Source organism: Thermobia domestica, chromosome 1, assembly GCF_964235325.1.
Source record: "Thermobia domestica chromosome 1, izTheDome1.hap1.1, whole genome shotgun sequence".
NCBI lineage: Eukaryota > Metazoa > Arthropoda > Insecta > Zygentoma > Lepismatidae > Thermobia > Thermobia domestica.
Window position 1 is genome coordinate 58,124,949 of NC_137454.1, and position 72,089 is coordinate 58,197,037.

A 72,089-nucleotide genomic window follows, 5' to 3' on the forward strand; every position below is an offset into this window, starting at 1 on the left:
ATACAAGGACAAGAAAAAAATAATTACAGTTCATGTCTGATGGTGATGAATAAACGAAACTCGTCGGACAACACCCGTAAACTTCTTCACAGTATCTGTAATTCATTTTCGAGATCTGAGACCGGCGGTTCATGAATTCAGTTATGTTTCGGATACCTTTACAATCGTTTGAAAATATTCTTTACAATTGCCCAATATCGTTCAATTGGTCGAAGTTGTAGGCAGTAGGGTGAGTTCATATATTGATCAACAAAATCATTCCTGTATTTAATGTATCAGTTTACCGCAGATTTAGCATAGTGGGTACCTGTCGAATCTGCCCAACACAATTGGGAGAAACTATGTTTCTTATACAAAGGGAGCAATCTTTTCTACAGACACTACCTTTCAGATAGAAAATACCCGATTGTAGTCCACAGAGCACGTTTGGTCCTTGGTTTGTTGTGAGGATAACCCTCCACCCACTGTTGCTACAAGGAAGTTTATGATTCGACCTTCGCTGAATGACCGCAATAACTACGTGACGTGGAGTCCCTTCTTCAAAACAAATCTGCACGTGTTTCTGGGCTGTCAATTTATGTCTAGTTTTGAAAGCACTTTACAAAATAGATGGAAGAACCAAGAATCGAGCTCCGATTTAAAAAAAAAATGCATATATAGACAAATTTAATACAATAATATACAGGAAAAAATTTAAGCTTATAATATACTTGTACGTAAAGTAGAAAGAAACGATAAATTAAGTTCTTGATTTAACAAGAGAGAAAGTAAAGAACAATTCGTTAAAAAAAATCAGCCTAAACGTTGTTTCATAACCTGAATACCCGCCCAGAATGTTATGAAACTTGCGTCGGGTTGTGATTGTCACAATAGGCTAGTCAGATACTGATTTAAGTAGTCACTTTAGTCGCAGTCGCTTTCTATTCCCTCCCTACGTACGTATATTGTTACCGTACGTGTCTTCAGTGCGGCAAACCAGAGTTCGATTTCCATCGGGAGATTTGAATCCTACATCAAGCTATAGGTCTATGTCTTACATGGCCTCGGTGCTAAAAAGGACGCTACCTACCCTATATGATGGGGTTTAGGTTACAGATACCATATGACAGGCACGCTACATTCAAAATCGATCATAGACGCCAATGGTCACTACAGCAAGATCTGCAAGAGAAATGTGTTATACGAGCCATATCCACGCTCGGTCACATCATGCAGAAAGTTGATCAGAAACGCCACGAACATGAAGCACATGGAACCAGGTGAACAATGGCTCATCGGGGCAATTCTTAATTTCTCCGTAATGTGGCTGCTATGACCGAACGTGAATGTGGATCGATGGATTACTCTTGCGGATATGGCGACCGTTGGTGCCTATGGCAGATTTAGTTATATGGGGGTCTGCCATGCAACCTGTCTCCGTATATTCCTACTACCGATGATAATCAACACTACTAACAACGGCCAGCCGCTGCACACGTCATCCTCAATGTTACTTCCTCATGCATCTGACATTTTGCAGACTACAGGTATTTTCATCATTTATTCATTTATATATACATTGAGGTCGTTAATTAGCACTCACACAAGGAGTTTAACTCGGCTCGTACTGTTGTCTTAAAAAAACATATCAAATCTTGTGTGTCAACTTGAATGGTCGGAACTTCAAGATCACAGTCTTAAAACAAAAACTTATCAAATCTTTAATGGATGACGTGTGAACTGCAAGTTCACAATTCCAAAAATTCCATAACCAAAAAGACTCCCCCTTTAAAAAAAAAAAAAAAAAAAAAAAAAAAAAAAAAAAAAAAGAGGCGGCGTGGAGATGGAATGGAATCCTGATTTGAATGAAGAGGCTTTTGTTTCAAGCCTTTTCTTTCTTTTCTTTTTTCTTTTTCTTTTTCTTTTTTTTTTTTTTTTTTTTTGTAAAAATGTCCCCTTTCTCTTAAGAAATGACACAAAATGTAACGGAGAAATAAGAACCACAAGATTTTGTGTCGTTGAGGAAAATGGCTTTTCTCTTAACTACTCTACAGAATTCGCATTGAAGACTTTTAACTTGCTTTTTTAAAATTAAGCTTTACATCTAGAAATGGGTTTGGAAGCCATTGTTTCACTCTGGATTGCATTAGTAATTTTTTTCTGAACTCACGCCAGTATGAGTAGCTCCTGAGAAGTTTTGAAATTACACTTAGATCAGAATACTATAGATGAAAATTAATCATTGTTTTAAGAAACTCATCGATGGATCGTTAATATTAAGCAAGTTAGACAGTATCAACACCACTGATTTTTCTTTTTGTCCTTTTTCCGATTTCAAACGGCAGACGCAGAGAAAGTTTAGTACTGAATTCCTGCTTTGCACATTTTAGTAAGTTTACTCAAGAAGTTGGACGTACAACGTATATAACAAAATTGGAACCTTTAGTATGTTTAGTGTATCATAAAATGTTTTTCTAACTTGAAAAGTAACAGAAACATACATATCAATGTTACTGACAGTGACTACGTTTTGTGTCAATGCTATTTCTGCTTATTTAGAAAGATCGTAAAGTTAAGAAGGAAGGTTTTTCTATAGCACACAGTGTTCCCATTTCCATCTTTTGTACTTGGCTGTCCATCTTTCAGTAAATCAGAGGGAAGCTCACAATGTAACCAATTAATCAGCATCAGTTTGTCACACCACTTTATACGAGCGTAAGTCAACACGTAAGTCACAAAATGATATAGAAAGAAAAGTAAAGAAATGCCTGATAAAAGTGAGTTTATTTCTCCACGTTAATCATCAAGTACATGTAGGCACTTGTCCCAGTGTTTCATGAGTTCCTCGAAGCCAGCACCAAAGAATGTTCGTAGTTGTTGTAGTAGTCGGCTGGTCTTCTTTATGGACTTTTCAGTGATCCGAAAAGATGAAAGTCCGACAGTGCCAACTCGGACTGTATGACGGATGTTGCTGTCGTTCCCAACCTAAGGACCGTAGTGAGGCAACGTGTGGACGAGCTTGTGAACTAACAGTATTATTCAACTCTCAAAGCACCCGAATGTTTCCTGAAAATGGCTAACTGTAACTTCGTCAGGGTTCGGCAATATGTAGCTTCATTGACAGTGACCGAGGTGCGGAAATTTCACGAATAGGATGCCTTGGCTGTCCCAAAAGATGGTAACCATCACCTTCCGTGATAACTGGGTGACTTTAAACTTCTTCTTTTTGGGTGATGAGAGATGTTTCCATTCCATACTGCGCTTGTTTCCGGTTGAAACTGATGATTTCGTCAGGAGTGACGATGTAGTTCACTACCTTTTCTTACGTACCTTACGAGATGTAACGACAGGGTTATTCTAGTTTCTTTGTGTCGATTAGTGAGCTTATGGAGAATACATCGTGCACACACTTTGTGAAAATTAAATTTGTCAAGCAAAATGATGTATGCTGTTCCTTATGAGCAGCAATTCTACTATAAAGTCATCTTGTCAATTGCCCAGATTATGTCTTCAACTTTCCTCACAGTAACGTCACTGTGAAATTCTGTCGGGACGACTGAGACGACCACTATCACTGACACCGGCTCAACCACGCTTGAAATGTTGCACTCAGTTGTAAACGGCTTTCCTGGAAAAACATCTTACCGTAAACAGGTCCTTGTGCACATTCGCGACTTATATATTGAGTTACCCTCGTATAAGGGAGGACGCTTAAGGTAACATCACTTGCATCTGTTTAAAATCATCCAATGTTATCGTTAGGTAATTCACATTTGTCAATGTTCGTTTTATGAGTCACGTGTACTCTGAACACCATCTTCCTCTATGCTTCATTATAGTCTTCCATGCTCAGCCAAGCCAAACGATGCCTTCGTTCTAATGATATCAAGATTAATGCCACCACAACCATAAATTATCACTTCTAAAATCAGAATCAAATAACAATGTCGTATTTCATTAGTTTATAGTTAGCGGGAAGTCCGTGTACACTGATGTTAAAGACAACCTTACCTAGTGGTTCGGTGAAACACTATATTTATTCGCACCTATTTCATGCCTATTATATTCGGGATCGATATATCTTCCATATTAAACATCATATACGTGGTATTCTCAGACTTTCCTATTTCCTCCTATTTTCTTCATTCCACTATTTCGATTATATATATATATATATATAAAAAAAATGACCAGAGTAATATATTTGTTTCTTAAAGCTGAAATAATGTGTAACAGTTTTAACAACTTAACAGAGATTAAAAGTTTATGGAACGCAACGCTAAGCTGTTGAGACTACTACATTTTATGTCAGTTTTTAAAAAAATATATCAGAATCAGTCAGAAAGGTTTTTAATAATCGAATAAGTTCCAGAGACGTAATGGATAGTTATCCACTATTTTATTTATCATTAACAGCATCTTCCTTAGCCGCGGTGCATAATGGTGGAACTAAAAAGCAATCATCCATATTCTATTTCAAAAGTTAAAAAAATATATCGAAACCTGCAAAAGAAAAGATGATTTTATATCTAGGTACATAGTGACCCTAATACCTACCACAGTAACTAAGTAGACACAGTGAAGGTCACAAGAATAATGTATCTAAGGTTTTAAAAAAAATCATTATTCATGTAGCACAGTTGTTACTAAAATTTACGCTAGTTTCTTGTATATTCATTTATTTCATTATTATATATACATTAATATTGTCAATTGTAGTATACATTTGAAATTAATTAATTAGCACCATTGTTAGTTTATATACGGACAGCGTTAAGGAAAAATGGATCAACCCCAAAAATTGAATAATCAAGTTCCTATCACCACTGGATGAAGAAATGTCGATTTTATTTGAAAGGACTGAAAATAAATAACAATAATATATAATGCATAGATAGTTATTGAAAGGCATAAGCATGTTCCAAGTTATACGTCTACAAATGTTCATCACTGTTGAAATTTGATTGTAAACTTCGGAATGTGGGTTGGTCCACTCCTGTTTGAAGCTGTCCATTTACAAAATGTGCGCGCTAGGAGAGATTCTAATTTTCTCCCTATTTTTATCACAATTATCATCAGTGTTTGCGAAACTTACATCTGATGTGTTTCCATTATGTCTACTATGAAAATGAAAATAATTGATATATCCTTTCTTTATCACCCGACTCTAGTATAAGGCTTTAGTGTGGACTGTGTTGAATATGTAAGTGTCATGTTGTTTTCAATACAATCTTAAGCCTGGGGTGCCTACAAATGAGCAGCGTTCCTGACGTAAAATGCGACACTGAGACTTGGGTAAAAGCAAATTAGTTGAAACATTTTAAACCCTTTAGCAACTACATTCTTCTTTTTACAAAATTATATACTACACGAGGAAAACTATATCAAAAGGGATTATAAGTCAGAATCACAGGATTCAGTTCAGAAGTGACTGTTTTTCAGTAGAAGAATTTGGGAAAAAATAAATGAAAGTCTAGTTTTAAGTCCCATGGTTATTTCCTTTAAGGAAGGACGGGTAATGAAAGTGAACCATTCATCTTCACAACGCCAAGATGGGGTCGGTTTTGTACAGTAAGCGCTATATAATCCGGCATTCTATGGTTCGGCACACTGTGAAATTCGGCATCGATCGAACCGCTCGAGTTTTCGGGTAGAATCAGGCATATCTTGATCCTGATCGCCAGATCGTGTCATTGCGCTGCCCATGTCTATAGTTCGCTCAGTGTTTATCATTGACTATTTTGTTTCCATTCCAGTACAATTTCTTTTCAGGCGGTTTACACATCAGCTTCTACAATATAACAACTGTGTATATACAATGTATTGTAGTGTAAAATATTCTCGAAGCCCAGCACGAGATCATTAAATGCAACCAGAGATAGTTATCTGTCTCGAAAAACGTGAAACAGAAACTTCATAATGCATTATTTCAATATTGATCCTTCAAATGATGAAATCTTTCGTCTAGTAAGATATTTATAACGTCTGCATAAATTCAAAATATGCATAAACAAATAAAGTATGTTTTAATTGTTTGTATTTTTATCTAGAGTGATTTATACTTGGCATTCCCGTTAAAACTACACTGACGTTCGATAATCTGACAAAATCGCTAATCCGGCACGGGCGTGGCCCCGAACGTGCCAAGACACCTACTGAATATTTCTCGTAAGAAATGAGTTTTCTTTTCCAGAGTACCTAACATCGACTACTCACCAGACCTATAGTTTGCGTCTTGTACTATCTAAAATATTGCAAGATGTACAGTTGTGACATCTATTCTGAAAAAACTCATTTATTTAACAGAAATATACATGGATCAACAATAATCCGATCTTGGCGTTCCGAGTAATGAGAATGTGGAAGGAAAGGAGAGAATCTCGAGAAAACCCACGGACACGATGTTGTCCATTATAAGCTCACATGACCAAGGATCGAACTAGGGACCCTTCGTACCAGAAGTGAAAATTTCATCATTAAGCCACCAGGACTATATAGACGATGGGTACCCTAAATATACTATCATTTTATGTAATGTAATTAGTTCCTGTGAATAACATGCAGAAGTGTGTTAACTGGCAATTCTGTTTACGGCACACATGTTGAACATTAAACACTTTCTCCTAGCGCGCACAGTCTACGATAATACAAGGTAAAGTCTAAGACGATACAAGGCAGATCGAGTTTCTCTTACAAGTAATGCTTTGATACTGAAGTCGTAAATAACTAAGCTTTCATGGAAGTAACCATTAATGATTTTAAAAATTAAAGCATTGTTGATACTAGGACGAAGAGATCGTAACGTTTTCGAAACGTAAACATATTACGTTACTTTCACGAAAATACCCACACCTTCAGAAATTTTAAACACGATTCAACTACTTCTACCCACTTCTAATATATTTATTGTTGAAGAAATATTGGCTTACCCAAATTTGTTTCTTCCTATACTTACAGAACCATTATTAGCACTTCATTATTTTGTTACATATGAACCTTCCAAAATAAATAGCAAATTCTAAGGTCTTCATTGCACATCGCCACCGTTGTCATCTTCAGTATCTGAAGTTTCACTAGTCGAGACAATCGTAAGAACAGAAAACCTATTATTTACATCTCGAACAGTTACTTTTTGTCTTCTCGTAGTTTGTTTCGTTGGCTTTTCATCATCTGTGCTCTTCTCGCTCACGATTTTCTTCTTTCTTCGTCTTTTAGGTTTATGTACGATAGACAAATCAGGTAATAATGATAGAACTTGGGTTTCAAGTAGCTTGTATACACCATACACCGATGGTCCTGGTTTCATCATGTTCTCAACGTAAATACTGGCATCAGATCTTTGTTTCAAATTCTTCAACATATTATACGCAAATGTTCCACTAAATAAGTGTGACACTTTACATTGAGGTACTGGGAAATTAAGCAATGCATTTACATACATTGCAGCCTGCAGACAAGATTGTAACTGAGCAAAACAATGTACGTATTCTACTGAATATGTTTTAGTACTACGTCTTAACGTTTCATCGAGATGATGAAACGGAAGAAACAAGTTCACCAGCATCAAGCAATCCTCCTTGGTTACATTTTCAACAGCAGTTTTAACACTTCCATTTGCATGCTCTCCAGCGGTGGTGTGTACAGGATTTCCAGTTCTTCTCCGTTCCTGTATTGAGTTCACTTCGTCACCTTTTTCCTTCATAAAACTATGCTTTGTTCGATACATGCCTACATAATGATCTATTATACTCAACGCTATTATGCACAAAAGAACAGTGATAACATGGCAATTGGTAATCTGTGGTTGTGCATGTCTACACCAAAAGAGGACACAACTCATGTATAATCTCCACTCATCAGGCAAGGAGTCTAAAAAACCTCTATCGGTTATACTTATTTCTAGGACTTCAAATAACAGTTTCTGCTTATCACTCAATGAGATACTATCTAATTTTTCCAACGTTGGAAATTGTCCAAACACTGGTAATTCAAAGGTTGGTTTGAGATAAAATGTTTTGACATGACAACCACACCGCGTTAAGTAGGTACACTTCAGACGTTTTCTTTTAGGGTCATCATTGCGCAGTAGTAAACCATAAATCACTCTTAGAATTTGTAAACTAATTTCATGAGCACTTGGGAGAGAAAACTCCTCTACCTGTGGGACCAACATACATGTTTGTCGTGTCAGAATGTCAATGAATAGGGGCGGAAAATTTCCTTTACGGTATGACTTCATAAACCATTCTGGGAGTGGCTTTCCGTTAATAGCAAGAAGGTCTGTTTCAGACACATCACTCAAATCAAAACCCATAATTTGTTTAGCTCCCTCTGTAAATTCTTCACTGTCTTCGTCTTCACCGTCCAACCCTTCTGGGCTACCCTCCGAATTCGCAGCCGATTCAGTATCACTTGTTGAATCATCTTCGGAAAGTTCGCATTCATCATCACTATCAATACCAATACAACTAATCGGATCAGCATTTGAAGATGCGCCCTCCACAACACTATCAACTACTACTTCTGCATTTGTAGGTGATGCCTGTTCTACGCTGTTGTACTTTGAATGATCCAAGTACGGGAACAAATCACTTGTTCTTTGTGAGTAGACTCGCATGTTTCTTCGAATTTGACTGTTAACAAAATGTCTTTTCTTCTTTTTCAAAAAGCTCAGAATCTAAAAAATAAATAAATAAAATAATTAACAATGAGAAACGGAATCAAATTAAATTTCGGATTCACCGAATATTTTGTAGTGAACCAGAAAATACTATCTCTCTCTCTCTCTCTCAATATATATATATATATATATATATATATATATATATATATATATATATATATATATATATAAAAGACTCCTTCGTTTTCAAAAGTATTACACGTAAAAATATGAGAGATATATGAAAATACAGCAAACTCACCAAGTTTTCTGGACCCTCTACAAATGTTCTATATGTGCCCCTTTATTTACATAACGCACGACCACACGGTAGTCGACTTCGTTCACCTATTTTGTGGCCTCGTCCTATTACTGATCTGCATTGCGCGTCGGTGTGTTTTCTGAGCTCGATTAATGATTGTGGTAATGGGGGTACGTAAACAAGGTCCTTAATATACCCCCAAAGGAAGAAGTTACAGGTCGTTAAATCAGGTGATTTAGGAGGGACCTAGGTCATCCTCATCAACACGTCCAATCCAGCGAAGTGAAAGTTAATTAAAGATTTAAAAAAAAAGATTAAAGTGATTCTACTTCACTCTGATTTTAAAAATGAAAGTTCCTCATTTAAGGTAACAACCTTATCTTCAATATATTATTCCACTAAACAGGAAAAGTAAGTGTCCATGAGAAATGTATATTATCAAAAAAATAAAGTTATGCACAGGCTTACATTTATTAACTGAGGCGAATTAAACACTTGGATTTGTCTCAAGTGCGAAGGGGAAAAGAAACAGCATATAACTTGAACTCTTGACAAAGAAAAGCTTTCAATATGAAGTTAAACGAATTTATATTGATGACATAAATGCAATAATAATAATACAATGAAACCTTCCTTAACGGACACTCTAATACGAACGAACTTCTTTTGGCCTGACAATTATCACGGGAGAGAACTTCATTTTACGGAAACGGACTGAAATTATTCTAAGCTTATACAAATTTAGCAAAGAAAATACTTTCTGCATTTTGACAATAAATCTTCAATTACCTCTTGAATTGATCCAGCAGTTACAAGTAAATTCTGATCGGAAATTAGTGTCCGTAAGATCACAGATAGGTAACTACTGTAGAATTTTCCTCAAAAAATTCCCAAGTTGTCATGAGTAGTTGGTTCTGTCTACACCTTCACTATTTAGTAATAACGTTGCATGTTTTTATTGGGTTAATTTTATTTTTAATAGTCAGTAAGCAAATTAACGGACTTTTATAAACATACGACTAGTACTTGAGCCATTTTGCAATACATGCCCATATAAGGATACCCCCAGCGTCACTTGTTCTTTACAAAAGAAAATTTCTCCCTCATTCCCTCAGTACTTCAAACATCGAGTATAGAACTTTGATATTGGCCTATTGTACATTTACAACAAATGTATTTACTGTATATTGCATACAATTACCCCCACATGAGCTGTGAGTAATCTACATTCGTGTAATCTCTCATTACGGACAAATAATTATGTCCTATTGGAATTCGTTATTCAGAGATTTCACTGTAACGAAAAAAACAAATCAAAAACGCATCATTAAATAAATAATAAAAAAAGTAGCTGCTGTAACAAATTTTTCCTGAACACACTGCATTAGTAATATGGCCTTTGTTTAATAACCATCTTCTTCCTCACTCTACAACATGCACATAAACATGCTACCTAGTAATATTGTTATGAAGATTCTGAACAACAATGACTGTCTTTAACGACACATTTGCTTGGTTTTATACGAAAATAAGTACTGTCAGTGTCTGTCAATATTCAAAGGAAAAGCAATTCTTACCAAACTTTATTTACAAGCTTAATATAGCCATACTTTTTTTTATTATTATTATTATTATTATTATTAAGTGTTAAGTTCAGGCTTAACTTTCCAATGTAACTTCGTGATCTAGCTTGATCGGAAGACGTCTTAACTACATTGACTGACTAACCAAGTAATTAACTAAAAAAAAAATTCTAATTTGGCCGCCCTATCTTTCCTTATGCCCAATTTTAACCAGCATATCACACTCTATGATCATTTTAATAACTTTAGACGATACTTTAAATCAGTGATTGTCAAACCGTCGATCGCGAGCTACTACTAGCTCGCAGGGACATTTTCGGTAGATCGCGTTAACGCTCCGGTTGGCTAACTTTGATTCCTGTAAAATTAATTCCTTGATTAATATAAGATTAAAAAAAGTTAGTAGTTCATTTGGTTGGTAGCTCACAGCAGGATTTAAAAACGAAACGGTACCTCAGAAGCTTTATAAGTTTGGTAACAAATTTTTGTAATACCTTGTATAACTTAAGAGCACTATAATATAAAGAAAGAAAAAAAAATTAAACGAAAATTAACGAGGTGATCTAGCCCTAATACTATGCTTCACCACCGAGCACATTAAAATAAAGCAAACGAATTAGATGAAAATTAAAATGGTAAGCCGGATTCCCTACAACACTTGGTTACTTTATTTTATTACTTTCTAGCATACGAAAATAAAGCAAATAAGCTAAATGAATATGAAAATGGTTAACTGGGCGAGGACTGCTGAAAAAGTTTCTGCAAATTATTACTAAAAGTGGCGCTAATGCTCCGCTATTATAAAATTCGGAAGAGTAGACATTTCTGTTTAAATTATTTTTGAATGTTTGTTTAAAGTTATTCGTTTATTTTTGACAGCAATTTGAAGAAATAGTTTTAAGTGAGAAATGGAAGTTTCTCATGAACTTTTGGGTAATTATTTTTTAATGATTTCAATGTGGCTCAACACCGAACTAATGCATCAAGCGACTTCATTTGGCTTTTAGGAATAAAACACCATCCAATTGTTTCTCCAAATTCTAGCGTGGCTGCACATTTCTCAGTGATGAATTTCGTAAAGGTCGTCCATCCACGTCTGTTGTTGCCAGTAGTGTGAAATGATTGAGAGAGATCGGTATATGTCATACCGTGACATTCAAGCAACCTTAAAGTGACATAAAAGCAATACATACGATTTTGCATGGTCAACTGAACGTACGAAAACTTTCAAGCTACTGAATCCCCCACAACTTGACCGAAGCTCAAAAGGGGGCGAAATTTAGATTTATTCATACTGTAGCGTGCAAATTTCCGATCCCAATTTTTGCAACGCTCCACTAATACATCCTTGCATAATTACAATTGCTGGAACAAGTTGTATATATATATTTTTATTTTTTATAAAATTCTTAAAACAAGGAAAGACGAAAACAGCATATGGGAGCGAAGATGTCCCAGTCAATCTTTATTTTTCTTTCTGTTAGTTTCTTTTTGTCTGTGTCTGACTCCACATCCCTTCTGCAGATAAACACTCTCCGTAACCTTTGCCCGGAGATACCAAACGAATATGAGTTCTCTTCCCCAGAGACAGTTCAGAGAACCCAAGTAGATTTATTAAAGTGTATTAAAAACAAAGTAGATAACACCGTTCTACGCTTAATGAGTATTCCTGCCTTACATTTTACAAAGGTTAACTTCATATCATTGTTATATTTTCTAACGTTGACATTAACTGTGAATGTCCAGAGATTCTACCATACAAGCCGTGTAATAAATTCCATTACTGTCTATGTTTTCCAAATTCTTAGCCATTTAAATTGTCATAGTGAGGAAGTTACTACTTCCAGCGTACACTTGCAAGTTTGATCTTTTAAACTTTTAAAATGTTATCTAAACTCTTAATGTGTCTACAAACTTATAGGAAATTGTAACTGTCATTGTAAATTCCAGTTTTGTATTACCAGCTGCGCTGTTGTAAGCATGGGTTCACTAGGGTTCACTGGTTCATAACCTTTAGAGTCATCAGCGTATTATAATAAATTTGATATTATGTCAAAAGGAAGTCTTTGGTTACGCCTTTGTACCACCTCTACGCAAATGCAGAAACCCAAATTCGTTTGATAGATAATATAAAGCCAATCAGGAAAGAAACTATCTCCGCCTACGGACCCCTCTATTTTCACCCGTCACTATCCTGTGCCGTGTGAAAGAGATAACACTTGGAACAAAACGGGCTTACTTCCCTCTATAAAGGGGAATTATTCGAAATATTCGGGTTATTCTTAATCGCTGACCTTTTGATCGTCGAGGAGACGGAGAAGTCCCCCAGGGAGCAGACACCCGTCTGCTACCCTTTGGATTATTCTCTATTTAGCGCCTTGGACGTTCGCAACGAATACTTGTGCTCTCCGATCTCCAAGCGCTAGGACGAAAATTGTAAGAGTCTCTTCAACCGTACTTCGTCCGGGAGACTAAACTCTTACCTCACATCGAGACCGCCCTTGAACTTGCTTTCTTCGATGTCTCGTGCATCTTCTGTCATTGAAGTTCTTTTCGTCCAGTATAGTTGCCGTACCGACTAACTACACCCTAAACGTCGGGATTTACATCCTAGTGGTAACTGTGTTGAGATACTATCTTTCTCAACTAAAAGAACGACTGAGTGTGTGTTATTCTCTCTCCGCATAACAGTGTTCAGTTATTTCACCGAGATTTTCACTCCACGTTCTGTGTGCTGTACATCACTAAGACTGACTCGTGTTAAACACCTTCGATTATCCATTAACTCATCTGTTTGGAACCAACGGCTTCCTTGATCGTATCACAGTATTACTAAATTGCCTCTTAGTTCAATTACGATCCCATGCCGGAAGCGCTTGTTTTGTACCAAATTAAAAGACTGAGACGAGTCATGAATAAACCTTCTCTCAATTAGAACTTTGTTTCACGTCATTCCAACAATACTAACCCTCAACCGAATCTCGCCAGTTTTTCTCTCTCTTTTGGTTTATATCTAATCTAAATTGGAAGCCTTCATCGGCGCAGAAACATTGCTGTCTAGTGGATGACCAGACTCCCGGTGAGACGTTCTTCACTCGAAACCCGCTCTAACGTGGACCTGACTCTTCCCTTCGTCACACACTACGACTTTTGACTCTATCCAGAGAAGACCAGCGTGTGCGATGTCAGAATACCAAGAAGACATCTAACCCAGTACGAAGCCTTGAAGATCTCTGTTCGTACGCCCACTTGGGAATTTCGTCTCTCTCTCGCTCCACTTCGTGTTTCAGCCGCTCGAGACACAAGTGCGTAAGTTATTGTTTTAGTGTGATCTACTAGTGTTGTTCAATCCTGCTACCAGGTGTGTGTATGAAACGGCTGCAGTGGCGTCGACACAACCCAAGGGAACTCCGTCATCTGGTTCTTTGAGCGACTTGTGGTAGGACATAGTTACTCAGGTGGGTTGTCATTTAATTAATTACCTTCTAAGCTATTATCACTCGCATTCGTATAACATCTCAAGTCTTAACTGTAAAGGGGATCACCTCCCAAGTGATGCCGAAATTATAATGTAACCTTGTTTTATTTTACAGACGTAATTCATGTTAACGGTTCTGAAAGTTTCCCTTTTCTAGTTATTGAAATTGTTTAATCTCTTAGAATATTAAGTATCTCTTTTGAATCCGAGCGATATCATTGTGATTTTTATTGTAAATTGTATAGTTAAAGTTGACTGGCCGATAGCAGTGGTATTCCAACTGCCGACGCTCTTAATTTGACTAACTATATTTGAAACCCAATTAACTTTCTAATTTACTAGTGTATTAATCGCTCTTGACTCGCATACCAACAACGCTCGTCTTTTGTACCTCTAACTGCTTCTTATTCTAATTGTATTGTCGGAACTTCAACTCCGTCCCTGACGAGTGTTAGTTTTGAGATAGCCCTACATTGTAGATGACATTGGCACCTCCTATAATTTAGATTTACTGTCACCTCAATTGAATTATAACAACTATTCTTTATTCAGAGCCCTACAGCTCGTGGATGTTGTTGGACTAAGTTAAGTCCTCATATAAACAGTCTTTTTCAAGACTAATTGCTGTGTTTTTGTTGCTTAATGTGCAATTAATGTGCAATCAATTGTGGGCTCGTAGTGTAATACGACCCTAACCAAACAACAATTGGTGACCTTTACCTGGCGGTACTTCTATTCTTTTGTTATTGGCTATCCTCCTTTTGGCGACCTAACGCCCTGTTGGTATGCCCTTCAAACAGTTAAGCATTCTCAGTCATTCTCATAAATAATTAAATTCTGATATACGGTGAGCTTGATCTATTCTTGTAACTTGGGAGTGTGACTAACTATTCCGTATCTTTTGAATGCCAGTGATAGGAGCAGTATATTATTCTCTCATAAAAACGAAATTCCTACCAGTCGGACACGAAGGGCTTGTTCCCCGAAGCCTCTCCTTCGTGCCGCGACGCGACAATACGAACTCGAAACTAAACAGTAATCCATTCGGGTGTTTCAAAGTGAGCCGAAACTAACAAAAGTTGTTCGTTCGAGAAGTGCTGCGAAGCAAATGATTGTTTATTTCTTTGGTTATAACAGATATGTGGTAACCATAGCTTTAGAAGATCGAAGGATTGTAAATGCTGAGCGATAAACAACAATTTGTTTGCCAGATCTCATCAATGAATTGCGTAAAGCAAACCTAAATTTTCCCATCATTCTTCAACATGGCAACGTCAGAGCCCACTCTGCACACCAAACCGTTGAATTTTGTCCAGTAAAAATGTCCAACTAATGACTCATTGTCCGTACTCGCTTGATTGATCACTTTATGACTTCTTTTTGTAGTCACAAATGGAAAATACAATGCATGGTAAGCGATCTGTGTCGCCTGAAGCATTCCGAAAAGCGAGTTCTGAATTAACAGCCCAAGAGTGGAAGAAAGAAAGAAAGAAAGAAAGAAAAAAAACTGGTTTGAGCGTATGCAAAAGTATATCGATCTTAAAGGTGACTACTTTGAAGAAAGAAAGAAAAAAAAAAGCAAACAAACAAAGCTTAAACACAAACTGTATTTAAACTATAATATATTACGGTTTCGGATATCTACCATATCCTTCTTAAGAAAAGGAGGGGTCGGAGCTTATAGGAGTGGGGAAAACTTATTGAAATCAACACAGAAGAATAGAAAAGGCACAAAGAAGATTAATGAAGAGGACGAAGGAGTCATTTACAGGGTATGTGTGGGGACTGCGATAGGAGAGATGGGAAAGAGAATAAAAGAAAGGATAAAACAACAAAATGACGTGAAGAGCAAGAAAGATACCAATGCGATATACGCATATGTAAAGGAGACTAATCACGAAATTAATTGAGATAAGACAGAAGTGTTGGAGATAGAGAAGAGAATGACAATAAGGAAGTGGAAAGAAGCAGATTGGATACAGAAGGCAAGAAGAGATAAGCTGATGAACTGGAAAGGGGTTTTACCTATTAATGAATTTTAGCACAGAATTTTGGATAGCATGGACAGGAAAATGAAATGGGAAAAGGCCCGTATAAGAACCAAAAATGGCGGCAAGTGATTGCTTGAAAAATAGACACAGTGGGACCCATGAGATTGGCTGAAGGCTTCAGCCAACAGAGTTAAGATAAATAATATATATCTTCATTTATGTTCTGCAGTGTCTATATAGTGTCTGATGAAGGATATGGTAGATATCTGAAACTGTAATACATTATGGTTTAAAATACAGTGTGAGTTGAAGCTTTGGTCAGTGTTTCTTTTGTTACAATATCTAATCCACAGTCATGGATAGTTTTATTATCCAAAATTTCTCATGTTTTCACTTATCGTACTGATTGCAGAAACTTTTCCGGCAGTCCCCATACGCTACTGATTATTGTATTACCTTCCAACCCAATAAAGTAAAGCAAATAAATTACACGTAAATTAGAAAAGAAGTTCAGCCTTATATTACGCTCATCTTAACAATTTTATTACTTTCTAGCAATATACTGCTACAGAAACATTACCTTTGGTATCGCTGTTTCCACTTCTTCGTTTCGCAGCCACTGCAACAATCCAGCAATTCTCCGTTGTTGCTCATTTAATTTGTTATTCCTTGGAACTTTTATTTGTGAATAAAAATTCTTGAAGAAACTTCGGCTAATGTAATCATTGCCTAGTAAAACTGCCATTAAAGGTATCATGGATTTCTGAAGACCTCCAAACTTATTCAGGAATTTACTTACATTATAAATTTGGCAATTAATACACTTTATATGCTTCTCATTCTCCGCACGAATTTCTGCAACTTCAAGTTCAATTGTGGATAACGGTATATACAACACATCGTAAACGAAAAAATCTGAGTCATAGCTGAGCACAGGACACTGCAGACTTCTTGCTAATGCTGCTACTTCATCGTCTGCTTCAAAATTGCACTGAGCGAAACTTACGTTAAGCTCTAACAATACTTCTTTAAATACTTCTTTTAAAAGCAGTGGCAGTACTGTTAAAGTGGACTGAGTAACAGGATTAAGTCTTTTCGCTGTTTTGATTCTGCCTTTAAATCTTTCCCACACGGTGCCTAATTTTCTACTTTCATAACCACCGTCAAGAACTACCAAAGGCGTCACATTACATGCTTTCAACGCATTAAAAAACTTACGAAGGCATTCTGCGTATTTGTCGTAGTCACCTCCAAATGTGCAATTACACTTCGACCACCAAGAATACAACTGGCAAGCTAAGCTATTTCCATCAATTACAACGTAACAATCATGAAGCTGGTAAGGATCCAAGTATTTATCAGAATGTCTAGCTATATACGTCGTCAAACCACGAACACCCATCTGAAAGAGAAAGAAAACACATCAATTTAAGAATATTTTCTATTTTCAAATAAAATATGATGAAGAATTAGTGACTGAATTTAAGACAAGGTCTTGGGAAGAATTTTATCAGTACAACGTCAATTTTTCTAATGATGGAACTACATAGTCTTAAAAATAGTATTTTTATCACTAGTCATGACCAAACTGTTTATTTATTTATTATTAACGATGTTCCAGATGTACGTCTGAAATCATTTTACGAGAGGAAGTCGGGGCAAAGCAACAGACCACTTAAGACATCGGTTTGATAGCACTATCGCAGCGTTAGAAGAACGATCAGATGAGTAGCCCATTCTGTGCCCGACAAGCACGGAAAGAAGACGTGTTGTAAACTCGTGGTTACCAGAAGAAGTGTTGTATGAATAGGCCTTTGGGACGCTGGGTGCTGAAACCCATAATCGACAAACGGAAATGTACAGGGGCGGATCGGCATCATTAGGGGGGCGCGGGCACTTCCCCCCAAAAGGGTCATTAGCATCTCAATGTCACAAATCAAGTTGCACAGTTTTCTTTCTACAGTACATCAATAGTATTAACAATTAAAACCTTATATTCTTTCATCAGCATATTCTGAATTGCTCAAAGTATTACATGAAATCCAAGGAGTACGTATACTATATTACAAAATTAATAGATGTTTCGTGTACTACTATTTGATGCTACTGTATCTATCACCTTTTCATTCGAAACATTCCTTATCAAATATTTTCAATAGACATCAACATAAATGTTTCCAAATGTTCCTGAGACATGGTACCTCTTAACCTATTTTTTAATGTATTTCAGTTTTGAAAAACATCCTTCACATGTTACCTGAGTTACAGGCAAAGTTAATACAAATTTGTATGCTAGTAGCAAATCTAGCATTACTTTACAAATTACAACTCTGCAAAATTAGAAAAGCACATTGAACCATTTTTGCAACACGTTTTGCACTCGCCTTCCTTGTGGAGAAACTTATTTTCTTCTAATTCTGAATCACTTGTGCTATCAACAGAATCAGTCGCTTCTTCTCGATCGTACTCATCATCAAGACTGACTTTTAAGAATTCCCACTTGCTTTAAAAGTCCAAGGGAAGACTGTTTATTGAAAGCCGTGTCTGGAAGTTCTTTTGTTTGGCTGAAGTTTCTAGGATCCAAAAATTCCATAAAGTATCTTGCTTCTTGAATCTTGAAGAAATACTCGAAATTACTATATTCAATACTGTGTTCAATGCTTCAATGCAGTACTTGGTCATTGGATCAGAAGTAGCTTCATCTTCACATTCATAGGGAAACATCCTTTTCCACCTCCGAAGGCGAGTTGTCGACAGGTCAGTAGAAACAAAGAAATCACGTTCTAATTCTACAATTCGTTATTGGACCATTCTGTAAATCTTAACGCTGCATTCTTAACAGATTCAAAATTAGCTCTCTGCTCTTTCAATTAGGACAGAGTAGACCATTCGATACGACTACAATACACCAGCACCCTTTATTTGGAAATAGTTTGACAGAGGGGTCGCTACTTGAAATATTCTCAAGAACACTTGTGCTGTCAGAATTCTTTTGAACTTAAGATCTTTTATATGTCCTTTCGCTTTACACATACCTTCTGGTTTGATATTTTCTTTAGAAACAATTTTCTTTATTGTTATGGTCAACTCTATGTACAAAGCACTTTCTAGGTTCGAAAAATGACCGAAGTTTTTCCAGTGTTTTCCACCAGCTTGTTTCCGCAATAACTAGTCTTCCAAATGTCCATTCGCAGATTATACGCACGCATAAATACCGCACAGAACATGCAATGATACAGAATCAATGCAACTTTTTTGTCTGATCGCATATGACAAGATTGGATATATGAGCGCAACACGACACGTGTAACTGATCATGGGTGCTTTGAAAAATCCGAATATTATCCTTGTATGTTACTTGTGCCGTCAGTTGAATTTCCAATACACTTCTCAATATCAAAGTTCAACTTCTGCAGAATTTCCAGAAGTAAAGTCAAATTTGCTTAACAAGAGAATAATACCCCAAAAAGTTTTCATGGTCTACAGCTGTCTCTTCCAGTCTATAGGCTGCTTAATTTCTTTTCCTCTGTAAGTGAGCCCTGTTTTACCAATGAGTTTAAGCACTTTGACGACTCGATGCATTACCTGTCTGTTCTTCTCAACCTCATACTGCCATTGTTTTATCTGTTCGTGAGGAAAAAGTTTCTTAACACTATGTTCTAGTTTGTTAGATACGTAAGCATCCACGCTGGTCTGATGTATTTTGGAAGACTCGTGTTCTCTTATTCGCTTTTAAGTGTGTTTAGTGTTACATTCGTCACGCACAGAATCTTAAAGAATCGTGTTTGTTCGATCTGCAGAATAAGCTGAGCACACGGTAAAAAAAAAAAAAAAAAAAAAAAAAAAAAAAAAAAAAGACGTCTTTTGAGCAGGACAATATGACAGCCAAACCTCGTTGGTGCTATTTGCTCGTTTATAAACAAACTCAGGATTAAAGGGTATGCTTTATTTTGGTTGATGGGATGGAACTCAAAAATTTTATATCATCCTCTTGTATACGTATGAAAGAGTTCGTTGCTCTGATCCCTGCTGCATCAAGCTCTTCAATGTTTTCACTGAATTCGAACCCGGCATCACTAGAACTGAAGATTTTCAGTTCATTTTCTTCTTTGATAGCAACAATCGTATTTAATGCTGGAAGCCCACTAATCTCAAGACTCACGGAAATGGAACTTTCTTGTTTATTTTCCAGGAGGGAGCACTAATTTCAGCATTCATGAAACTAGTTATTATTATTATTATTATTATTATTATTATTATTATTATTATTATTCCCATTCTGGCAATAGCATTCGTAGCAGATGAGGTAGGACCGCAAACTTTAATATTGTGTGCAGTCTGTTAGTAGCCAGTAGTTAATAATTCTGCAGGTTTGGAGGCACTAAACAGGCATGTGATCATTCTGCAGGCATCAGTATCTGCTTCTAATAGCTTTACCTTCTTTCCACGACGCCGCATCGATTTTCAGGATTTAAAGCTTGGTCCACTCAGTCCGAATTTTTTTTTATACGTTGCATCTTGGGGGCGATTCGTTGAGGGGGCGCACAGGGCGCCGCCCGGTAACCCGGTGGCCCTATCCGCCCCTGGAAATGTACGATTCACATGTCACGAGGAAATAAATCATGCGAAAATGGTGCCAGCACTTCAGTGAGGGGCGTGACCATCTGAGAGACACAACGAGACTTGGACGGACATTAACAGCTACCGAAGAAGAGAGCATTAGATATGTGGATGAAATGATTCAAGCGAACAGGCATGTTACAATCAATGGTCGCCAGACACTTGGAATCAAACATATGACAATGATAGATCACACTCGGCGACAGCAACGCAAAACCATCTTGCTACTCTCCGTTGAGAGCGCTTTGCCCATTCGCTCTATAGTCCAGATCTCACGCCCAGCGACTTTCCTCTCTTTCTGGCATCGAATAAGGCTCTCAGCGGAAGGCACTTTGGAACCAACGACGAAATGGAAAGTCATGAAAGAGTTTTTCCGTATGTAGAATACATTTTTTCTCCCAAGTTTTCAAACCTTGCAAAGATAAATGCACCAACGTCCTTCGTTCTTATGCGGAGGAATAAAGTGACTCTTGTCCTTTATTTTCGCAGTATACTAGTTGTCTTGCATAAACATCTCTGTCCATAATAGTAAGGGAAATCTTATTTTCCGACTTACTTCGCGTACTCAAAACAGTTAACAATAAAACATGAAAGACAGTCGGTTAAATCCTATTTCTAAATACCTGGATCTATAAATGTACAATGACTTGTTTCTAATATCTATATTACAGGTATTGGAATTCATAAATTCATCTTTAATAGAGTTACAGCTGCATTTATCCAACCACACAGGCACCGTGTCGAAATAGTACGAGACTATCTTGGAAACACATTTGGAGGTTGGATGTTGCTAAATACATACTTATGTCCAAATTGGTGAAATTAGTATTCATTAAAAATACACAAAATGATTGAAATCTGGACGTTTCGGCATACAGTTATTGCATTCTTCAGCACATATCTTTTCAGAAAACTAACGCCGATTGTGGAACTACATTCCATTCATCCCATTTTTACCTAATAGCACTCCTTTTCTTACTTTTGATAGTCCTTCATAAAATTTCCCTTGTATCTAAACATTCTTCTTGAACACTAATTGCCATCTTATGTAGCTGATTAATAAATTAACGAAATATTACTTTTCAATCTCACTTATTTCACTCAACTAATAATGTAGTTGGTTCAAGATAATTTTAATAATATACTAATTGGATTCTCTTCAATATTGAATACGCATCCCATTACATCAAGTACGTTTCGGTGAGTTTCATGATTACCGTATTTATATCGACAAATTTTTAAACAGAAGCTAATAATATATAATACAAAAAATAATATGAAAGATACACTGTATAATAGAAATTTAAATTTTTTATATACAGTAAATAGTGATGACAATGAAATTTATAAATTTCATCAAAATGATCATTTGTGAAATGTTGGCCGCCACAGGAATACTACAAGGTTACTAATTTTAGTATTTTAAAAAATGCATTTTTTTACGTCGCATTAGTAATGTTAAATTATTTACGTAGCACAAAACATGTAAATACAGTAAACTCTCGATTATCCACAGAACTAGGTGGTGCTGCAGCCGCGGATAATCTGGAAAATGATCGAACACGGACACAAATCAATAAAAATTCTTTTGAGCAAATTTTATTTACAGTACTATTATAATGTAATAATCAGTATAGTCACTAAAATGTGCTCTTGGGTACGTAGTTTAAAACTCGGGACATAAGATAAAGACTTTTAGTTAATAAACAGTATTTACAAGTTTGTTGGTTTATTTTACAAATACACCCTCCATTCCAAAAGAAACCGAACTTTTGAAAACAAATAGTACTACTAGTGCCATCTGTTGTAATATTTTACCGGTAGATGGCGTAGTCCCTCATTGACAACTGTCAGTGTGTTGTGTACATCGGTCGGAAAATGAGTTTCAAACAACGAGCTGCAATTGAGTTTTGTGTTAAACTGGGTAAAACTTTTAGTGAAACGCACCAAATGCTACAAAATGCATATGGTGATGAGTGTCTATCCCGTACACAAGTTTACGAGTGGTTCAGGCGATTCAAATCGGGTAGAGAGACGCTGGATGATGATGAAAGATCAGGCCGTCCCAGAACCGGATTATCGGAAGAAAACATCGAAAAAGTGCGTGAATTCATCAAACATAACAAAAAATCGTCGGTGAAAGTTATTGAAATGGAATTAGGCATTCCTCAAATAACCGCATACCACATTTTGACCGAAGTTTTGGGCCTTAAGAAGGTTAATTCGCGGTTTGTACAATCCGCGGCAAAAAACCTGCAACATGAGGATGTAAGTTTATTGTAAAACTACGCCTAACAGCACAGGGAATGAACATAACGTCTAAGTGGAACGAATCACACCAGGATAAACTTCGGCCTCCTTCCGTGCACACTTATTTTGGAGCAAAAGACTTCGTCATTACACAATAAACTTATATGCTCATGTTGCAGGTTTTTTGCCGCGGATTGTACCACACAAATTCACCGAAGACCAAAAAGTTGATCGAATTGCGCATTGCAAAGACATCGTTAAAAGTGCTCGGCAGGATCGAAACTTCTTGAAATCGATTGTAACTGGTGACGAGACGTGGTGTTTTGAATATGAGCCCGAAACAAAGCGGCAAAGTGCTGAATGGAGAGCGCCGGATGAAGGAACACCCAAAAAAAAGTCGCTTGGTGAAGTCAAAAGTTAAGGTGATGCTGATTTGTTTTTACGATTCAAAAGGAATTATCCACAAAGAATTTGTTCAGCCCGGCCAGACAGTCACTGGAGAGTTTTACTTGGGCGTCATGAAGCGTTTGCTGGCAAGAATTCGTCGTATTCGGCCCGAATATCGCGAAATCGGCAGTTGGACTCTTTTGGACGATAATGCACCATCACATCGTTCCCGACTTGTAAATGAATTTTTGGTCAAAAATCACATTATTCGGTTGCATCATCCGCCCTATTCACCAGATCTCGCTCCGTGCGATTTCTATCTGTTCCCGAAACTGCATTTGGCGATGAAAGGAAAGTGGCACGCATCGATTGATGCCATTGAGAAGGCGACGACCGCCGTCCTAAAGACCATTCCAATAAAGGACATGGAGAAGTCGTTTGACAACTTGTTGGAGCGTGCAAATATGTGTATCGATGCAGAAGGGGAATACATTGATTAATAAAAATGATTTGTTCCAAAATGTACATTGCTTTTTTGTTTTTTTAGAACGTTCGGTTTCTTTTGGAATGGAGGGTGTAAATCAGTAACTGTTCTTGTTTCCTCGTGTTAAAACACTTCTCCTTTATTTGTGATTGAAGATTTTTAATATTAAAAAAGAAATCCCATATAACCCGCCAGCGAATAGTCGAAAGGTTACTGTAATCTGTGAACATATAAATAACGTTATAAAGTGGATAAGTACAGGGAGACTAGGGGTCAACTAAACCAGCTGCTACAATATGCACTATAATCGAGATACTGCTCACAAGAAGCCAGAAAAGAATCCAATTACGGTTTAAAAGATACGATGTCATCAATATAGTCGCTGCCAGAATTGTAGGGTAATCTTTAAATGAACGTAACTTCTCACACAACAGAGGTAGAAATGTCATTTTTGTACCAAATTCAAGGGAATATATTGCACAATATAGTAAACCATGTGTTTTATTTATACCGGTCAAAAGTGAGATCTATTGACAGAAAATGGGGAAAAGGCCTTTCTCTTTAATCTTTGTAAGTATTAATATCTCAGTAATTACAAGAAACTATTACACATGTTGCTAATGCGATTGTAGGCAGGGTTTGCTCAAGGGGATAGCTTGAAACCCACATAGGTGTTTTGAGTTTTTTATTAATATACTAGCTTAATGCTTGTTCTTCACACGTGGAGCATAGGTTTAAGAAAAACATTTGAATTCCCTTCCCCTTTGAATGAAAGTGTAACGATAAAAATAGTCCAATTTTGGCATAAATTTTGAAATATCTCCCCCCTTCCAGAATATGCCCTCTTCAAAGTGATACGATATAAAAACAGCATGAGGTGAATACTATGTTCCAAAAGTCATTTCAAACGGAAAGACATTCTTCTGACTCCAACAACTATGGATCTGACACTAATCTTAATCATTTTGTTTTTCACCTTTCTAACCTCCATGCCGCAAGGTCTGAACTTGGACTTAACCAACATGGGTGTCATTATTCTTCTCAACGACCCCGGAAGCTATGGACTCGACAATAATGTCGATCGTCTTCTATTAGTTTTACATGTCACCCCTTCCCACCCTAATCGAAGCGGTTTGTGTGTCTCTTACCCTCTTAGGCACTGTCACTTCCTTTCCATTCCAGAAGAATTTTTGGAGCTCAAGTTTAATATTATAAGCATATTCAAATACAAGGAAGAAAAAAAGTGACAAGTATGTAAACGAAATCTCGATTTTCTTCAGAGAAAAAAAAAAGAACGGAAATATTCGGTTTGAATTCAAATAAAAAACCCTTTATTTCTATAAAGCATATGATTGCGTAAATGAAACGAAAACAATTACATTCTCATCAGTATTAGCTACATCAGCTGATGTTTGGGGGGAAGGGGGAAGGCTTGTCTTGAAAAACATATCTTCAAACTTGAGTTCGGTGAAACGAAGGCTGTAAATATGAGTTCTCGAAGCTCCACAAGCTGCAAATCCTTTTCGACTTATGCAACAGTGGCTTTCTCAGCCATCACATCAGCATTCAGCTCAGCCTTAAATACTTTGTATTCTGTTGTTTGCAAATGAATACTCAAAAGGAAGATGAGTCATATGTTACTGCTGCTATTTGAGAGAAATTCAGTCTGTCCTCGAGTCTCATAAACAGGATCCTTAACTTCTATTTCAGCGTAGAAACCCTCCACCACTGACGCAGATATACTTGGGCTTCCACTAACTCTATGGCCTACGGAACCCGGAGGTTTAATGCTGCGTTCACAAAGGTTCTCCATTGACTTCTATCCTTAGCCAACTGGATCTAGTTTCTACTTTATATTCCAATTTCTGTGAGACCCATCTTAATATTGTCCTCCCACCTGCGCCTAGGTCTTCCTAATGGTCGTTTTCCGATTGGTCTTCCAGTTAATACTTTGAAAGCGTTCCTAATTTCTTCCATCCTGACTACATGATCTGTCCACCTGAGCCTCCTAGACTTAATCCGCCTTATGCAGAGTCGCTTTGACGTATGATTAGCGTCATACTAATGGCCTGAATACTGCAGGAAACATATGTTAGTCGAACTCTTTAGTATGACACTAATCAAGGGTCAGAGCGACTCTGCATAAGGCTCAATAGCTCTAACAATGTTTGGTAAACCGTATAAATTATGTAGTTCCTCGTTATGAAGTTTCCGCCATTCCCCATTCCCGTTCCTCTTGGGTCCGAATATTCGTCTGAGCATCTTGTTCTCAAATGCTTTCAGTCTACGTTCTTCCCTCAGAGTAAGCGACCATGTTTCGAAACCATACAGAACAACAGGTATGATTATCGTTTTATATATTTTAAGCTTCAAATTCCTAGACAGAACTCGCGACAAGAGATTCTGAACTGAATAATAACACGAATTCCTTGCTTCTAGTCGACATTTAATTTCTTTGTGAATATGTTTTTCGTCTGTTAATATTGATCCTAGATATTAGAACGCATCTCCTTTATCAAAAGTATTATTTGAATTTTAACACATTCATCATTTGCCGTATTATTATCCCGACGAACTTCCATGTATTTACTTTTTTCTGCATTTACTTCTAACCCTATGTCCCTGCAAGCGTTTAATTAAGAGCTCTGCATTTCTTTCTATTGTTCTTCTATCATCCCCTATCAAATTTACATCATCAGCATATGCCATAACCTGGTGAATACCATTCCGCTCTAGGCCCTAGTTGCTACCTTCGATTTTCCTTACAGCGTATTCCAGGACAAAGTTGAATAATAATGGCGACAACGCATCTCCTTGTTTGAGACCATTCTCCACGTGAAAGTTTGTGGACAAAATTTTCCCACTCGGACTTTACTTTGGGATTCATTTAAACATATCTTCAATCTAATTAGCTTTTTCGGTATTCCAAATTCTGCAAGAATGTTGTACAATGTTTCTCTTCTAACCGAATCGTGCGCCTTTCTAAACTCAATAAATAGTTGATGCACCGGGGTATTGTACTCCCACTTCTTTTCGAGTATTTGTGGAATGGTAAATATTTGGTCGATAGTTGATCGATTTCGTCTAAATCTGCACTGATAATCTCCAGTAATTTCATCTGCGTATGGGGTCAGTTTGCTAATAAAATGTTTGAAAGAATTTTATAGGATGTTGATAGAGGAAATGCCTCGATAACTATTACAGTCAGTTTTGTCGCCTTTCTTGTGAAATGATTGATTCTTTCCACTCTTGTAGCAATTCTTCCTTGTTCCAGATTAGGAGAATGAGTTTGTGTATCTTGTTCCACAATTTTTCACCTCCAGCTAAAATTAACTTAACCGGAATTTCGTCTAAACTCGGAGATTTTTTTTTTTTTTTTTTAATTTCTTTATAGCGATTTCTACTTCTATTCTGTTAGGTTCTAGATTACACAGTTCTGTATTTCCCTTTCTTCACGCACATTAGTTTTCGGCTGCGTGTTAAGCAAATCGTCAAAGAAATCTTTCCATCTATTTACAATGCTATCTACATCAGTGAAAACTGTTCCGTCAGCTTTCTTTAATATATAAGCACAAGGTTGATAGCCTTTCTTAAATTTGTTGATTCCCTTACACATTTCCCGGATTTTTTTTTTTTTTTTTTTTTTTTTTTTTTACTGTTATCTTCAAGTTCCTCAATTTTTCAAAAAATCGCGTTTCTTTGTTCTAAAAGAAAGTTTTCCGCCTAATGTCAATGAAAGTTTGTGTAGTTATATCGTTTAGATTTTGTAACCAATGCAGTTTAAATTGTTTTCTTTTTTCTTGTAGATTAGTGCATTCCTGGTAGAACCATGGTTTGTTCCTATGTATTTCCGCGTGTCCTATTTTTCTTTTCCTGAAATTTTAATGCTATCTTTAATTTCAATCTAAGTATCCTCAACACTGTGCACTCCGAATCTTCTAAAACCGAGAATCTATTCGAAACTTCAATCTGGTATTTCTCTCTTACCTGGCTCTCTTCTAATTTCTTCAAATTGAATCTCTCCGTTTTCAGACATTGAAAATTTCCTTTATTCAACGATTATCTCTCTCTTGTTATCACTGCTATCAGGTAGTGATCAGTGTCACAATCAGCCCCTCTAAACGACCGGACATCAATTATGCTAGATTGCCTTCTTCTATCTACTAAAACGTGATCAATTTGATTATGCGTTTTTCCGTCTGGTGAGGTCCAAGTGTATTTATGAAGGTCGCGATGTGGGAATTTTGTACTATTCATGATACGGTTCTTGGATGTTGCAAAGTTCACAAGTCTAACACCGCTGTCATTACTTTCCTTATACAGACTTTCATTCCCTATAATCGGTTTGAATATATCCTCTCGCCCTACCTTCTCACTAAAATCTCCTAATAGAATTTTCATAGAGTATTGCTGGAGTTGGTCAAATATCCGTTTCACTTCTTCCTAAAAACTGTCTTTTATATCGTCATTCTTATCTTCTGTTGGGGTGTGTACATTTAAAACAATAATATCATACCACCGACCTTTAAGAGTAAAAAAAAGGGCTTCCATTATGCCGATCAAATACGCAAGAACCTGTCCATAATGTTCAACGACGCATGATGTATACTGCTTGTACACATTCGCGATAATTTACACTTCAATGGTTTGAACTGTATTGCACAATGAAAGATTCGAATGCTTCCTTTTGTGATTTACTAGTCACTGGTCACTAGTTATTTCCATTTATACAATAAATACCGCATACTATGTAATATCGTAAGTTTACTAATGTTCGTTATATTACTTGACTTAAAAAACACTACTTTTGAATAAATGTTGTGCTGTTCGTGCCTTATGCATGTCCCTCCTTCAACAATCACCATCTTGAATAACAAGTCAGGGTGTCTACTGAGTTTCATTTTCAAAATTCCAGTATATTCAGTATAATTATCAGCAAAATTTCAATACCTAATATAATGATTTTTTAAAGTTCTTTAGGAATAATCACACTCTTAAATGATTTCAGGTTTGTAATTGTTTTACCATCAAAAGAATTTTTAATAAATGTAGTTAGCCTTGATTTTCTAAAATACCTTAATTTAAAAGAGCCTCCCAACTCCCCTCACAGCCCTTGACTCCACCCATTGCTTTAAATGTGTAATTACAAAATGTATACAACTCTTGCTTTGGAAAATTTTACAATCTCAATGTATACAAAATTGTTTCTAAGACTATTAAAACAATTGAAAAAAAAAAGTTGACAAATTACCACTTTCATGATTTTTCCAGTATGTGGATCAAAATTCCAGTATATCTCCAGTTATTCCAGTATCAAAATTAAATTCCAGTATGATTCAAGTATTTCCAGTATCACTAGACACCCTGCAAGTGAATCTGTATTCCGATTATAGTGTTTCCAGTTCTTAAAAATATTACTAAATAAATTATGAGTTCACATGGCGTCCGCCAAAAAAGGGTAATGCCCTTTTATTAAAAAAGTAAATAAACTTTCTATAGCATAGCAAATAAAAAAAGCTCAAAATATGAAGTAAAATAACACTTTAACATGGATTATACTATGATTGATCACTGTTCGGCAAAACACAAAGTTCTGTAATTGAATGTTTATATAAACCATTGGACGTCTTAGCAGAAGGTACTCTGCATGGACTTTTTCTTTGATGAAATCTAACTTTCACCATAGAAGTGGGAAATTGTCTTCATTCAAAAGCATCAGTTGACGTGGGCTTACGTTGGTACAATTTGTCTTCCATTCATTTCTTCCCTGTAGTTGTGATAATTATTTCAATGTACCATCATCTGCAAAAGTGTTGAAAATTTAATCTTCTCTTTTTGTTAGTCGCGTTTTGGGAGTCCTGTCAATGGCTGACTAATAAGAAAATGGCTTGGAATTAATGCTGCTGGATCATTAGGACCATTGGGCGACGCTCCTTGTGAATTTAAACAAGTTTCTTTCTGTGTGATTAATGTCGGTAATTCTCCAACTGTGAGACATGACACTCCCATTAGGCATTATCCTTAAGTGGTACTTAAAGGATTTAACTGCAGCTTCCCAAAGACCACCAAAGTTAGGCGAATATAGAGGGATTAGGTGCCATTGGATTACTTTATTATTTATGAAAACCCTGATGTTCTTGTAATTCAACAACCTAGAGACTCCTTGAAATTCCTTGAGGGAGCAAATGAGGCTACAGGTGATGAACGATGTCAAAACAGAAAACATCGTAAGTGAATTTTCTCATCCATAAAAAATTCCTCCCTGGGGCAACACGTGAAATGCCACTACGTACGTACAAATACTGAAACCTCTGCTGCAACGGGTCAAGCTTATATGCCAAGCAAGGCGACTGGAGCCTACTCCAGGACAATGCCCGGCCACACACTGCCTTTCTGGTGCAGCAGTTCCTAGCCAAAAGGGAGAGCTGTGTCACTCAATCACCCATCCTACTTCCCAGACTTCTCTCTCTCGGACTTTTCCCTGCTCTCCAAATTGAAATCAGCCCCTAAGGGCAAAGGTTTTCGGACGTCCAACGTAATGTTACTATCCAGCTGAAGGCATTCTTAAAGACAAGCACGATGCCAGGAGTTTCCAGGACGTACAACCGTTTCCCGATGTGCATTACAATAAATGGGGATTATTTCGAAGGACAGTAACTGCTGTTTGAGGTAAGACTACAATCCATTGGAAATATACACATATTCACCAAACTTTCTGAACAGAGGTTGTATATACACAATGAGTGTACAGACTGGTGCGTGTTTTTCTTTTACACCTGTCTTCCTTTACACGCACACCCACCGTCACTAAGGAGAATGCTCCAACAGACGCCTCCCGCGGTGCGTTCCTACCTTCGCCCTGAACTACAATAGACGAAAAGCTAGTTTGGATTGATAACCTAACACAGATTGGTGTGTTCTTGCGAACTTACTGCACGTAAGTTTGCATGCATATTAAAGTTGTACGCACTTGGGGGGTACATTCTAGTAAAACGCGGAAAATTGTTATTTAGAACTGTCGAACGTTGCCGAGAAAACGTTACATTTATAGCCATACCATTACGTCCTTTTAACTTAAAGTCGAATTAACTTGCACCGATGAATTCACTATCACTTATAAAATACTACTGTTAAAGGTAGAGAGAGTTAGTTTTACCAGAAAGCCAAGGCGTCGGTCGATTGATGTGTAATGTTCACAGATCTTACGTATAGCATCCCTAATAATGTTCAAAAAACGTAATCGAAAATGTATGCTCTTAACAACGTACTAGTCAATATGGAAGCCATGATAAAATGAATTCGTATGTTAAGTCATGATACGCAACAACAAAACTATCCAACAGGTAAAGCATATAGTAACATGACGAGCGCAGTGTACTTTCACTATCCTCGCTTACACGCACATCCATCATCGTTGACAGGCCTGATGCCTACAAAAGCACATACGCGCGGGACCAACAGCTTCGCTCTACCCATACTCGGGTTAAACAATTCCTGCTTTCTAGTGGTCACTTATTGCATTCTTCATTATGGCATATGTCCGCACGCTATATTTATATACTCATAACGGTTAAGCAAACTTAAAGTGAAGCTGCACCAAAGAAACCCAAGAGTGCACTTCCTCCCACAATATATAATTCATAAGATACTAAAAGAAAGATTAAAATGAATGAGTGCACATTAAAGACAACCATGTAACATACTGTTTTTCCCCTGAGGAGTATTTCTGAACAATGTTAAGAAAAAGTATATTTTACGAGTAAAAGTGTTCTATTTGATTATGCGTACTCTCCGTCGCTGACGCACCTGCAGATACAGATACACCCCCACACAGTGTGGCGCTACTTACGTAACACAGTTAGATACCATTCTCTTTTTCAGTGGTTATCTAGCACAACTTGATTTACGCTTTTTGCACAGTCGTTTTCATGGCATTAGTCCGAATGTATATTTATACCAATAAGAAGAAGTTATTGTAAAGAGTATCTGTACCCATGAATGCAACTCCTACTCTAAGAAACAACTTCTAAGGCTGTGCATGAATATTGTGATGAAATAATTGCACATGAAAAGTTTTAGAATGTTGACCCGTACATACAGCTAAAGGTACGTTAGTAACTAGGTTGCTTTCTTTCTTTATTACGACTACACGGGGATGCAGGTTAGCGTCCTAGAACCCTGGCATTGCATATAACAGGATTGAACGTAGTCACTTCCAGGGCATATTATCTATCTGTACAAATTATTTGCATGCAGTTTTACTATACGGATCCACAGAATATAAAACGTACAGAAAAATTTGGGCGTCTTTAATTTGCCCATTTTGTCGAGAACAGAACCCAACCCACCACTGCGGGGCTTCTAACCCGTTACTACTACTATTATAAATACTGTGGATCCGTATAGTAAAACTGCACGATTATTTGGGCATGCGAGAGTGTAGAATAGAATACTTTATTAGTCATTAGACAACATAGTTGTAATAGACTTCGTCCAGAATAGTATGTAAATTGTAAAAATTATTGAAATGTAACAAAAAAGAAACTATGACTCTATTACTAACTGACAGTTAATAACTAATTGAAACTATTAGTAACAGTTAAACTGTAACTGTTAGGCAACACAATTAGCAATTTATACTTACTTCATATTTACATTGATGGCACTACCACATAACAATAAGCGGGCCGCGGTGGCTCAGTGGTAGAGCGTTCACCTCTGGTGCTTGAGGTCCTGGGTTCGATCCGTCCCCGCCAAGTGAACTTTGTGGTGGACAAACACCGTGTGCGTGGGTTTTCTCGGGGTTCTCCCGTTTCCTCCAACTTTCTTCATTTCACCATTTCATTCATTACTCATCATCACGTCTCCTTTAGCCTAACCGGCATAACCGTGGGACGTAAAACAAAGATTTCATTTTCACTTTACATAACAATAAACAAAAAGCCCATTATTACCATTATTAGGGTTAACCCTTCTTATAACAAACAATGTATGTATGTACACTTTCATCTCTTTTCCTTTGACTTCTTTCTTTTTTTTTTTATCGTTGATGTCGAAAGAAATGTTTTTAATTTGACAGACTATTCTTGATCTGCACCGTAGTTTTCATGCCTCTTACCCCATTGTATTTTTTTTAAAGTGGGGGACCATGGCCTCCTGCGTTCCCCCGCACTTATACCCCTGTCTGTATCCATTAAGGAAACCCCTCCCTTAAGAAATACTTTCTACGACAGTAAGACTGCATTTTATTTTAAAATTCAATATTTCATGAATGTAAGTATGCTCCCTAAAATGGGATCGCACAGAAGTTTCAATCACTCACTATATTAATACATGCTTCTCGTAATTAAGAGTCTCGTGAACTACGTAAAATGCCTGTATACAATTAGTCGTTGAAGCACGTACATTACTTCTCTAAAATGGGTTAGAAAAATCTGCAACTACGTTCTAATTTTCGTTATTTACCAAAGGAACAGCTATTTATTACCTTAAACAAGTGTGGTGCGATAACACTTCCCGTCTGATGTAGAATTTATGTGTAGTTTCACTATTTCTAATTATATAACCTACTTAATATTCTGCATTTTAGTCGAACTTTATCACCTTACTGCCCTACATTAGCGACATCCTATAATTCGACACACGAAGCTATTGATTTGGTCACTTCAAACAAACTTTGCAACTAGCCGTACGTACCTATTTGTCACCACGGACAATTCGGTGCAGAAAATAAATCTTTTCTTAATATATCAATCTAAATTATATTTTTATTAAAGAAGGTTTCCTTCCAGTTTAAAACGTACTAATCAATCTTGCTTTTACCTTATGCATTTTAATTCTTATTTTCTCTAAATCTAATTATGGTTATCGCTTCCGCCCATTCCTTACTTTATCATCAGAGAAGAAGTAGAGTAAATGTAAACACTGTTACAATTATGTAATATTTGGTTTGTTTACAAATATTACATTAAGGTCTGCAGGTGAGTATTCTTTGTTGAAGAGAAACGACAAAAATAAAGTTTGTGGGGTAGTAGTTTTATTTGCACTGCACATACTGCTTTATTTTGACTTTTTAGAATTACTTGTAGAAGTTATGGAACAGTCTAGAATTTAAATAAGATAAATTAAGGGCATAGATTCAGAATAGATCTCATAAAAATGCTAATTTTACAGTTAAAATGAGTGACTGCATATGGAAGCTAATAACATTAGACATTAATATCCACCAGGGGAGTATTTGTGCAAAGTGAAGTAAAGTTGTATGTTTACAAGTGCACGCTTACTAGTCTCAAACTATGACAAGCTATAGTACGGTTGAAAGGAGAGTGCATATCAATGATGGTTGTATTATTATCTTCAGCACAACTTCGTTAACCTGCGACAACATAAAAAACACGTTAGATTAGGTTATATTGATTACCACAGGCCTCCCAGCAGGACATTGAAAAAATATAGGACAGTTTGGTTCAGCATTACCCTCTAAAGCACAGAAACAAATTAAATGTATTGTAAAAAAGGCCACCCTTCACCCCAATTAGCAATTATTTGTTATTGAAAATAGTAATAACACTTTAAAAACGCGGCTCCAATATTGTTAGAATTCAGAACATATTCGTACTACCTCAAAAGAAAAAGAAATAGATAACTCTTATTTATATGATTACCATGGCATTTAACACTTCTCACATTCGTTATTCATATATAATTTTGAATATGTAAATTCAATAAATGCACGCAAAAATATAAATTATTTCTTTACTATCCTTCTAGTTCTTTTATTTTACAGTTGAACTTTATTTTGACATTTTCATTACTTCATATCTTTCTAAAGATAAAAGAAAACTTATTTTTCCGATAACTTATAACTTATTTCTCTGTAATAAAATATTTGAGTCTAATTAAACATCATTTGATCAACGCATTTCCCTTTAGAATAAATCATGTAACAGCATTTCATTCAACAACTGTTATACAACATAAATTTCAGGACATTTCCAGTTGATAAATAATTTTCAGGACATTTCCAAGATTTTCGCAATTTTTGTACTTTCCATGGCTTTTCCAGGGCGTTTCCACGAAATACTTTCATTTCCAGGTTTTCCAGAACGCGTGAGAACCCTGCATATTATGTACAGCAATGTTGGAAGGCGTTGGGATATGTTGGTGAATACCAACACACCTCAATGTCTAGCCAATACCGCTGCATACATAGCTGAAAGAAAATGCTAACACAGCTTACGGTGTAAGAAACTGGAGCACGGCAAGGTTGCTCAGTTAAGCTTCATTGGGAAAGAATAAGCACAAAGAAAGAAAGAAAAAAGAGTGAACATGGCAGGATAGGAAAAAGCAAATTTTTTTTAAAAATAGTGACTAGTCCTTCCAAAAAAAAAAAAAATGCAAAGACACATTTAGCATATTGCTAATATGTAGCAATTTAAATCATCACTGGAACTGCCTTGGCTTGTATTTTTAATAATTCAATCCCTGAAAAATATAGGAAACAAAGGACAAGTTTAAAATACAGGACAAATATACACAAATTCTGAAACTATAGGAAAATAGGACAACTAGGAGCACTGTTACCATGATAATAAGTAACCAGGTAGAGGCTCAACGGAAGGTAACCATTAAATTCCGCCGGTGGATTATTTCTTTACATTCTAGAAAAGCTGTATTTTACGTTCCTAGGATGAAGCTATTATGAGTGCTATAGAAACTCGTAATAGTGATAAAAATACTATAAGGAACTTCGAAAAAATTCTTGAAAATTATACAAAGTCTTTCACTATTGTCTCCAAAAATAAATAAATAAAGTAAAAGCTTTGGCTGGGCGACATAAAGATATCTCACTTGGCATAGATAAATTCAAGGGGGCCAGCAGAAGTAATTGTTGAAAAACTACAATTCTTTTCGATTTCCTCATAAATACGGCTTCCGAATATATGCCATAAGAACTAGTGCAAAAACAAACCAACCTATGTTAGGTAGCTACTAAAATGCACAAATGCTATCTAACCGCGTTAGCACAGGGCGAAGCTGGTAGACCTGTGCTAGCGCAAGGGTGCGTCCGAAGGGAGCAGGCGCATCAGCGATAGTGGGTATACGCGCAAGAGAGAATAGTGAAAACAAATGGTTTTGGCAAAGATACGCATTTCAGTAACGCTCCACTTATAAACATAAAATACAGCTTCTGTACACTGTTCAGAATTACACTGCTGGTGAAAAATAACATCTAATAGAGTCATCTTTCATATGCACCCACTTTTTTTTATACATCGTAAAGCACTTCTAATGATTTTACACTAGAAACCCTACTCTTGTCTTCTAAACCTAAAATACAGTTGTATTACTTTGTATAAAATTCTGTCGCCTGCAGAAATGTGTTCCTTATAAATATCTCTTTCTATACAAAGTATTCAATATTACCTGTAAATCTTCCAAAATGTGATGCGACAAAACTACACCAGCACCTTGCAGTTTTTTCACTATTTGCGCAGAAATGTACCTGTGGTAGTACCAATCTTAAATTTTATTTTCAAGTTAAATCTGCTTCTCATGTTTAGTTATGATATATGAAAATACGGAAATAAGTTAACTTGTGGACAATTGTATCTGAAGAATTAGGTCACTATGTAAATTCTGTTACACATTCATGTCTGTGAATTTGTCTTGTGCGCTTATGACAGCTTTACTTATATAATTGAACTCATTACGAAAAGCTAGCTCAGACATACTTCTTTGTTTCTAAATTTCGAAATTTATTCTGGAATGCGGACTCGGAATACTTTTATCACTGCACGTGGCTTTACGTCACGTCCACGAGCTTTTAGATTATCAACCTCACCAAAGATCCTGATATAAAATATTAGATAATTTCAAGAAAGGGAAGTATCGACAGATCTGGGAATTCATGCAGTTTAGGTAGTTCATGGAGTTGGTTCACATCTTTGTCTATCGTCATCATGAACATGACGACTCCTTTCAAGTTTAACGCCGCCGAATCAGTGGGTGTTAGGCATAAACACTATATGACTAGTAAAGGACTACTAGTCATTAATACTCTGTCTCTGAGGTCCGGTGCTTGGGGTCCCTGGTTCGATCCCAGCTCGCGCCGTGTGAACTTTGTGGTGGACAAACACTGTGCTCGAGGGGTTTTTCGGGGTTCCCCCGTTTCCTCCCACTTTCTTCATTTCTTTATGTATACAAGTGCAAAATCATTTCTCATTATCACCGTCTCCTTTAGCCTAACCTGCATAACGTGGGACGTTAAACTTATTTTTTTTTTTTTTTTTTTTTTTTTTTTTTGCTGTGAGGTAATAATTCACCACCAACAAGAACTACATCAGGGTCGGGGCTGGGCGGTAATCAAAAGCATACAAGGTATATGTTAGGGAAATCTGTGCTAGGCTTTACAAGTGCATAAGAGAAGTCAGTAACAGACACATAAATTCACATTCAAAATTAACTCTATTAAAACTCTTTTTAAGTTTGATTTATGAGATTTAATTATTGTACCTCTCGCTATACACCCCTAAATTACATCCTAGAATTAAAACAAGCTCATATAACAACATACCGTCCAGATATATATGCTATAAGAACCACAGTGCAAAAAGCAAACCGACCTGTGCTGTATGACCACCAAAAAGTACGAATGCTATCTAACCTAGTCAGACGGAGATAAAGCTGGTGGGCCCACGCGAGGTTTCATCCAAAGGGAGTAGATGCGTCAGCGAAGCTGGGTATGCTATAACCGAGGGTACTGAAAACAAGTCGCTTTTCGCAGTGATACGAATTCCTTTAGGACTTGTATGGTTTCACATTAGTAACGTTAACGCTACACATATAAAGTAAAATACAGCTTTTGCATACTATGCCGTCAGAAAATAATATCTAATGAGCCTAATGTCTTTTTCCATATGCGTTTACTTATTTTAACCGTCATTTAACATTTGCAATGATTTTGCACTTGTATACATAAAATACAGCTCTATTACTATTCAATTCTGGTGCTTGCTGAAATTTGTTCCTTATAAACTTCTCTCTTCGTGCAGAATATTGAAGTTTACCTGTAAATTTTGCAAAATGTGGTGTGCCTAAATTTCAATTATACCTAAGGAAGTATTGTTGTACATATTATCCTTTTCGTATCACAAATACGTAGATGCATGCATGCAGTCCAATCATACATGGATTCATGTGTTGTATAGTTTGAGGATGGCTGCATACGGATCCATGGGGTCCGGATCTGGATTCGAAATTCAGACCTCAGTCTGGGTCCTAATCTGGATCCTAAAATCGGATCTCGATTTCTATTCAAACCTACATTTGAAATTGTGATAACAAACTTGAATATCTAAAATTCGTCAAAGTTAAGCGTTAAAATAAATCCTATAATTCCGAAATGAAGAAATTTATATGTAACCTAAAGATAGCAATAAAGCTCCGTATGTAAAATTTTCAAAATTAAGATTAAGTTAGTCTTCTTCTTGAAGAGGATTTCCGACAACATAGAAAATTATATTACATGAATTAAAATTAAGTGCAGCTGTTGTAGAACTATTATAAGAGGCATTTTCAGGAATGATAAAGAAATTTCTTCTCGAATGAATATAAGTAAAATACTATAAAACTTCATAAATACAAGTCAGGAGATCTCTATTTCAAATAAATATGGACTATTGTTATATAAATATGTACGTATATATACAGTGTTCGAAGTAAAAAACAGAGTCGGTAGTTTTATTATGATTTTGACTTCACATACCGGATATCTAAGTGTTGAAATGCAGTAATGGTATGTTGCCTAAAAGGTTGCATTTCTATTTACATAATGACTGAAAGCCATTAGAAAGCTTCTCTGTAAAGAAGGGGGGGGGGGTGTATCTGGAGACTAATCCCCTTCAACAACTTTCTGAAAGAAATAAAAAAAAAAAGTATCCTCCTATGTTGTATTATAAAGAATTATACACGAAAGTGCTCAAAAGCCGAATGAGAATATTAACAAATTCCTGCGGAAAACCTCCCGGTCCCCACTCGACTGTAGGGTATTCCAAACACTCAGAAGGTCCGCCCCCTCAGCAGACAACCCCTAAATCTGCCCATGCTTAAATCATGGCATTTATATGCATTAAGGCAAGAAGACATACCCATACATAAAAAATAAACGATTCAATATGGCACATCAAAACAAACTAGGTGGACTTCTTTTAAAGACAACTCATTTGAAAACAAAAGGTAGGGAAAAAGTAAGAAAAATGTCGGTGTTGCCAAGTAATAAATTATTTCTACATAAGAAATAAAATCTTTTTACCTGCAAAGCTATTTGTCAATTACTGTGTACAAAAATGGATTTATTAAAGGTATTTAGCATCTACTCTCCAGTGACGGTATGTCTTTATCAGTGAAAAACCAGAGGCGGTATGGCATACCACCGCATACCTTCTCACTTCGACCACAGTATATATACCAATCAGCAATGAAATGATATTAAATCTTTAGGTAACGTTCCACGGTGGTGCCACGAGGGCTAAAGGACACGAATAAAATTGCAACTGGATGATGATGAAAGGATTGGTGGAATTAGAAAGTGTGAGGAAACGGGAGAACCGCGAGAAAACGCACGAAAACGATGTCGTTCACCACGAACTCACTTGACCTGGTATCGAACCAGAGATTCCTGAAACAAGAAGTGAGCGCTCTACCACTGTGTCACCGTGTCTCCATATCGGAAAAATAGGTTATGTTCTCTAACTGATACTTTAGGAAGTTGATTTTAAGACATATGAAGGTAAATAATGTGTATCATAAATGTAAATTTTCGTTTCTCATGGGTAAAATTAAAATTCGAGTGAAATTATCTTTAGTGTTTTTGTACAACTTTTAATAAAAATCATTTATGAAATAAATGGTTTGCTGTTGGGTTTTGTAGAATATGTAATAAGATACTTGCAAACAAGAAAATATGTACTTTATGTTAGCCGAAGTTACATATACTAGTAACTTAAATATCTGTATTTAAATTCAATATATGTCAAACACTAGAATATGGCATTACTATATTGATATTGTAATAAATTTATACCTAACGCTTATATTTCCCTTTTTATCGCAAAGTCTTGAAATTAAATATCTGTTCTACTTTTCGCCTCGTGTTGTTTCGAATACAATGCCTGACGGGAACAGATTTTTTGGTATTAATCTAACGTTGTGTGGTAATGTTTGGTTTCAGCTTAACGTTCCTTTCTTAGCACGTTCCTTACTATATGACACGTGTACTTACAGTTTAACGTATAACCTGCACCATATGCACTCCAATCGCGAATATCAAAACACTAATCATATAGCCACGAGAAAACGTGTGAGTTGTTAGAGAAACTACGTGAATTAACAAATATCGATGCACAGTCCATACACATCATATGCCCGCGTACCTCAAACGTGCTTTGCCTGGGCTGCAGCACTAAGGCGAAGTTACACGTGCGCCTAGACTCTACGTGCGAACTCTGAACCAGATCTGAGATCTCGACACAGATCCAAGTTGAGATCCGAATTCGAGATCGGATCTCAGATCTAGATCAGAGTTCGTATGTAGTAGACTGCGAACAGTCTACAAATATTGAGAAGACAAATGTTTCGGTGAACTGTTTTAACTCAGATAAGAGCGCTTCGTGAGTTTGGCTACACAAAATCAAAGTTGTTCCCTGTTTCTGTCTTAATAACCATTTCAAAAAAAAATTTAGACGGGGAAAAAGTTATTCCTGCCTGGGATGAAAGTTTTCTTCTTTAGGGAGTTGGGATGGATAAATTTTTGTCAAAGTAGGAAATCCCTGCCATCTGCCTTTCAATTCGTATACTGCATGTAAGGCGTAATGTATTGACAGAAAAATATCATTAGGAAATGTGCTTTACTATAATGCAGTTATACGTAACGAAACGGTGCACGATGAAGATGAGGTGCGAATGTGTAGTTTGTAGGTTCGTACATGTACAGTGATTGCGTCCTAACCTTCAGTATTATTTACTCTTGTTCCTCCACTTCCTGCTGGGTCCAAAACTATATTCTTACTCAAGAATTCTTAGTAAAAGTGAACACTGGGAAAATCGTTTTGATGGTATATAAGTTGCACACATGCAATAATTACGAATAGCGCCCAGCGCTGTACCATTCGCGGCCTAACCTTTAATGCCGGCTTTCACACTTCTCGCAATATTACAGAACATTTTCCCTCGAGCAAGCGTTCCTGGTAAAGGTAATCAGTAAACACGGACATAATCGTTCTTATGACATATGTTTGCAACCACATTATAAGTGTGTACGCAGATGATGGGTCTACGTTCAATATTGTGCCAGTGTAACCCCCTATTCTTACTCTACACGGATATTTCGACGTTCCAATTTACATTTTTCCATTGTCATTGCCACTTTTAAAAGAAAACAGTATATTTTCAGGCATTACTTTTGTGCACACCTATTCTTAATTTGTGCAGCGGCAGGTATTATTCTGTAATTATGAGACGATTTTTATAAAGAAAAATCAATATTGGTAGCCAATCTTTTCTGTCAATCTGCACACAATTTATCTTTAGCCCAAGGTCTACCAAGCCTCGAGGAGACTGCATTTCACACACGCATAAGTTAATTTTAGTGAAGTCGTCTACCACTAAATACAAATTTTAGTATCTGTGCAATCATACAAATACATTAGACTATCTTAAAACACACAAAATATCCGGTATAATACTACTGCAAGGGTAGGTTGATAAACTCCCAACTTCACCAGGGAAACAGGCAAATGTCCAATGATTATTAATGACTTTCTTCACTTTACTCTTTCTTAGTATAATGCACTCGTCATATCGTTGTTATAATACATGAAGACAGTAAGAAATTTCCAAAGTAAACCAACATGTTTAATGTTAATGACGGCATCTCTGACATTGAGGTGTGAGCGAGAGCCATTTTCAATTTAGAAGAGATTATATGTAAAGCCAAGTCCTAGAAGAAATACTCTTATACCTCTAATTACTTAATGAAACAGTAGGATGTAGGATGTAGGATGTATTACATGATAACTAAATAACCAACACGAAGGTTTGATGCTACATTCTCAGTAGCCAACTGGATCCAATTTCTACTTTATATTTCTATTTCTGCGAGATCCATCTTAAACATAAGTCACGTAAAGTGTCGGAGTAAAAGCCAGTTTCAAACAGATCCAACAATTGATTGTTACCATCGTCAGTGTGTATTTGTAAATCTACGTTGCTCTGAGAACTACAGTTTTGACAACCTTCTACCTTGTAGAAATAATGCTTGTGAGTTGATTAAAAAAAAAATTGTTGGGTTTTCTTACTTTATAAGGCGTCTTCCCATTTGCAGTATTTAGATTTGAAATAAATGTCGATAAAATATTCATCTGTGATCATTCCGCACTACTTAATCCTGAATGCGTATATATTAACTGTTTCCATCGCTTGAGAAAGACTAACCGTATAGGTATTTATTATTTGGTAAATTAATTGATACTTCTAAAGCTTTCAGCTACTAAGTAACTGATAGTTTTCCCATATTGTATTTCATTAATTAAAAATGTTGAATTTTAATTTTGACCTTTTCCCCAAGAACCGGCACTCAAACTAGAGCTCCATATTGACTATGTGGATAGCGTATGCCCTTTGGCGCAAGAGACCTAAGTTTGATTTCCAGCGGGGCCTCATGAGGTTTGTGTCGCACGTTAAGTTGTAGGCTAACGTCTCATATAGCTTCGCTGCTGAAAGGGACGCTAAACTCAAATCACTCATCAATTCATAAATGTTTTATAGGGAAAATTTTTCAAAAAGGTGATTCTTTGAGGGTTTTTTTTTTTAAGAAAGGCATAGACGATAGCAAAAATTTATTACTGATACTGTTTGCAATTGTTTTTCTCGGATGCTTTAGGTGGAATGTTGAACTTTTATTAGTATTTTTTTTTTTTTATCTATTTGTTACCGTAGCTCCTCTAGTCCATTGTGTACCCGTGAAAAAATTATTTATTTTGCTAGCTTTACCCGTCAGTGTTCGCCCCCAGTTCAATAGGGATGTTTACTATCCTGCACTGATAGTGGCAGTACATTGGAGGCAATCGAGCACCAGCATGTCCTCAAATCCCGGGTTATGGTCAGGACCTTTGTAATAGATTATTGTGCTCTGGCCTTCTTTGGGGATGGAGATGTACTGTGGCACCATTCCGTTCACCGCTGTTTGGTCAAGGCATCGTAGAAATACATTTAGGCCTTGTCTATGGTTACCAGTTGTTGCACGAACTGGAGCCTTTAAAATTATCTTGATATTAGCCAAAATTGCCATGCACGTTCCCAATCATTTCATTTTGCTATAACCTTCTTACCTTCTTCACTCAGTTTTTCATGGACAACCTTACACTACCATTTTCACCAGGTTATTAGCGTTAATCATTTCGCAAGTAGTCAGCAGTCAAGTTAGCCGTATTTTGATCTTACTGTAGGGTCGATTCTTTTCTCCAAATTGCCCTTGCTTAAAATCTACAGCTTTTTTTTTTTTTTTTTTTTTTTAAATTATTTTCCATTGCATATAATCGTATTGTACTCTTGTTCCATTGCTTATAATCGTATTGTATTCCAATGCAATACTTCGGCTTTGTGAATCTTGGGGGAGGGGGGAGGCTCCTATAGGAAAATTATTTGATGAATAAACACTACGCAGATTTGTTAGATTCTGGAACCTGACTGTTAGTTTTTATTTATTTATTTATTTATTTTTTAAGCAGGATAAAACTTCTGGTTTGCATTATCTCCAAATCTGTTTCGCTTTGATCATGTATCTAACCCGACACTAGATGGAAGAATCTGTAACTCCATTTCGGAGGATACATCCAGTACCTCTACCAACATCTCAGAGCGAGAGTTGAAGGCCTGCATTGAAACTGGATAGTGGCTTATAACATTCTGACACTTTATACATTCAGTGGACAGGAGTAAGTCCCTTTGTAGATGATCATGTACAATTTATGGAATGTGTGAATAAGTTCATGATGGTCATGCTGGGTGTTCATTTTTCGTTTTCTGTTAGTATACATAGTAGAGAAAACTGCTATGAGGGAGTCGGCAAGGTATCTACTTACTAAGTGAGTGGGAAAATTTTCTCGTTTGAGTGTGGCTTACAAGTTCACTTAGCCTCAGTAGAATGGTAAAATGCATGGTGTTGACTACATCACTACCGTTATTTACGGAAATCTAGAAAGAGTGGAGCCTTATTTCCACTTAGCCCTTGAGCTTTCTTTAATATTAACTCTAACTACTGCCCATCATTCACTTCGACTCTGAAATAACAATTGTTACTGATGGTAATCTGTACTTGCCATTTATGGATTGAAATACTGAAAATATACGGCAGATGGAATCATTACTAAATACAAGCGTGTAAGGTTTTACTATTGTTAATGTTCACTTACTACATTTTCAGATCAAATCGCAAGATCTTTCTAGTTCACTTTCCATATGATCTCTTCCATTCATGGTCTAGAATGAATTGTCATGTTCGGACTTAAAAAACCTTCCAGTAAATATTATCTTTGCTAATAACCTTACAGAAATGTATATCGATTCTTGGTACAGTGGCTGAATGTTTATAGCTTTTAAAGATATTCCAGTATGTCAGACCTTCCTTCACACCCTCACCCTACCGTAAACTTTTTGCTCGTTGTTCTAGACTTAAACATATATTTTGAATAACTTTATGGTTTAAGAAATCCGAAGATTCATTCTGCAGGAAACGAAACTTGTATCATATTCTGTGTGAGGCTAATCTATCCAGGATGGGTGTTACTAGATCTTTCTAAAATCCTGCTGCGTAAGACAGTCACTTGCTTGGACTCTAAATGTTTCTTTTCTTCTTAATTATAACTCTATAGTAGGGCTGTTAAAATCATTCTAATATTTTTATTCGAATTGGAACATTAGTATTCTAATAAAAAATTAATACTTTTCTGAGCAGAGTTTATATTTATTTATTAAAATTGAAATAAGGCGTAACAGTTTCAATAACTTAACGTTATCTTGGGAACCGGTCAAAATCCCCACAGCCAAAACCCCCACACTCAAGAAATGTCAAAACGCCCACACGATCGGTCATAACCCCCACACAAATGGACAAATCCCCCAAACGCACGAACGGTCAAAACCCCCACAGCCAAAACCCCCACACTCAAGAAATGTCAAAACGCCCACACGATCGGTCATAACCCCCACACAAATGGACAAATCCCCCAAACGCACGAACGGTCAAAACCCCCACAGCCAAAACCCCCACACACAAGAAATGTCAAAACGCCCACACGATCGGTCAAAACCCCCACACAAATGGACAAAACAGCCACACATAGCAACGGTCACAATCCCCACATAAATGGACAAAACCCCCACACAAATGGACAAAACTCCCACACAATCGGTCAAATCTCCCACACTCTGAAATGATCCTGGTTGTATGTCTTGCCCTTGTACTTTTTAATAACATTTTTTATTCCACTTAAACCTATGTTGCAACTATTCTTCTTGCACTGTTTTGTAATGACAGAAACACTAAGGTGGGCGTCGTAAAGAGCCGCAACAAAGACGTGCAATCACGGTATTTTCAGAGTGTGGGGGATTTGTCCGATTGTGTGGGGGTTTTGTCCATTTATGTGGAGATTGTGACCGTTGCTATGTGTGGGAGTTTTGTCCATTTGTGTGGGGGTTTTGACCAATCGTGTGGGCGTTTTGACATTTCTTGAGTGTGGGGGTTTTGGCTGTGGGGGTTTTGACCGTTCGTGCGTTTGGGGGATTTGTCCATTTGTGTGGGGGTTATGACCGATCGTGTGGGCGTTTTGACATTTCTTGAGTGTGGGGGTTTTGGCTGTGGGGGTTTTGACCGTTCGTGCGTTTGGGGGATTTGTCCATTTGTGTGGGGGTTATGACCGATCGTGTGGGCGTTTTGACATTTCTTGAGTGTGGGGGTTTTGGCTGTGGGGGTTTTGACCGTTCGTGCGTTTGGGGGATTTGTCCATTTGTGTGGGGGTTATGACCGATCGTGTGGGCGTTTTGACATTTCTTGAGTGTGGGGGTTTTGGCTGTGGGGGTTTTGACCTAGACCCGTTATCTTCATCAGACGTTACCTAGAAGAGATATCTTCATAACATTAAATTACTATTGTTATATAATTTTAATTGTTACATTGGGGGGGGGCTCAGTGGTAGAGCGTTCACCTCTGGTGCTTGGGGTCCCGAGTTCAAACCCTGCTCCCGCCAAGTGAACTTTGTGGTGGACAAACACCGTGTGCGTGGGTTCCCACTTTCTTCATTCCACCGTTTCATTCATCTCTCATCATCACCGTCTCCTTTAGCCTAACCGGCATAAGCATGGGACGTAAAACTCAAAAATTTCATTTCATTTCAATTTAATTGTTACATTTTGTAATTTTAAATTTATTATATACGATAACTGTTTTCTTAATCATTATTTTTACTTTTCTCCTTTATTATCATTATTTTATAATTATTCTAAATATCAGGTAATTTAAAAATTTTTCTCTATTCAGTGTTCTGTCACATAATTTTATTTCTATTGCTTTTCTTAATAATTTCTCATATCCGTGATCTTTATCCTTCAATTCGATCTAACAATCTATCCCATAATTCATGTATTAGAAGTCCGTTTGTGCAGTTCATTAATCTTCCCCCTTTTTCTTTCTTAATCCTTCCCGCTTCTTTCCATTTTCTTATCATTGTTCTATTATCTTTTTCTAGACTTTGGACCCCTTCCCAATCTATATCATACCCTGTTTTTTTTTTTTTTTTAATAATGTTTGTATATAGCGTTATTTTCTCTTTTAAGCCTCACATCGTCCCTGTGTTGTTTCACCCTTTCCTTGAGCTTTTCTCCTGTTTCTCCAATGTATATCATATTACAATTCTTACACTTCACTTCACACACTACTCCTTCTTCATTTATGTCTTTCCTTATGTTTCTCATTTTCTTAAACACTTCCAGAACTCTCCGTCCTCCCTTTCTGTATCTCTTCAAACTACCCTTATTTAATAAGTTCTTCAAAATCTGTCTTTTCTCCAATGCTCTCTATCCCGTGCCATTTTCTCTCTTCCGCTTCCATTTTCTCTTCCTTTCCTTCTTTCCTCTTCTATTCTGATTTTCTTTATCTCCTTTTTGTTGTACCCATTTTTCTGTAGTAGACTGAGAAACTTCTCTATGTCTTCTTTGTTCTTCACTATCTATTTCTTTTATTCACTCAATATTTCTTATGAAGTTTCTTTTTGTGCTATAATCCACGTCACTTCTTTTATGACAGTAAATTTCCACCACACATTCTTTGTTGTACCATGTCGGAGTTATTCTTCCCTCTTTTCTTTCTGTTGTCATGTCCAAGTAATCTATCATATTGTTCCTTTTCACTTCTGTTTCCAGGCATATCTCTTTCTCTTCATTGTCAATGCTTCTTACAAACTTTTCTAGTCGTTTCCTTGTTCCTTTCCATATTTCCAAGCAAACAATGAGGTAACGTCTGATAAAAAATAACATCAAGTTATTGAAACCGTTACGCCTTATTTTAATTTTAATAAATAAGTATAAACTCTGGTCAGAAAAGTATTAATTATTTTTGTAGTAGTTCCAGAGTCGAGGTGGATGGAGTTACATGAAGTATTCTAAACTTCATTTTTATTGAAGTTTCACATTGTGTAAATTTATCCATATAGATGTATGTTCATTTATTTTGTAACAAATATTTTCGTTAGAAGTTCATTTTGGAAAATTCCCACTCTTTTTGCATGTTAGCGGCGAATTTTCACAAGAACAATTATTGTTCAAAGACCTTTCCCCTTCCCCCGATAACCTAGTGGCAAGTGCGTGCCTCTTTGTCATCGGGTTTCGGTTTCACTTCCCAATGAGATAACCTTGAAATTTTGAATCCATTGCTGTGGTTCTGATTTCTCCCTTAAATTGTAGTTCTCTGTGTCATATTTCCTCGGTGCTGGAAAGGAACGTTAAACTTCTACGAACAACAGTATGGTTCAGTAAATTTTTACTGTTAGTTTCTGAGCGTAAGGGACATTTATTTTCTCGATTTCCTTGAAGAGGAATAAGGATGTGAGTGTTGGAAATATTTCCTATATTACCTTTATACACCGTATTTCAATTTTACACAAATACCGTTCAATTCTAAATGTAAAACTAATGAAGCAAGTTTTATTTTAAATACACGAAATTATTTCAATTTTTTTTCTTCATACTCTATTGTTATTGCTGTTTCAGTAAGGGTCAGCAGTGAGTGAACGTTATGTCAGTTTCTTCGCAGAAGGAACCGAAATATCCTGCATTTTTCTACCCTACAATGTGCCACGTTTGTAAGGCCACACCTGATACCTGCAGTACCTTGAAAAGATGTGGAGGTTGTAAAATGATTAGTTATTGTGGTGTATCACATCAAAAGAAGCATTGGCGAACACACAAAGCTGTGTGTCACTATATTCAGTCAACGGTAAAAACTCAAAATAGCACAACGTTCTTTGATGAAGTAAACGAAGAAACTGATGCCAAACAATGGCGGGATTTCCGGGTAAGCAAGATGGTTCTTTGTGAAATAACAATTGGGAGGAAACTAACTACTGATGAAGAACAATTATTCTTATTTCCAAGAGTATGTATTGTGTGCAAAAATGCTAAGCAAGATGAACTTATTGATTGTCGGGGATGCTACAGCGTCTCATATTGTTCTGTAGAACACGAAGAGAAAGATAGCCACCGTCATAAGAAGGTTTGTTCCTTGCTTAAGCTCTGTCTATCCATGGATTCCTATTTTTGCTTAGGAGGTACTCAGTTACCGTTTGTGAATATACCCATTCAGAGAACTGTCCGCAAACTACCGGCATCAATGGATGAATTTATTAAGAATTATATTGTTGAAACAAAAATCGGTCCCCTAATATATGATAACGATCCAAAGACTCACGCTTTATTGTCTGAATATTTAACATGTTCTTTGACGATTCTTTATTGTTTACAGAGGATGAATGATGTGAACTGTGAAAACTTGGAGCATTTAACGGTTCATCTTGTCGGAGCGTCAGCGTTTGAGACTTCCTTGCTCAAAAGATGGGAAACTTTACTCCATTGGTTGCCGAACCTTAAATTTTGCTGTTTGATATTTGTTGGTCCGGATATTCCAGAAACCGTGAATTATGATTACAATGCTTTGTGTGATGAGTGTGAAAAAGGTGGACGGAAAATGAGGCATATGTATAACAAAACAGCGTATCATGAGTTTGTTACAAGTAGATCATTCAGAGCACCAGATTTAATTGTGTCTTTTAACTGCGGTCTCCATGAATATGAAGGCTCTGAAAATAATAGTTGGAAACCATCAATTCCGTTTTTGGTTAATTGTAAGAAAACACCACTTATTTTAACATCATACACAAAAGAAGAAGCTGAGAAGGATGTGAAAGTTGTTAAAGAACAGTGTCCGAGCTGTAGTACACTGGTGTTTGCTGAAAAGAATCCATTTGCTAGTCAGAGACCGTACAGAGATTGGGCTGCTGACGACACTGCGGGTGTGTTTTTCCAAAACAATTTTTTGTCCATTTTGAAATCTGCTTAGATACATGCATACACAACAATACAAATGGGATTATCTGTATTCTAGTATCAATGCCATGTAACAAAAATCTATCAACAGCGTAAGGATTCATCACATAGCAATTTTTAAAATAGTCTTATCTTCTGTACTAAAAAAAGAGAATTCATGGAGTCTTAGAACCTCAAATAGTTGTGATATTTTCATATACAATATGTTTGTATACTGGTATATATCTCTCTGGAAATATTCATCCATTTTACACTATTGGGAGTATTCAAATTTCTAATATTTTAAAGGTTTGAAGTTAGTTATATATATATTTTTTTTCTATTTAAACAGTTTATAAATAAAGCAAGTGCTTAATAACACAAGTAACACGAAGTACCATTAATTTGTATTAAGTTGAAAATTATTAATCATATTTACTTTTGAACGGTTTATTATTATTGCTATTCTTTAAGCTGATGAAGACAAGTATATTACCGGTACATGAATTATTGTGACGTAAATAAAAATTAAACTTGTCCAAAATAATGTGATAATTTATAACTTGATATAAAAAGTAAAAGACATCTTGAAAGTACAAATATATTTACTAGATTACAATACTCAGGAAGCACTGAAAAGGTTTAGCTACACAATTCTGCTTTATAATAAGAACTCAGCAGTAATTATGTTTACATTTAAAAACATGTTTTATTTTAACTTTGTTCAGATTGCCAATTTTAAATAATAAGATTTTATCTCGTGTAAGGCACAAAGCCATCTCTGGTTATTTTTACTGATAATTAATTTTCTTGTTTGCTTTCCGTTCTTTTGTAAATATTTGTTAATTGATTTTTCAGCATAAAATCAAATGCATAAATATTTGGTGTGGGATCATAACTCTTTTAAGGAAATTTTTTTACACTAGCTTTCATCATTGTACACCATTTAGACTTGTATATTTTTTACTATATTTAATAAATGAACAATGACAGATTTCAATTAATTCATCAAATGTTATTGTCATTTTCATTTTATCAGTACAAAAAAGAAAAAAAGTACAACTTAAAATCGTAAAAAAATAATCATATCTACCTCCTTTCATATGTCTAATTCTTACGCTGTTGTAAATCAGTACAAGCTAGGGCATCAAATATTAAACTGAATACTGTAATATTTTTAAGTAGATTTTATGTACAAAATAGGTATTTGTATTTTTGTGCTACTTGCGAGAAAATTTTAACATTCTTTTTAGATTAAATTGTGCAACTATTTCAAAATTGTACAACTATTTTAGGTAAATCGCATATTCTACATTGTAATAACATAGCATTAAACTCTGATGTGTAAGGAGCATAATTGACAAACATTTTCTTATAGTTTGTGTCATTTCCGATATATCATTTCAATATTTTTAATATATAAAGTAATGTGCTAGTGATAAAATATTCTTGAAGTGTATCGTGTGTTGCAAGATGTCATATCTAAAAACCGAACCTTGCGCGATAGTAAATTTGAGACTAATGCGTCATAACCCACTAATAAAGCTTCTTATTGTTAAGACAGTAATACATCAAGATGTTTGCTACTAATATACGAAAAGTAAATTGGCGTAGAGGTATTAGCGTTGTAAGTTTTCCGTAAAATCAAATCTGAAGAAAAAAAATAGCCAGAAAGAAAAACAGATTACTAATAAAACTCCAACTGACCAAAGCAGTATATATATTTTGAAATTATATATATTGCTTTGGTCAGTTGGAGTTTTATTAGTAATCTTGAATTTTCCAAAGTTACAATGAATAATTTACAAAAAGAAAAATAGATCCATAGTGGAATTAATAACAGTTTTGATAATGTTACGATTTGCAGCAAGAAACAAAACAAAGTGTCAGTGTATCGTAATTACAAAGAAAGTCATTGGATATTTGTCCTTTAGAAGTAATCAAGAACTTAACAAGTGCCGAACAAATTTATCATGCAGAAATGTTTTGAGAAGTTTAGGTTATTATACCTATCTTCTTTTAGTATGTTTCTGTTGTTTTCATTAAATTACGTATTAATGTGTTTTGCACACCAAAAATTCATAGAAATTCTCATTTAAGATGTACATTGATACGAGGGACGTTCATAAATAATTGTTACCAAGAAAGAATACAGTAACGCACACGAAGTTTAGTGAAAGAATCTGTCTTTTTAAGTATAACATCCATCCAGAGTGATACACTTGTCCCATCATTGTGCTAACTTGTGGATGAGCAGGACCTACCGGGCGGCAACTTTCATTATGTGCAGTTTATTGTGTATTATGTTAAATTGTTAAATTTGACCCGTTACTGATGTTCACCTCCAAGAGATAAGGCCACTCGCTTCATTCTCCAACTGGCAGAATTGCTACTGCATACTCTGCATACTGAAATCTTACACGTCACTTTATCATTGTGTCAAATGGCAGAGCATTTCCTCCATTCACTACCCAAATTCATCTTTTTTTAATTTCAAAAATAAAAGTGAATCACACCACGAAATTCAGTTGGCTCTGCGACACAGCCGATAGCTTAAGGGACCGTCTTTCCCATATTTTAGCTTTTTCATACAATCCTGCAAATAGAAAGAAATAATTATTTATAAACGCCCTCGTATATGCACCTAATTTAAGAACATCGTACAGCCTTGTTCCGATAGGTTTCAAAATATATGAATATTAATTTCAATATGCTTTCTAATAATAGACTGAATTTAGAATTTCAACGGAACGGAATTGTAGATGGAAGGTAAAAAATTTAGAACGTTGTTTTAGCTCAAATTTTAAACATCAACATAATTTCTAGTGTCTCAATTCTTTCAACTATAATCTTTGAACGCTAAGATATTTAGTATGATCATAATAAATTTTGTAGTAATGTGTACAACAAATACTTATTATGTAAAGTAATATGTTCAAAAAGTCACTAGAAAAACATTAGAAACCAGATACAAAGAAGTTTCTATTTTTTTGGATTTTATATACATACACTATTGTTTATATCGAATTCCATGACAAGTACAAAACCAGTGCATTGTATTAATGAAAAACATACATTGTTCTTATAGTCAGTCGTATTCTTATGTTTAGTATTTTATATTTAGTCATAAATAAGAAATAGGTGAAGCAATCATAGATTGTTTGTTTCACTTAGCTTAATATCGCGTACAGGAAGAATCGCTGTAGGTGATATTGAAGGAAGAACAAAATAATGTATACCTAAGGAAATTTTGCTGAGGAATGCACAAAATTAAACAGACCAGTAGTTTTTGATATTTAAGTGTGAAAAAAGTATTTTCTCTTACTAAAATTATAAATATGTTGCTGCCTTCTTCACACACATTGGGACAAAGATGAAAATTGCGTGAATTTAACATTTAATTTTTACATTGTAATTTACACGTGAGAGGTAAGGAACTTCAAACAATCCTAGAGGATATGGAGTCAATCATTATGCACCAGTTCTAAAACCTTTATCTTCTAGTGGATTAAGATTTATCCAAATTAATTTAGAAATTCAAATTAATTTTTCATATTATTTTAGCGTGCCATTTCATAATATATTCTCATTTTGCTCTTAATGTGCAATACGTTAACACATAGTACAAAGATGATTTTATAGACTTTTTTTTTCTATTTTGTATTTATCGATTTTTAAAGCTGTTAAAAATATAAATATATGAAAGTATAATTAACAAACTAGCTGAACACATTTCGGGTCGCTGCCAAAAGATTCAACTCAATAATACACGTTCATTAAATGTCATAGTGGTTTCTGCACACCAGTGTTGTAGAAGGAATAAAAGCAATAGAGATATTAAATTCATTATATGTAAAATTAAAGTGCAATCTTGTATTTACTTGATTTTATATACATGTTATGGTGTTTATTTTATGTGTAAAGTATGCTGTCAGTCATGTAGTTCCAGTGTTTGCCAAAATACAGTTTTAATTTCTCTAATTATTCTACAAACTATGGCTTGACACTATTATCCGTTTACGAGTAACTGCGCTCTGATTTCACGAGTTGCAATTTCATTAGTTATGTACGGTATATGTACAGTCTTATACTTTCTTTTGTTTGTGATGAGTGCTTTTTGATACAGTGATACCTGTACTTAAATATTGATATACATTGCAAGGTTCCACATGCTTCCGACACTACATGTTGGCTGTAAACATACTTCAGACGACAGCCACTAAGTAGACTTTGTCAATCATTGCCAACGATCGGCAAGTGACAAAGATTCAAGCAGTCGGCAACATTTCTGTATAAAAAGGAGCCAAGACACGGCAAAAAGCATCAAACTCCACCAATTGATCAACTACTAACTCTTTAAGACACCTGGTCATTGAGAGGCTCCTACCCTATACTCTCTAAGATGCATGGCCATTGAGATTTCCCATTCCCCTCTCTAAAGACTCGTGGTCATTAGAGGCACCTATCCAACACGCCCTAAGACGCATGGTTATTGGGCTCCAATAATTCACCAGCAAATCACCAGGTTATTTAGAGGAACTTATTTGTAATATTACTATTGTACACAAGAGAAAACTTTTATAATAAAAGCTGATGGGAAAGTCCAAAATCCCGAGAACAATCTTTTAGCTCTACCCTAAAAGACAAAAATCTTTACAATATGCAGTAATTAAAAATAAAAATAGCCAGATAATTGTGATTTACTTTACTCAGACTTTATTTTTAACTAAGACAACGCTGCTCCAAAACGAGAATAAAGAGCATTCAAATATGCAATAAGAAATTGATTTGGATTGCTTAAATAATGTGGCTTTTATGCAGTTTTGAAGGAATATATGTTTTATTCTTATATTGCTTGAGTTTATGTGTAATAATGGTTTACTGTAAAGTTTAAATTGAATCTTCGAGAATATACATGATAATCATAACTTGAATTACATGTTATTTTTCTGTAAGTCTATCTTTTACTTCTTCTTTTCACGCCGTTAAAATTGGTGCTCAGCTACTCGTGAACCGATAATAAGTTCCGGTCAATACTGTTGCAAAATTATGTATGAACATCTAGTAAAAACTGGAACACGAAAAAAAAAATGTGTTTTCATTATCAAGTTGTTTTATATATTTATACAGTAGATGTATATCATTATCGCTAGTTCAGTCACATTTTAGTGTTAGAAAATAACAAGAAACTAGAATATCTTAAACATAAATTGTACAATTGTGATATTCAAATTAATCGTACAAATAAAACCTGGAATATCAATGTTATTTTTACTTTTAGCTTCATTTATGTATAACTTTTCCTGCTAAATTTGTTTAATAACTACAACCAGATGTATGTGGTTATCACTTATTTGATACAATAGTTGAAATTGCGAATGGGAAGTTTGTTTCTTGTTTTAAAAGACAGTTTTGTGATTATTTTCATGTGAAAGACAGATAGCTAAGTCCTGATATACCAGTTAAAATGTATGCTTTTTTATACGAGTATTAATTAATAACTTTCCAGATCTTTTTTCAGAAATTTTTGTGTTGGTATCTAAATTTTGACGTGACTCGACTAAAGAAAAAGAATATGCAAAATAATGCAGTTCTGTTTATGTCGATTGTACCTGTTAGAAGTTGTTGACGTCATATTATATACGGAGTATTGTCTGTATAGTTAAAGCATATTCTCTCGTAGAAAATAAAAATTTGCTAATATGTTTATGTGTGTTTCCTCAAAACTGCAATTATTCTTTCCTTCAGTTTCAGCAAAAGCAACCGGATTGTAAATTGAATAATAATAAGAAAAAATGTTAAATCAGTTACTAAACACCTTGAAAGAATTTTGAAAATCTTTTTCAGACTTTCGCAAAATTTTTAAAGATTTCAAAAATTTAGATTATACTCAAAATACCATTAATAAAATTTGAATTTGAAAAGAATTATTCATATACACAAGGAGATATCAAAACGTTTCCAGGCTAGTGTGTAACTTGCCACCAGATAGCAGAATAGTATGTCAGTGTACTATGAGACCTCGTTCTATGCAATGGCGTATTCAAGGAGGAGTCTGAGTTTTAACACGTCTTGAACAAGATACCATGCAAAAATAAACATTTATGATATTAAGGTATCTATGCAAACACCTGAAACGAGATGAACTTGGAAGCTGAAGCCACATCCTCTTGAAATTCTGCTTACGCTACTGGTGCTATGTGCATCAAAAGTTCTGCAACTGGTGCTGTTCTGTCTACATCCGTGATTTTATCACGATTCCCTTGCAATATCATGTTTCAAAAAAGAACGAACGTGAAGTCCTGCGGTAAACTGGGAAAATCTACTGCGGAGTCGGAAAAAACATCACAATGGATGTCCGTCATTTTCACGATCTAAACAGGCGAAGCAGATCTGCACCTCAAGTGTATTGTCAATATTTGACATTCCTGGAACAGTGCAGTATGAATTCTTCTCGAGTGACTAAATTGCCAATAGCGAGTTCTGCTGTCAGGTTTTATAACATCTAAGGGCGAAAGTGATCGGCTCTGTAGGATACTAATAACTAGATACTTGAGGACGACAAGGGGGCGCGGTGGCTCAGTGGTAGAGCATTCAACTCCGGTGCTTGGGGTCCCTGGTTCGATCCCAGCTCGCGCCGTGTACTTTGTGGTGGACAAACACCGTGCTCGTTGGTTTTTTGGGGTTCTTCCGTTTCCTCCCACTTTTCATTTCACTCATCACCGTCTCCTTTAGCCTAACCGGCATATCCGTGGGACGTAAAACTTAAAGATTTCATTTCATTTCATTGAAGAAGACAATGCACACAGTTATGAAGTTCCCCTTACATGTAAGTTTCTTGCTAGAAACAATATGGGCTTACTTTCACTTCCAATCTTCGTAAAGATAAAGATTCAAGTTAGGGATCGTCGTTTGACCACTGCGGAGGTGCTGAAACTTTTCTGAAAGGAGACTTCGAGGACTTAATTCAGAAGGACAGAAACACTGGGAGCTCATTCTTGCTGTACGAAAGTTTGTTTTGAAGGTGATAATATGCAAATGTAGATAAATATTTTATTGTAAACAGAACTAGTCTAAAAACTTTTCGACATACCGTTTCCAGGATACTCAAGAAAATAGAAGACCACCAAGGATTTTTTTTTCTGCTTAGAGATGAGACTGAAGTATGACAGAATCAAATTTGATGAATAAGGCGGATGTGGCAACAAATAATACCCTGACTTATTGATTTCTGCTGTTGCAGTAACCCTCTTGTACGAAAAGTATTGTTGTGATCCAAGATGACTTTTCTTATTTTCCTCTTGTAGTTCTTTAAATATTTTTGCTTGGAATAGCGTTGGTGGTTTTGTATTGGAAGATAATCAGTGCGATGTTTCAAAAAATAAAGAGTAAAGAAAGAAAGAAAACAAGCCATGAACGTTTAGGTGGAAGACCTATGACTCGGTTAGGAGAGAAACATTGTACAACATTCTTACAGAGTTTGGAATACCGAAATAGCTAGTTAGATTAAGATGTTTAAATGAATCCCAAAGAAAAGTGCGAGTCGGGTCAACTCGGGTCGGGTCGGGTCAGTTCACTTTGGTCAACTGAGTTTAGGTTGAGTTTAAACTCGGCTGGAGTCGAAAGCTGCTGTTTTTCACTAGCTGCCTAATTAAAAATAGCAATTTTCAATTGATTTTATAGAAACCATAAATCTATTTTGAACACTTGCAGCTAGTGTTTTTATGATAAATGCTTATTTTTCTACTTGTGTGTACTTTAATTTTTAAATGTGGAAGATTGATTTTACCAATCGACTGTAATATTAATATCTACGCCAATATGGAGTCTGGATTTAGAACAAAACTAGAAGTTTAAGCAACGCCAAAAGAGAGATTGGATATGAACGACCAAGCCCAAGCAGGGCCGCAGTGGCTCAGTGGTAGAGAATTCATCTCTGGCGCATGGTGTCCAGTAGCGTAGCTAGAGTTTTTTTCAGGGGGGGGCCAATGAAGGGCCCAAGAGGATTTTGAGGGGGACATCTCCAATATATATATATATATATATATATATATATATATATATATATATATATATATATATATATATATATATATATATATATATATATATATGTGCGTGTGTGTGTGTGTATTCAAGGTGAATGTTTCCATCTTTATTGTTCATGATTTTACTCTTTGGAAAACAGTGAAAATATAAGAATTTAGTACCTCAAACAACTAGGATTCATTAATGCAATTGATTTCTAATATAAGTAAATAGTTATTTAATCATGGCGTTTAAAATATGTGTAGCTGGTTGACTTAAGTGGAAGCAAATACACTTTTACAGGTAAAGAAAATAACTTATAGGTTCATGCCTCTACTTGAAGAGGATCTTTCTATTCGTGTGGGCAGCAGCAAACATATCCACAACTTGTTAAAGATCTAACAATTTAGCAATTTTCTTCTCAATATAAAGTAACACTAAGTTTTTCAACCTATCATGAGTCATTGACTTGCGTATACAAGTCTTTAATCTTTTCAAAGAAGAGAATGACCTTTCACATATAGCACTAGAAACTGATATAATCACAGAGATGATACCTAGCTTGTAGGTTTCTAGGAATGCGTTTTTGTAGACACAAAGAAGATCAACGAAATTCGTTAAGGAATCAGCTTTCGTTTTCTTCTCGTCTTCATACAACTTAATTGTTAGAGCAACCCACATTATGCTTTATTTCTTGTTTAATTATGCTTTTTTTAAATTATGCTTTATTGTTAATTTCAATTATTATTTTACATTAATCGTGTATAATGTATATTTATTATACATCAAATATTCTAAACATCTTGATCTATTTATTGATATTTTTTTGCAACTAGTTTCTCTCATATTTAATGAACTTTCTACTTAATTCATTGTAAAGAGATGTGCTTTGCTGGAATAAATTTTTTCTATCATTTGTGTGCGCCTTACAGGTACATATATACAGAAAGGGAAAGTAAAAGATGCCCCCAAAAAGTACAGAAAGTGCTTAAGTTCAAAAAGTAAACATAACAATACAGTGATGACGCCAGAGGGGGGCTGTACAGGACAAAAAAAATCAACCTCTCTTGAGTTAGCTCTTTCCTATACTTTGTTATTGTTTCGCTACTTGTTGTGGTATATATATTATATTTACATCCATGTGATTTGTTGTTATGCGGAATTCCTTTATTATTATTATTATACTACAACAATAGCTTGTGTTGAAAAATATTTAAATGTTGACAAACGTTGGAAACGTCTGAAGCGTTGGCCCATCACGCAGCGGTCGCCATCCCATTTAGCTTGTGTTACGGGAAAATACCTGAAGGATACAAAGATTAAACAAGTTCATGGATAACATGTGAAATAACATCTGGAAATGAAAACAGCGTAGCTCGGCGAAACTGAGAAAATGAATATGTTACACTAAATTTTCTTAATATTTGAAATAAAACTTGCACTAAGATTATTGTAAACTTTGATTTATAAATACTTCATAAATATATACATATATTTTAATGATCCTTGTGTCTTCTGATTTTGACAGGATTCTGTACATCGCGTCCTTTCTAGAGTCATATCCTTAATAAAGTAATTATTATGATTCAACCTTCCCTGCATCAATTAATTAATACATTATTTTATTAATCATTTATATATTATTTTTCTGCATATTAATTAATACATTATTCATTCAATATATATATATTATCATTATTATTTCTTCATTCTATTCTCCTTTCTTCCTTCCTTCTTTATTTTTTTTAAAACATACTATTAAAATTATTTTCTTTATCTGCAGGTTCGTTGATTACAAACACGGTATTACTATAATTAATTATAAGAAAATAACTTATACGGAGACGCGAGGCTTCATCCGTCATATTCAACATCATACAAACGTATGTAGTTTGGAACCATTAAAATAAACTTGTTCCAGAAATAATATCCAAACAATGTTTCTCGCCACGATGTACATTCTATAAAATCAGATCCATTTCACTTCGTTATTAAATATATTGGATTTCTGTAGTATTGGATTTCATGGACATAAAATTTTGTAACATATAAAATTTACTTTTTTTTTAATTGTTTTATTTTACAATTTTAAATTTTTAATATGTAACAATCAGGTATTGTTCAATTTACTAAAATCTTGAAGGTATACAGCCGACAAGGAACAACAAATTAAAACTGATTGATACCAATAGATTTGGGGATCGTTCCAACTATTTGAAAATTAACAATTCTATAAGGATTTTTTTTTTTTTTTTTTTTTTTACATTTTTTTCACACTATAATCACTTTATTCTGCACACATTGTTTCCAGAAATCTAAAGTCATTAAATACACAATAATTTTTTTTTCGAGAGTTTGGTGAGAGGAGAGTGATTACAAAAGGAAAATTTCGTCCAAAGCTTTTCCCGGAGGGAGAGTTCCTAGCATCGCTGCTACGTTCCCTCTTTGCACAGCCATACTTATCCTTTGTATAAGGTAGGATGAAGCTCGGGTGTCTCCTGTGTTAATAGCTATACGGTGTCCAACTTCATTAATGAAGTTTAGACCTTCCTGACCCCAGGACCCACAAGTTTCAATGGCTATGGTGACGAAGTGGTATTTGTCCAACAGGTTGCTATACTTTCGTCTCTTTTCATATTCTCTGCGAGTTGCAACCGTCCCAGCTTTTGTCGAAGATGAAGGAAGATTAGAGGGGGCTAGGGTATCGGTACAAGTGAAATCCCATATTAAAGCCTTCCCTCGTTTCCAAGGCACCAAAGACATTCCATCAGGTCTCTTGCCATCAGAGCGACTACACCCCATTGGCTCTCTCACGGAAGGCGTTCCAGAGGATATGAGGGCTCTCATAATAAGATCGTTAACAGTGGAGTGTCGAGAGTATCTGCCAGCACTGTGAACACATGATAGGCCATGTATACCTTTCTTACCCACTAAACTTCCGCAAGCAGGGCACTGGTGTTGTTCACAGACATCTGCTCCCAAACGTAACGCACAAGCGATTCGAAAACTTTCGTCGGGAAGATGCAGCCCTAGGGAAGAAGATGGGATAGCTTGTAACCAGGCACCTGCTTCAGGGGAAGAAGTGGCAAGAAGACGTGCCTTATCTTCAGGATTGGTGGAGGACTGAAGAATAGAAGATAATCTGGAGTCTATAAGAGGAGCGTCCCATGAAGTTTGAAAACTTCTCTTATCGAAATCAGGTAGATCGAGTCCGCCGCACGATATCCACTGGGAGATACAATCATTTATCTCAGCTTCCGAATCCGAAGAATTTACTTTATATTCTAAAATTTAGATTATCATTGTTATTGATTGGTGGAAGAAATGGTTCAGGGAGAGAAAAGTCTCTCCGACCTAAACTTTAAAATTAATATATTTTTATTTCTTTCATATCTCCTGACACAAATAAATAATTAACATTAAACATATTTTTACCTTCAAAAGATATATTTAATTCTGGACAGCAATTCTTAAAGGAGATATTTTAATTAATCTTCAATCTTATTAAATTCATAAACTATTTTCTTATTTTTTTTTATTATCGATTCGAAAAAAATTATTAATTTTATGTATATTTTAATTTTAGTATCTGAGGGTACAGACCAGTGTCGATTTCCCCTTGTCCAAATACTAAGTAATGCGCTGAGGTATAGGTATAGATTAGCGGCGCATTACAGGGCAAGGGGGCGAGCGCCCCCCTAGTAGCTACTTCTGACCTCCTAACTGCCACCTAGACTGCCCCCCCCCCCAGACTCGTACAATCTTTAAACATTCTTCATGTAGTATTATATATCAGTATCATAACCAATCTCATTGACAAATTGTAGTCTACTTTCCATTAATTTAGTATGTGGCAGATTAATCATCAAGCTTTCTTCTTTGAGCGTCTGGGTATGCACGCATATTTCTGTTTTCTAATTTAGCCCCTTTTGAGGTAAATTTTAGTTATACTTCTTTCTTATGATTTTTAATAATTGTGCCTAGCGAACAATAGTAGATTTGGTCGACTTGTTTTCTTCTATTGAAACAAAAGAAAGGTAAAACCAGTTACGTAACTTGTTTGTATTTGTCCAGGTTTGAAGTTTTCAGTTTCATATTTTGTTTTATTTAAAACTTCTTTTTTCTGAAACATTATTCTCGGCTTCCAATATTCAGAGGATGTGCTTATAACAGCTTGAGTTTGCAACTACCAGGGCTTAAGTTTTTGAAGGAGATAAAAAGAGTTGTGTTTTTCCTTCCTGCAAATGATAATAATAAAATTATGGAATGAAATTGTTTCCCAATAAAATGTATTGTCAGAGTGCTGATCTTTAGTTAGTAATTGGTTTATACTAGTGCTCCTTTACTTATTTCGTTTCAAAGTACTGACGTGACGTCTACCATATTGACTAAGAACTGCTGAAAAATTCGTAGCCCAACCCAGAAGGAGTGCACGTGGATTGGTGAAGTTTTACTTCTTCTTCTCTTCCCCCGAGAGTCAATATACTACCTTGTACAGTGCTCCAGCTTTTGCAGAAAAGTTTTTTAAAAAAAATCTAGCTTTCCTCGCACCACTGTTCGTAGCACTACCCCTATCAGATCTAAAATGGCGTCTTTCAAGTGTTATTTAAGTTTGGGAAATAAGTACACATAATAGTTAGATGGAGCTAAATCTGCGGAATAAGAATGATCTAGACATTGAAATCCTAGATTATGCAATGTCAGTTATGTTCGCAGGGGCTTGATGGACAGGTGTATTCTCCTGAAGGAACAGAATTCCTTTCTTTTCATTTTCCGCAGCGTTGAACTTTCTCTTTTTCTTTTCTTTCAGTTTTGTAAGTAATGTAGAGATTCTGGATTAAATATCTGACCATTGAGGAGGTAGTCTACCACTTCATACTTATACCAGAAGAATGTTCCAAACAGTTTCTCAACCTACTTCTGTGTCTTGAACTTCTTGGGGCGATGGAGAAATGAGTGCTACTACTCCATTGACTGTTGTTCCAATTCAGGATCATAGTGGTACAACCATATTTCATCTATGGTTACTATTCGTCAGCGAAATTGATCAGCATTACGGTCAAATTGGAAGAATACTTCTATTAATGCCGTTACCCTTTTATTCTCCTGACATATATTTTGGGAACCCATTATGCCGAGAACTTGCGCATACCCAAGCCATTCTGAATTATGCTACCGACGAGTTCCAAAGAAATGCCCAGAATCCCTGACACAAGTTTTGCTGAGAAGGTAAAAACTGAGAAAGCGGGGTGCAGACCTCAGACTATAATAAATATAAATAGCTTAAATTATTTTTGTCACACAAAAACTGGGGTGGCCTAGGCCCTCCGGCCCCGGGCTATATCCACCACTGGCTGAAATGCAATTTTCAAGAATAATGTCACAAATTGCATCCATGATTCCAGGAAGAGTCATTGCTTTTAATCATCCTGGATGTAAAGCATAATTTGTTGAGAAATTGCTACGTTTATACTAAGCCACTTACTTCTTCACCACTATATATAACGGAGGAGAGTCCCGTGTTGTTTCACTGATTTCCTAATTAATTTACTTCGGTGACTTTTCTTGGTGGAACAAAAATGTTATAACAGTAAGGATCTGGATGTTCGTGAAATTATCTGTTTGGGCACACATAATCACTTCAGAGGCCTGAGAAACAATAAGAATTTCATTATTAATATGAAAATTTATATTTGTACATACAGAGATATGTTCTTCTAAACTACGGTTTCATTTTTCTACCTAGTACCTACACTCCTTCTGGATTAGACTACGACATTTTCAGCAGCTCCTCGTAAATTCTCTCTCTGTCTCTCTCTCTCTCTCTCTCTCTCTCTCTCTCTATATATATATATATATATATATATATATATATATATATATATATATATATATATATATATATATAGAGAGAGAGAGAGAGAGAGAGAGAGAGAGAGAGAGAAAGAGAGAGAGAGGGGAGCGAGAGATACGTAGCATATAGACGAATGTGTTACTTGTAGCATACGCGAAAGTAATTCAATTTATGTTTAGGCTTCAAAAGTTTCATTGAAAAATATTTCATGTGCAGACGTTACTTATTTGTTAGTTACAAATTTCATTTGAAATAAGTTTAATTTATAATTATATAGATCTAACATAAAAACAGCAACGAAATACACAATGTAATGTAAAATAAGTCAAACGTAATAAATATGTCATTTTTGGTATGGCAAATAGCCGCCCCCCGAAAATGTATCTGCCCCTCCTTTGCCCCCCTAAGAACTTAAAGCTGGCGTCGTCACTGTAACAATATAGTATGGAGTTCTTGCATACTATTCATTGTTGGTGGAAAAATTTCTTCTTTTACTTTCTTTTCTCCACATCAAAGGATTACACCGAAAAGTTTACAGAAATGGAAATAAGCTTTTCATTGTTGCATTGTTATGTTCTCAATGATTTTGCATTGTAAATATTGGCTTTAAAAATATTAACACACTATGTTAAACTTTCAGTTAAAGAGAATTTTCCAAGCATATTTTAAATTATGCTTTATACTTTATTCTCTAAAATTATGCTTTATACTTTATTTTCTAAAATTATGCTTTTAAAACTAGTTTCCCAATGTGAGTGCATTTTGGCGTTCACCCAGTGTCGTGACCATAGTGCTCTCAAACGGGTCGGGTTGACCCAACCCGACCCGTGACCCTACCCGACTCGGATCGGGTCGGGTCAGTTCTGGTCGGGTTGTCGGGTCAGGCTACTCGGGTCGGGGGTCGGGTCGGGTCAGCTCGGGTCGGGTTATCGGGTCAGGTCAATCAGATCGGATCACGGTTCGGGTCAGTCGGGTCGGGTCGGGTCAGTCAATTCGGGTCACGGGTCGGTCTTCAACCCGACCCGTTGAGAGCACTAATTGGAATGAATAGAGGTCTGCATGGATACGAAATGTCACACACGCAAAAAATCTATCCGCAAGTAATGAGAGAACACAAGTACCTGCATACAGCTTTCTTTTCTATATCAACTATTATTCCAAATATTGGTTCTAACGTAAAAAAAAAAAATGTAAATATATACTTTACAGTTTTGTAAATTGTATGATATATTCGATTAAATTCATTATTGTCTCCGCCTTTTCTCATGTTTACATCAAGCCGGCGTTCCCGTCTGTAATTCTTTTCCTCTAACATCTCTGCTGAGCGTCCTTTATTCTCTTCATCACCTTTCCCTCAAATCATCTTGTGTCTTGTCCCTCCATCTCGTCTTGGGTCTTAACCGCGTTCTTTTACCTGTTACGTCGGTTTTTTTTTTCTAAATTCTCTTTCCCATATTGTCGTCGTTTCTTCGTTCTACATATCTCAGCCTCCATAACATTAAATATGGGGTGGACAATTTATCTTGATCATCCGCTATAACAGAGAACCAAAAGAGAGAGAAAAGCAAAACTTTGCACTAAGTAACTATAAGGAAGAGGACATCTTTGCATGTATTAAACAGAAAATAGTATTACCAACCCAATATAAAGTTATATTTTTCAAAGAGCACTACATCAGATTATTGCATATTTCAAATCGACATGTCAAACAAAATCTTAAAATATCACTTTTATTATTCAGTGTTGCAAACTAAGGATGTTATCACAAACATTCAAAGTTTGGAAACCTCGAACGCGCACACAGCTGAAGTTTATAATGTCGCATCTGTCAATAATTTCAGACCACGTAGCTTTTCTTAAACTCGTTATATGCATGAGCATCTTTACGCAAAAGCGAGAGTCATTGAGAGAGAAGAATGAATTACCTAAACACAAACATTAAAAAAGAAAAAGAAAAATGGAAATAGAAATACAATAAAACAGATTTGATGTTAACTCAAAATGGTCATACAGTAAATAAAATTTATTAATATACAACAAGTCAATGATGATGAGTGCTCCTAAAAATGATTGCAAAAATTCTTGTCTTTTAACGAGCATCCGCCACCCGCTAAAAAAAAATAATAAAACAGAGTCCACAAGAAGCTATAATGGTCCAGATACCCAAATTTCAAAGAAAAAAACAGGAGATGAAAATAAAGAAAAAATTAAGCGATTTTTAGTAGTATTTTTGGGAGGCAGAGTGTAGTCCTAAGCGATGAATAACCGTGTTGTAATACGAGGGAGGATCAGAAACTAAGGTTACAAGGCCCATATTTCTGGAGTTTCGTATGTTATAGAGGAGTGAGGAGTGTGCGGTAATTTTATTATATGGAGTTCGCAACTGTGCAGAGTTTCAGCCCCAGTTACCTATGGCGTTAGCTGTAGGTAAACACAAACGACGACTTGCTTTTAAAACTGGTCTTGCGAAGACGTTCGCTCAGTTATTCGATTTACGTGGGCGAAACATGTAACCGCAGGTGAAATTAATCGGTAGCAGGTAGAGGTGTACGACCAGGACTTCTCACCGAGGGCGTAATCTTTCTTCACACTAACGCCCGCCTGTATACAGTCCAGACGACCACCACACTATTGAAGCAAGTTCGCTGGGACATCGACCACCCTCCCTACAACCCGGACTTCGCTCCAAGCGACTTTCACCTGTTCCCACACTTGAAGGAGCACCTAGGAGGCCGTCGCTTCGTTTCAGACGAAGAGGTGAAACACTTCGTGACAACGTGGCTGAACACACAGAAACAGGACTTTTACCAGGAGGGAATCTTCAAACTCATCTTACGATGTGACAAGTGCCACAACCAATATGGAGACTATGTAAAAAAAATAAAATAAATAAATAAATAACCTTATGTATGTCCTATCTCTTGGCTGTATTGGTTGTAGGAAATAATATATATACACTTTTACTTTCTGATCATTCCTCGTATATCAGAAAGCTCGATGCATGAAATGAGTTTGCATCGGACGCAGTGATGTTAGTAAAACTGGCACGTTTTAAGGAAGAAAGTCTGTTTAACTTTTTCGATGATAAATTCAGTATAACGGTGATCGCTAATATGCTGCATGTAACACTTCTTCACCTTATAGAAACAATTCTTTTCACATTACTTTATAATCATAGAGCCTATTTTCTCCTTAGAATAATCATTTCTAACTGGTCAATGTATGCCGTAGGTACGCACTTTTACGATCAGAGATAGGACAGGGAGAACAGGGTAAGCAAAGAATAGGAGAAAACGAACTAAGCAGAATGGAATAAAACAAATGATGACAGTATACGATTAATCATGAATCCCTGCGTGACTGTCGACTACTCCATGTTGGCCTGTCACCACTGTCTTGATCAATGCTGTGTGCCCCTTGTTCTTTCTGTGTGTGCGCTCTAAGAATGGGAGCAGCAAACGATGACGTCACATTATTCAATTGAAAAAAAAACTGCATTAGACTGTTTTACAACTTTCCATCAAACGTACTTATAGTGTTTCAGACTTTGACACCATGCGGACAGGATATGTTATGTGGTTTACTATTATTACATTGTATGTTGTGTAGTAATTTAGCTATACGTCTAATTAACATATGGAGGAATAATCATATAGAGAAGGTTGAAAGTCAAGGCAAAACATTTGACTGATGTTCAATTTGTCAAATCTGAACATTTACGCAACAGATACTTTATTCGAAGAAAGTAGTGTAGAGTTCAAAGCCACCATCCATTAACGGAAGTGTAGGAGGGAAGGTTGCAGCACCTGAGCCAACTCTTGACAAATGAACTTTGTTTTCCAAATGTAGAAACCTTGATTTTTTCGGAAACCTTGATTTTTTAAAAAGGAAAGAAACAAAAAAGAACTGTTTTTACACATGAAATTTGAATTATGTTCTGTTTGTATGATGTTAGACGTTTAGCTTCAACGTCCGCTGGATTTCCAATGCATAATTTGTTGTTTTCCTGTTTAAGTAGCAATACAAGCTAAAAAGAAAGAAAAGTATTGGATAACTTTCATCCACTTGACATTAAGTAAACTTGCTGTCTGTTTGCTTGCAGCTACAAGGAAAGTGTGTCAGCTACTATTTTATGCAAAAGAGTACGATCGAAGGACGTACGATAGGTGGCTCTTTGATTGGTATAGCTTTTTTTCTTTTTAACATCTCGCTTTCCAAACCAGGTTTTTAGGAAGAGGAATCCATGACACTGGACTGACGCAACTTCTGGTTGAAGTGCTTGATCTTTGGTTGTGGTCTTTCATAATCACGGTTTATGTGTGTTGATACCAGGCCACTTATAGGTAATTACAATAACATAGCAAATCCAGTTGAAATCACTAAAGTACAATTATGGAAATTAAAATATCTATATGATGTGTCTGTCATTAGATTTTCGCATAGAAAGGATTCACAGATAATCATTACCAGATCTAGTCTCATGAAGCTTTTTTTAAAAATTTCGGCTTGGGGGGAGGTTTAGGGGGTCTATATATATATATATATATATATATATATATATATATATATATATATATATATATATATATATATATATATATATATATATATAAAGAAGAGGATAAATACCCAGGACGATGTATGTTAGTAATGGTGGATTGGAGTTAAGAGTCACAACCAGTGTTTCTTCCAGACGTTTCACCCCCCCCCCCCGAGCTCTGAGAGTGTCCCCCTGAGGAGACCAAAATAATATTCTATACTATAATAATAAATAGAATAGTACCAGCAGTACCCCCCGGAACATTTTTTTGAAAGAACGACTGGTCACAACAAATACGTATTTTGGTTAAATTGTTTTGAAAAATTCACCTTCGGATCCAGTAATAAATACAGTACTTTTTTGCTCGATAGATGTCTCTATCCTCAGTTTCAAATCTTCCACTCTGTTGCAACCCTCACCTGACTGAAGGCATGTCGCATTTTGTAAATCATAAATCAAAATCATGCTTGACATGCAAAAATCACCATTGAAGACGGAAGGTCTACCGGCAGTTTATTTTCTTGGCTTAAAAAAATTAAATTAAATTAAATATTTGCAAAACACTCTACAATTATGAATTAAATGCACAAGAAAAATAAGTGTACAGAAGATTACATATCTTGATTCATTATTTTCCGGCTCTTCAACATGTGCTCTAGTATATTATTCTACAAATGCGATTTCCTATTAATTTGTTTCTCTCTTTAATTCGCACTAACATTAGTTTCCTTGTTTAGCCTTTCAGATCTTTTCTTTTTCATTATACGGTATTTCCTTTCTGGCAACCAATTTTCTCTATTTTCCATCACGATATCTTAAATCATTTTATATTCCATGCTACAAGATTTATTTTAGTTTAACGTCCCATAATTATGTTAGCGTACACGCCTTTGGCATGGGAGACCCGGGTTCGATTCCTGGCTGAAGCTCGTGTGGTTCGGATTCCACGTTAATCAGTAGGTCCCATATAGCCTCATATAGCCTCGCTGTTGAAAGGAACGTTAAATTCAAAATCAAATCAAAAGTGAAAAATCGTGTCAGGACTACTTCCTAAAATCAAGTGCATAAATTTAATAAAAGAGTGCAGAAAATTTTAAGATGAGAAAAGCTTTTCAGAATCGAAAGTAGGCGAGAAAGAATCCTTCGAGGATTGTGAAGTACCAATCAATGTACGGAAAATATATCGAGTTAGAATTGAATACAAAACGATTATGAAATTGCAACCAAGAGACTCTTAATAAGTCGTACACTGAGAAAAAAAATGTAGGTGGCGTACTCAAAAAGATAGGTTGCATGCGTAATTCCTATAGTTTTTGGATTTAACGTACAGCAGACGTATAAGTGAAAACACGTGTTTTATAATACTTTCTGTATAAGTGTTCCATCTATACATACTTTCCGTATGAAACAACATAAGCGTTCAGGATTCACATACAAATGGACGTATATAACATATAGCTGAGGAATGTAACATAAGTAGCCTATATGCATGTGATATACGGAAAACTGTTAGATGTCAGACATACTGCAACGGCATGATGTAACATCTAAGGGCAATGCCTATATAGCATACGGATAACGTATGCTCTGTACCGATTTATGTAGTAAACAAGAGGATATCGTATATTTGTACAATATACCTCTGTCCGGAGAACGGATTTTTCTCTGTGTAAAGCTCAATAATCACCTTGAATAAAGCTCAATAGAGAAAGATACATTGAATTTCGAATTTACTTTAACCAAAATTCACATAGAAAATTGTTAACTTTTAAGACTTAGGGACACACTCTTCTTCCACCCTTTCAACACGTCCCTGATTAGAATAAGTAGACACTTTGTTATTTGATTATAAAGCTTGAATTATAAGTGTATCATGAAAAGAAAGGATATAGTTTGGCTATTGTGACTTATTATTATTATTATTATTATTATTAGCTGAATTGTTCGTTCTTTGCACAGGAGGAATAGGTTTGTGGAAAGTATTTAAACTCCTTTCCTCTTATTATGCAGATTTCAATGAAAGTATAACTAACTAAACTAACTCTATGGCCTATGGAACCCGGAGGTTCAGTGCCGCGTTCACAAAAGCTCTCCACTGACTTCTATCCTTAGCTAATTGCATCCAGTTTCTACTTTGTATTCCTATCTCTACGAGATCCATCTTAATATTGTCCTCCCATCTGCGCCTAGGTCTTCCTAATGGTCGTTTTCCTATGGGTGTACCAGTCAAAACTTTGAAAGCGTTTCTACTTTCTTCCATTCTAGCTACATGACCTGCCCACCTAAGCCTCCTAGACTTGACAACCCTAACAATGTTGGGTAAACCGTATAAACTATGTAGTTCCTCGTTATGAAGCTTCCGCCATTCCCCATTCTCGTTCCTCTTGGGTCCGAATATTCTTCTCAGGATCCTGTTCTCAAATACTTTCAGTCTATGTTCTTCCCTCAGAGTAAGCGACCATGTTTCACAACCATACACAACAACAGGCATGATTATCGTTTTATATATTTTAAGCTTCAAATTCCTCGACAGAATTCGCGACGACAAGAGATTTTGAACCGAATAGTAACACGAATTCCCTGCTTTTAGTCGACATTTAATTTCTTCGTGAATATGATTTTCATCTGTTAATATTGATCCTAAATATTTGAAAGTATCCACTTTATCAAAAGCATTATTTAATATTTTAACGCCTCCACAATTTGCCGTATTACGGTCCCGACGCACTTCCATGTATTTAGTTTTCTCTGCATTTACTTCTAAACCCATGTCCCTGCAAGCGTTTAATAAGATCTCTGCATTTATTTCTACTGTTTTCCTATCATCCCCTATTAAATTTACATCATCAGCAAGTAATGCTACCTATTCCGGCATCAGAAGCGTCAATATTCATCTCAGCGACACCAGAATATTTTGTTTGACACTAATATCGGTTGCTTTCCTTTTGATTATTTTTACATCTCACCCCTTTTTACTTTGCCCATCCTCATCGCCATTACGATGGAAAATGAATTTGGTATCGGAAGTGTCACCATTATCTCAGCGACCTCGAAAACTAGAGTTATAGCCTACACTAATATCGGTTCTTTCTTGATTATTTTTACATGTTACTTCCTTTCCACTCCCAATGATGTTATACTAAATATAGTTAGATCATGGATAATTCATTTGCTAAAAATCATTAAATTTACTACAATGGTCTAGACTTAGCCACCAAACATCATTACATTCATTTTTATTTGTATAGTTATTGCCTCATATCCTCTTAAAACGGAATGTTTCAAAAACGCTGCAACATGTGTCCCTTATTTTTAATGGAGAGTGTATATACCGAATTTCATCTTTCTAACACGACGGGCTCCACCACAAACTGACATTGTCTTTGATCAAACTATCTTGCATAAGAGAAAAAGCAAGTGTAATAGCTGTATGTGATATAATGGATTGGTAGACTAACACCAAAGTTAATGCTAATACTTCGCAAATACAAAATAATATTAGGGTCCGTCTATTTCAAGTGTACCAGGAAAAAACATTTGGTTGCTTGACCATTTTATAATCAACCATTTTCTGTTTGTGGATTCCTACATGATTGAAGAGTTCAAAAATAATAATTTTATTGTTTTTCCAACTACAATGGCTGCCATTTTTGTTTAACTAGACGCGCTGATTTTTGCGTTTGTAGAGTTTTCCTTTAATTTATATTATTCAAAATTTGTGAACTTTAGGTAGATAAAACAAAAACTAACTTATTCAGGAACGAACAGTCTATCTTTTGTTCAGTATATATTTAATGAAATTTTTATGCAAAATAGTCCAAATCAATCTAAGTAGTTGACATCGAAATCGACAAATTTACAATGTTCAAAGGAATGTAATATCATACTTAATTGTTTGAGACGGGGTTGAGAGTTTGTACCTAAATATACTATATGAAAAAGAAAAATTAAACATTGAGAATTGCTTCCTTTACAAGTTACAATATATCAAAAATGGAAAATTTAAAAAATAGACACCCTGTATCTTTGTTGGGACAAAGTTTTAAAACTCTGAAATTTTTACAGATAAACACACTACCGTGTATTATACTGATTAATAAAAATGTAAGAATATTATAGTATCGGTAGTGTTGAGTATCCACCACTGTCAATTCAAAAATACTGGATCTTATCTCTTCTCTGTGGAAGTAAGTAAAAGAACCGGGAGGAATACTTAAGTAAGCAAACTTTATTAACACTGAGAGCGATTATTTGAAAATGCAAAAACACAATAAAATTACATTGAAATGAAGTAAATTTCGTAATTACAAAATATTATACACAAAAGACCTTACTTAGC

General features: G+C 35.8%; 2 protein-coding genes across 3 annotated transcripts; one reads left to right on the forward strand and one right to left on the reverse strand.

The window, feature by feature from the left end:
* Window positions 1-4,313: 4,313 nt before the first annotated feature.
* ast (single-strand DNA endonuclease protein asteroid) lies at window positions 4,314-33,347 on the reverse strand. Its single transcript, XM_081757324.1, has 3 exons — window positions 33,184-33,347; window positions 16,536-17,357; window positions 4,314-8,656 (listed from the first exon to the last, which is right to left on the reverse strand). Exons 2-3 carry the CDS (start codon window positions 17,355-17,357, stop codon window positions 7,007-7,009), a joined length of 2,472 nt encoding a protein of 823 aa, XP_081613450.1. The 5' UTR covers window positions 33,184-33,347; the 3' UTR covers window positions 4,314-7,006.
* Window positions 33,348-33,596: 249 nt separating this feature from the next.
* LOC145684980 (uncharacterized) lies at window positions 33,597-50,264 on the forward strand. Of its 2 annotated transcripts, none has more exons than XM_081757329.1 (2): window positions 33,597-33,676; window positions 48,018-50,264. In XM_081757329.1, exon 2 carries the CDS (start codon window positions 48,043-48,045, stop codon window positions 49,360-49,362), a length of 1,320 nt encoding a protein of 439 aa, XP_081613455.1. In that variant the 5' UTR covers window positions 33,597-33,676; window positions 48,018-48,042; the 3' UTR covers window positions 49,363-50,264. The 2 variants fall into 2 exon arrangements, with proteins under 2 accessions (XP_081613455.1, XP_081613462.1); XM_081757336.1 differs by having other exon boundaries at window positions 33,674-33,723.
* The last annotated feature ends 21,825 nt before the right edge of the window (window positions 50,265-72,089 follow it).

Excerpts from the sequence above, each read along its gene's own strand:
- LOC145684980 (XM_081757329.1), top strand. The coding sequence starts at position 48,043 with ATGTCAGTTTCTTCGCAGAAGGAACCGAAATATCCTGCATTTTTCTAC.
- ast (XM_081757324.1), bottom strand. The coding sequence starts at position 17,357 with ATGGGTGTTCGTGGTTTGACGACGTATATAGCTAGACATTCTGATAAA. Across the intron at positions 8,657-16,535 it reads TGGAAACAGCGATACCAAAG|ATTCTGAGCTTTTTGAAAAA; the intron begins GTAATGTTTCTG and ends TTTATTTTTTAG.